The sequence below is a fragment of the Rattus norvegicus genome, chromosome 17 (genome assembly GCF_021556685.1).
Source record: "Rattus norvegicus strain SHRSP/BbbUtx chromosome 17, alternate assembly SHRSP_T2T, whole genome shotgun sequence".
NCBI lineage: Eukaryota > Metazoa > Chordata > Mammalia > Rodentia > Muridae > Rattus > Rattus norvegicus.
Genome location: NC_141550.1, coordinates 16653419 through 16725507, shown reverse-complemented (window position 1 = coordinate 16725507; position 72089 = coordinate 16653419). Strand labels below are relative to the sequence as shown.

At 42.2% G+C, this 72089-nt stretch overlaps 1 long non-coding RNA gene and 1 pseudogene across 3 annotated transcripts; both read left to right on the top strand.

Annotated features, from left to right (window-relative positions):
• Positions 1–44067: 44067 nt before the first annotated feature.
• On the top strand, positions 44068–44245 carry LOC148000041 (U2 spliceosomal RNA; annotated as a pseudogene).
• A 357-nt stretch (positions 44246–44602) lies between these two features.
• LOC108348529 (uncharacterized) lies at positions 44603–67698 on the top strand. Of its 3 annotated transcripts, XR_015641173.1 has the most exons (5): positions 44603–44689; positions 47228–47296; positions 64179–64288; positions 65736–67212; positions 67319–67698. It is a non-coding gene; the product is annotated as an uncharacterized LOC108348529 (long non-coding RNA). The 3 variants fall into 3 exon arrangements; XR_015641174.1 differs by lacking the exons at positions 64179–64288; positions 65736–67212; positions 67319–67698 and adding an exon at positions 49629–51740; XR_015641172.1 differs by lacking the exons at positions 64179–64288; positions 65736–67212; positions 67319–67698 and adding an exon at positions 49626–51738.
• The last annotated feature ends 4391 nt before the right edge of the window (positions 67699–72089 follow it).

Sequence of the window (72089 nt, the reverse complement as noted above, 5' to 3'; positions counted from 1 at the left end):
ACCCCACTACACAGGGATTAATTACTATGTCACAATTTGGCCTAAATATGTGCATTTTCCAAATCATCACATAACAGGCTAACATATGTGTCTGTGTCTGTGTGTGTGTGTGTGTGTGTGTGTGTGTGTGTGTGTGTGTGTGTGTGGTGTGTGTAGTCCTTTAATGTGATAGTTCGAATGCAAAGGCAATTCATTCTTCTGATTCATGTGTTTGTTTATTAGGTGTTAAACATCTTTGGAGTTCCGGCTTTGGGTTGAAAATATAAGCCAGGCATGGTGCATATATTTGTAATCTGGGCTCCAGGAGGCCTGAAGCAGAAGGGCTGAGGTAAACTTGGGACCAGCCTGGTCTAGGTAGCAAGTTTCATGGCAGCAGGGTTACACAGGGAGATCCTGTCTCAGACAAAGAGATGAATGAAAGCCCTTGGGGCTCCTATGAGAAATAATTCATCATTAATATGAAGGAGATATCATGCCAGAGAAATTGTATGTAAAAGCTATTTTAGGTCCCAACCCATTCAATTTCAAGCAGATCCTATTTTGCTTATGTGTATAACTCTTGACACTTTGAATGGCTTCGTTTTAAGCTGTCATATCTCAGCCAGCATCCAGGAAGTGGCCTTGCTTTTAGGGATGATGTTTGATCTATTATGACATCGGGGGGTACCTGTTGCAAGAACTTGTTTTAAGTGCAAGAATGGGAGCCTTTGTCTCCATTATCTCTGCCACACCTACAGAGGAACTGGGTGTCACTTCATAGCAAGGGACAAGTTCACAGCCTAGGGCTTCAGTTCTTAGTGATGGGTCTAGACAGTTGCCAAAAATGAAATGATAGCCAGCCCCTAAATAACTCTCCGGGAACTACAGACCTTTTTGTGCAACCAACAGGAATCGAGGCCCACCAGCTTGTTAGGATGTGCAGTCCATGATTTCAAGGAGAAAGAAGGCAGAGAGAAGGCAATGACAGACCTCAGTGGGGGAGGACCACAGGGAGGAGAGAAATGGCCACGGATGCTGCCTGCTGATGTGTCAGCAAAAGGAGGGTGAAGCTTCTGCCGAGCTGGAAGAGGTCAATAAATCACCACTCTTATCTTGCAAACAGAGCCCGTGACTTCAAAAATTAGCTCATTTATTCTGCACAATTAAATTTATTGAAGTGTGACAGGAAAAGTTTAGTAGGCAGTGGAGCAGAAAGCCAGCAACAGCCGAGCCCGGCATCTGAGTGAATGACACAATTAGTTGATTTTCATTTTATTTATCAATATAATTATTGAATTGTATTTATCCCCTTTTCACAGATTTCTACAACTATTATTCCAGGGGCCTCTAGGGAAAGAATTAGTTTGAATTTTCCATCCAAGTTAATGTGATTATGGAGGGGCTAATAAAAGGAAAGTTCTTTAAAGTGCCACACAATCTTGTGTTCGATGTCACTCTCATCCTGGGGCTTAGAAAGCCAGTCTCCCTTCATACCAAGGTGGCAAATTGAATTTACATTCGAGAAGGTCTCAGATTCTGTAGGTAGGGACTAAACTGGGGATGGACAGTGGCCGGAGACCCCTGTGTGGACATTTGGAGAAACTTTTTCATGTATTTAAAACTAGAGATTTTAAATTGTTGTTGTTGTTGTTTGTTTGTTTGTTTGTTTGTTTGTTTTGTTTTGATGCTAATGAAAATGATCCCTCCAATCCCTGCTGGTCTTGATGAAGTTTGAAAAACAAAGTCGAGTTATGCTGAGGAGGCCCCTTGATTTTCTGTGAGATCGGACTTTGTTCGGTGCCTAGAGCTTCACCATGTGTCTGTAAAAGTACATCCAAAAGAGAACGTAGGAGGAGGCTGGTTAGCTGTGACAGTGTCAGAGAGGACGCGGAGAACGGGCTGCCATATGCTTGCTTCATTTTTCTAGCCATGTGTGCCCACACCAGCCCTCTGGGTCTGCAACACCCTCTTCCCTTCACTCCCACAAGGGATTTCGAGCTCCTCCTTGCCCTTGTTCAGGACTTGAAGTTAAATCTTCGATTCCTTGGGCATCTGAGAAATATTCAATGTGTCAGTTATGATGAAGTGAAGGCAACTCAAATTCACCTTTAAAAACTTTTACTGTAACATATTTTGACCAGTTTCTTTCCTCAGGCAATGAATACCACCCCCAGATATAACATATTCTCAGATCTCAGCCTCCTAAACATGCCTCTTCATGTTCTTCACATTCAACTTTTAATATGTTTGACAAAGTATGTCAGTTCCAAAGTAGGGGTTTTTTTCCTCCCTCTTTCCCTCCTTCCCTCCCTTCTTCCTTCTACCCCCCTCTCTAGTGTCTCTGTGTGTGTGTCTCTGTGAGTATCTGTGTCTGTGTGTGTCTGTGAGTGTGTCTATGTATGTGTCTGTGTGTGTGTGTCTGTGAGTGTGTCTATGTATGTGTCTGTGTGAGTGTCTGTGAGTGTGTCTGTGTGTGTGTCTGTGTGTGTGTCTGTGTGTGTGTTTGTGAGTGTGTCTGGTGTGTGTCTGTGAGTGTGTCTGTGTATGTGTCTATGTGTGTGTGTCTGTGAGTGTGTTTGGTGTGTGTCTGTGAGTGTGTCTGTGTGAGTGTCTGTGTGTGTGTCTGTGTATATGTCTGTGTGTGTGTGTCTGTGTATGTGTTTATGTATGTGTCTGTGTATGTGTTTATGTATGTGTCTGTGTCTGTGTGGGTATCTGTGTGTGTGTGTGTGTCTGTGAGTGTGTCTGTGTGTGTATCTGTGAGCGTGTCTGTGTGTGGTGTGTGTCTGTGTGTGCCTGTGTGTGTGTCTGTGTGTGTGTGTCTATGTGTGTGTCTGTGTGTGTTTGCAGGTTGAAGTGCAGAATAGTTGTGCACATCTATGCGTATACAAAAGTCAGAAGTCTTCATTGAGTGCCTTTCTCAATTGGTGTCTACATTTTCATTTGAGGAAGAGCCTTTCACTGAACCTGAGGAGTCCTTCCACCTCTCTCTCTCAGTACTGGGTTTCCAGACACGTGCCGCTGGGATTGGCTTTTTTTCTAATGTAGGTTTTAAGGTCTCTAACTCAGGTCTCCATGCTGGTACACAAACATTTTATGGATTTAGCCATCCTCACATCCATTTCTCAAGGTGAGAATCTCTAGAGCATGAGGTCATGTTTAAATGAAGCTCTTCAGATTCTATCCCCAGGCTAGACACTGGCTTGCATTTTCAAAACGAACTCCTAACTGCTCATGGCCTTGAAACTGAGTTGAAGAATTACTGGAAGTGCTAGAGTAACTGTGACTTTCCACAATGGCCTCTCTTCCGATTTTAAGTTGTATGCTGTCCACAAAACTTGGAGAGCTGTACTCAGAGGCAAAGATGTTCCTATAGCACTAAGTTCTGACCCCAGTAGGGGTATCCAACATGCACAGTAAAGCAGGGCTTATCCCTCCATGTGTTCCTGTGTGATACTTTACCCAGTCATCTGTTTCATTGTACTGAGACTAGCTCTCCATCACGATCTAAAACAAATCCTTATCTCCCTGCTCTGCCCTTTCAACTCTTCTGTTTACCACCAAGGCCTGTTGTTTCTTCAACTAACTTGTATCTCAAATCCACTTAATTTTTTTTATAATCATATAATCATTATTTTCCACCTCAGAGGCTGTGAAGAAGAATAGTGCACTCATACCCACATAGAGTCTTGTTGGCCTTGGACTTTGGATTCTATCCCAGGGTATCCATCACAACAGGTTCTGATTCATCTTTCTAGAAAGTTCTTGTGGACACCAAAACAGGTTGCATACTGCAAAAAGTACAGATGGTCCTCAGTCTGTGAAGGAATAACATGCTAGCCCATCCAAAGTGGAGCTACGAAGTCAGACATGCATTCCATATGCCTAACCTACTGTACATTGTAGTCCAGCCACACAGCTGCCCCTTCATAACTGAGTGGTACAGCAGGGCCTGCAGCTCACTGCAGCTCCCCAGCACCATCACCAGTATGGAATCCCAGGAAAAGTTAAAATTCCAAAGTCAATGTATGATTTCTACTGAATGCATATCACTCTTTGCCATTAGAAGATGGCAAGATTCTAGGTTGGACATTACAAATTGTGAGTCCTGTGTGCATGGAGAAGTCCAAAGGAGATCAAATCCTAAAGCCATGGGGCCAGATTGCAAAAAAAAAAAAAAAGTTCTCACTCATTAAATGCCAACTAAACAGATCACCAATGGGTCAGGGAAGGTCTGTTCTTTTGAGCCTTCCTTTTTGTTACCTTGGGCAAAATTGTACCTAATCTTCATGCCACTATAACAAGATTGTTCAGTTACATGCTCTTACTCACATTTCAAACAGTCATGGTGATTTCCTGATTCTTCCCCTTGTACTTCAGACAATCTAGACATGAATTGCATAGTTAGATAAGACCCAGAAAACATGACCCAAGAAAGGACATTGAGTCCTCTCCAACAAGCATGCAAAAATCCTCCATACAATACTTCCCCCCTTCCCGGACTACCATGGGAGAATTTCTTGTTAGTGGGAGACTGTATGTTTTCCAAGCTCCCCACCAAGATAGGGAGAAGTTTAGAATGTCTGAGAGTCCTTGGAGAACGTCCTGACTGGTCTTTGAGATTATTGGCTGAATCTCATCATAAAAACACAGGGGTTGGGGGTTGGAGGGATGGCTCAGTGGTTAAGAGCACTGACTGCTCTTCCCGAGGTCCTGAGTTCAAATCCCAGCAACCACATGGTGGCTCACAACCATCTGTAATTGGAGCTGATTCTCTCTTCTGGTGTGTCTGAAGACAGCCACAGTGTACTCATATACATAAAATAAATAAATCTAAAAAAAAAAAAAACACGGGGGTTAGAAAAAATAGAGTTTCACTCAGCATACCTCACCTAAACTGAAACGAAGAAGGCCAAATATTGTATGTTGAGTTAGTTAAAGGGGTGAGTTTATGGATAAGATGTGGAGTTTATGACTCATTCTCTAGCATTCCAGTTGCTAACATGGCTACCTATCGGTCTATCTGTGAGCACAAATTTCAAATGTAGCTTCCAGCTGTACAGAACAAGCTAAATGAATCTATAGAGCTTCATCTGAATGGAACATTTCTCTGACATCTTTGTTTCTATACCTGACACTGAGTCTCATAATCGTGGGTGGTTTTGTCAGTTCAACCCTCACACCCCATATGTTAACCGCCCCATACACTCCATCCCAATCTCCCCCCAACCTTAGGTCACAATGCTAACCTGGTCTATCATTCTCTAAAAGCCTTTCTCCAGCTATACTAAAAATTGTGCTCTAGACTTTCCAGGTACTTGTCCTTCAGTCCAAATCACAGGTGCATGTCTTTTGACCTAATTTGGTAATGTAAAGTGACCTGCTTCCTCATGGGGTCATGCCTCCCTGCTCCCTCCCTCCTATCTAAGGGTATTAAAAAGAAGCTATAGGGCTGGTGTCGCTCATCAGTAGAGCACTTGCCTACCATGCACAGGATCTCGGGTTCAACCTCTAGTGCTGCCCCTCAAAACTGAGAAGTAGTGAGACCCTAAGAAGCGGCGTGACTGAACACGGTGAACAGAAAGGATATCATACTTACGGCTGTGTATGTTTGATCTATTATGACATCGGGGGGTACCTGTTGCAAGAACTTGTTTTAAGTGCAAGAATGGGAGCCTTTGTCTCCATTATCTCTGCCACACCTACAGAGGACCCAAGTTTGGTCCAGACCAATGTCAGGCAGCTCAGAATCCTTGTAACTCTTGCTTTCAAAGATTAGGCTTCTTCTCCCATTGGACATCTGCACACACAGTGGGATATACACAGAGAGCAATGCAAGTAAACTTTTAAAATGTCTTCCTGATAGTATATAAGGTAATGTAAAGTTAACGTGTTTAGTAAACACAAAGTCAAACACGGTAACTCTAATTCAACTGGTACATCCCTTAGAAAAAGTAAAGTGCATCCTTACTCAAAGATCAGAATGTTAATACATGGAGTTAGCACTATTCACAACAGAAAAAATGCACAAACAATAGATATGTGACAAATCTTGAACGCACGAGCCACATGTTATTCTGCCTTACATTTTCCTGAAAAGTAGACATGAATAGTATTCAGTAGTCAAAAAGAATGGAGCTCTCTGACATTTAACAGAATTCAACAATCTCCAGAACACTACAGTAAGCAAAAGCAGGTAAGTACGAAAGACTGTATTTGTAGCCATTCATTCGTACGGAGCTTTCCAGAAAAAGCACCACTCAAAATGGGGTTTAGATGTTGAAGCTCATGGTGCTGCACACATACCCAGAGAGTATGAAAAGATATGCTGCATAATAAGGTAAAGCTTCTGTCCTGTACTCAAAAGAGCTCTCATGGGAAGAGAGGACATGGGCTTGGGCTTCTTTTTCACAATCATGGTTAGGTAGAGGGATGGTCTGAGTGAGAATTACCATTTATGGAAATGGTTTGAAATGTTGGTGGTAACCAAGAAGCTACTGAGTGGTGCCTGTAAGAAACCTTGGTATGTGGCGACATTCAAGTGTAAGAAATGGGCCAGTGAAATGGAAAGTACTTCTATCAAAATAGAACAGGTTGGACAGACAGAGAAGATATTCACATGACAAGGTTTGGAAGTCATCCCTCAGAAACATCACCTCTTTTGGGTCCTTGATAAAAATAGCAAGGCTTAGTAGGTAACAAGGAGTATTTTTATTAGAAGACTCAAATGGAGACCTACACCCCTCTGTCCTCCACACCCTTGGTACCACACCTTAACAAGCACCACCCAATCTATAGCCGCTGCCTTAATTATTTAATTCTAAAAGAGCAGTGACCCATTCAGACATTTCAGACCTCAAAATGTAGACACCATATCTATTGCATAAAATAAAAATCGAGAGTCCTGGGTCAGTTTGAAATCATTCATTCTTGATGAGGATTACATGTGTGTATAGACTTATTTCTGGACATAGACTTAGTTAGAATGCAAAAGGATCCTGTGGGGGTAAGCTTTACCTGAAGCAGAGTTACCTAGATTAGCATACTAAGGTAGGCACACAGAACTTACCCTTTATAAACCTTTCCAAGTAGATGACCTTTTGTGAGCTAGGAAATTCTTCTTAGGATTAAATTGTTTCTTGCAGGAATCAAATCTAATGTTTCTACTCTGTATTCTACGATGATGGATGGTGTGTAGGAATTACAGGAAGGAAGGTTATGGGAGGAACCATTTGTATATACGTGTGTGTGCCTGCATAGATGTGTGTGTGTGTGTGTGTGTGTGTGTGTGTGTGTGTGTGTGTGCGTGTGTGTGAAGAGAAAAACCAAGTCTGTTGATCAGAAAAGGACTCTTTCCTGAACTTTGAGTCACCTCTCAGAGTGTCTGTTTCCTTTCACGAGAAATGACTAAGTTGGATTTGATCTCCATTTGTTCCTGGCTCTAAAACCAATAATGCTATAAATATAGGTACAATTTGTACTGTGGCCAGTTGTCTGTGCTCATTTTACTCCCTTCTACAAAAGAATCTCAAGATATAGTATCTTCCAGATCTGATGATTCCATTAGAGACCCATTCATCTTGGTGAAGACATATCACCAGCATGATTTATACACACCCAGGAATTGTGTGTCAATAAAATGCAATCAAAGGCTAAAGGAGGGTTTCCAACATTTTGGCAGCATGTTAAGATATTAACCTATCCATATCCTGACTCTCTCCCAGTGGTTAGCTTCACAGATAAACTATTCCGAGGACCACTGACAGCTCAGGTGTGGTACCATAGTAGCTTGACATCATCGGAAAGAACAGCAAACCTCTTTGGCCCTCGACTCTGTGATCTCTCTTTTGGAATCCATGTGATCTTTATGTGTGTCTTACATCTTAATCATCTATGTTGTTATTTCCCTATTTTAAAGACCCTTCAAAATCTATATCCATTCCTTTGTATACCTGACTTTCAGTATTCAGAATTAGTGACAGGAACAAGCTTGGGAATTAGGAGCACCAAAGGGGCTTTGGGAAGTCACCAAGGCTGACAGTAATACAAGATGGGAATGCGTGTTAGTAATTTACATGTACATAATCATATTTATATACATGAGTATCATTCAAGCGAAGACTACTTTGTTATTTTAGTAACAACATAACATAACAGCAGTAAAAACCTAAAGACACAGTATTTCAAGCACTCTCCTGCTGGGCTGGTGACTTAATTTATTTCTTTAATTTGTTCTAATACAACAAAAGAAATCGCATTCATTGGAGAGACCTCCGTAGCTTGAGTTCTCCATGTATTATTTTCTGTAAGATATTAACGAAGGAGCCAAAGCGATTTCTAATGGAATCCCTTGGCTCCCTCACCCTCACCCAACTGCGAGGTTGGACGGCAGCTCGGCATCATGAATCTACTAAGTGTTCCTGGCATACTTCATGGGGAGACAGCGAGACGTCTAAACTGCAGCCTAAAAGCATGCAGGCTCCTTCTTTCCATACCCAGCATTGTTTCCACTTGAAGACAATGATTGACTCTTGTCTTCTATATAACATATGCATCCCCATTTGGTGTGAAACCCTCCATGTTCCCAGAGTGTTTTCAAGTATGATATGTGTCCAGTGCTCTAATACACAATCTTGAATATTTCTAGTGTCTAATCTGTGTCCCATTTAGCTACAGAATTTACAAAGCTCAGTGTATAAGAAGGTGTCACTGTTTGATCTTTGTGACACTACGTTTAGTTTACCCCAGCACTGGGTGTGTGAGGACACACTTTTGAACTGACGCCTGAAAGGAAAGGTAGAGATATTTACAAGCACAGATAAACAGGGATAGAAGTTTTATGGGTTAAATTTAAAGGGAGTCTAACCACTCATGACAATAATCTCTAGCAGTCTAGAGGTGCTCCAGGGGGCCCCTGAGTTGTAATGAGCAATGAGCGGCTGGATTCCCTTCTCTCTGATGGTGTTGCTGTAGAGTAAGAGAGGGTCAGGTGACAGTAGCCAATGGTGCTTTGATGAAAGTGGTGCTTTGCAAAACATCAGCCACAGCAGGTGAAGGGGACTCTACAAGCTGTCTATGCCTCTCCTTTACTTCCAAAGGACTCCAGTGGCATAGTGCTCACAATGTAAATTGGCCCTAAAAATACTCTTGGAGGGAAAATGTTTGGTGCATGATTATCTGGTGGGAAAAGTTGCAAGAATGCTGGGAACTCCAACCTGAGTGAAAGCAGAGAGGAGAGCTTGAAATGAGAAGGGAAGTAATAGGCCACTGCACTAACAACTCATGATAAGATTGATGCCCTATTGTTATTGTCCATATTCCTAAAAGACAAAGTAGATATTTAAACATGTTTTAAAGATACACAAGCCTTTAAGGGACTGAATTGGGTTTGTTCCTAAGCAGTGACTCAATGCCCATATTTGTACCAACCTGCCACAAATTATTCCCATACCCCTACCCCAACGTTTCCACATTGGCTCTGAGAGGCTGGAAAATGGGAGCACCAGGGATTCACTTGGTCTTTTAATTACCATCTCAGGCTAACAGAGTCATGCCAGATGAAATAGCATGGACATTCTTTATGGGCAAGGTATCGAGCCTGGAAATTGTTTTTCGGAAGAACTGGGACTGGATAGGATACTAGGCAGACTCAAGTTGAATAAGGGTATGGGGTGGTAAAAATGTCTGACAGAAGCGAATGTTGCAGAAAGGTACAGTGGTGCATATCTGTAATCTCAGCATGTGGGAGACAGAAACAGGAGGATTCTGGGTTCAAGGCTAGCCAGAGACACACAGTAATATCCCACTCCAAAGCTGAGATGTTTGAACAATATCTTTCTGTTACTCTGGTGTGTGTGTATGTGTGTGTGTGTGTATCTGTTTGTGTGTCTGTGTGTTTGTGTGTGTGTGTTTGTGTTTGTGTGTGTCTGTGTGTCTGTGTGAGTGTGCTGTGTGTGTGTGTGTGTGTGTGTACTCATCAGGAGCAAGTATTAACTTGTTTATTTATTTGCTGGTTAACATGATCCATACACATCCAGGAGACCTGTAGGTTATACATGTATTTCTTTTTCTCTAATCATTTTATTCGTTTACATTTCAAATGATATCCTCCTTCCTGGTTACCCCTCCACAAACCCCCCATCCCTTCCCTTTCTCCCCCTTCTTCCCCTAAAAACAATGACTTCATGAAACTCCCAGGCAAATAAATGGAACTAGAAAATACCATCCTGAGTGAGGTAGCCCAGACACAAAAGAATGTTAGTACTTCTAATACTCAGAAAATACCCTGTTTTATGATAATCAAATTATGAATGAGAAGTCCAGCCACTCTTCCAGGGATGCACACCTAAAAAATGAGTAATATAGGCCTAACACACAGGCCAACCACACATCTAGGCTTTTTCCTAATATTCTCTATTACAATACAAAGTAACAAGGAAAATAAAATGTTTTGTTTTGTCTTTAAATCTGGCTGAGCTAATGTAAAACTAGTATTCGTTTGAAGGATAAAACTGTATTTTGGTTGGAAAACCACTTCAGTTTGTATGTTTTCTTAGGACGTTTGAATTGTGATAAAATTATTGTAAACTAATATTTTTTTTTTTTACTTTCATGATAAGCTACTGGCGGGCATTGATATGGTGACTTGACATTGTCATCTACAAAATTCAGACTTGAGAACTATATGATAGTTACCACAAAAACACCATACATGTGTGCACACATGTGAACACACATACACACACACACACACACACACACACACACACACACACACATCCCTCATAATGTTTTTGTGTTAGGTTTGTTCATATCGGCATGGTGGCTGCAGATTGGAAATGGCCTAGTCCAGGGCACGGCTATTCACTAAGTCAGAGGACATCTGCCATCTTTAGGACATGGCTTCCAAAACCATGCAGTCATCCTATCCCTGGAGTAGGAGGATGGGGCTCACTAAACACTTCAGCTTCTATGGGCCAACCATGAAAGAAGCAGCTGTCAGTCACACTCATATTCTACAGTTTGGAGCTCACTGACCGTCACCAGAAGGTAGACTTGAGTCGGACACGCATCATGCAAGCAGAGATTCAGAAGGCAGTAACAATGGGAACTGCAGCTACAGCCTTAAGACAGAGCCTGCGTCCATTTGGGAGATGGATAATTGGGCAGTTTGCATTTACCTGGAAATGGGGTATCTGCTGTGTTATTAAAATAGTCATTCAAGTGACCCTGAAAAGCTGGTGCCTTTCAAGTGACAGCTGATAGAAATAACCTGCTAGATAGAAGACAGAACGTAGGACGAAACCCAAGGGTTGTAATCCAGACCTTGCTACCTGTTAATTATTTTATTTATAACTAGTCTTTCCATTACATTAACTTCATCTTGCTATGAAATTAAATAAAGACAATACGCAGGGATGTTCCCTAGCAAAACAGTATAAGGTTGTTGAAGTGTGTAGACAGAAGGAGAGTCTGTTCTTCAGACCTGGAAGGGGTATTGGATGCCATTGTTCCACTCTTGTTTAGAAGACATTAAATGTGGGTGCAGAGAAGGGGGCCCAGAAAGGTCTAAAAAATACCAGGAGCTATGAATGGGATGTTTTGATTAAAAACTTAGCAGTCACATATTTTCCCTGAGATTCAAAAGAATTTTCCCAAAACTTTGGTAGTTGATCAATTTCCTCTATAGTGTTTTGAGTTTTTTGGTTTTGGTTTTGTTTTGTTTGTTTCTCAATAAAAAGGCAGAGATATTTAGAGCTCAGTACACAAGAGGGAATCTGAGCTCCTTTTAGATTTAAAATCAAATCAGCTACTAGTTTTGCTTCTGTGTGGCGAACACGTGAACATACACGCACACATACACACACACATACACATACATGCACACACACATACACACACATACACACATACACACACATACACACATACACACACACATACACACACATACACACATACCCACATACACCCACATACACACACACGTATACACACATACACACACATACACACACATACACACACATACACACACATACACATACATACACACACACATACACCCACACACACACACACAGAGGAAGCAAGAAAGAGAGAAACACATGCATTTAAACAAAGCTTTTTAATAGCTACCGTAACTGTTTTTTCCTTCAGACACGATTGTGATTAGTCTCGTGTTCCGTGGAGTTAATTACGTACCAGAGAAATACATTTACTGCCTCAAGTCCTGCATATTTTTGAGGATTTTGTCATTGACTTTGGTCCAAACAGGTCACCTTCAGAACCCTGGCAACACTTAGCTGCTCTTGGGAAAAGCAAATGAACCATTACAGCGTTGATATTGTTATTTTCTGCCTTAATGTCCCTCCCTTGCCCGATCATCATGTGTATCCCCGAAATCCCCAGTGGCAGGAAATTAATTTGTAGGAATTTTTTAAATCGGAATTTCTAGCAAAGGGTATGAAGAATGTCCTTGCACATTTCTTTGCAACTTCCTGTGAATGGGTAATTACTTTAAAAAACAGATACCTTTCCGTAAATATAAATACACAGAGAAGCACGAGCAATTCCATTAAGACATCTGGTCTAATCATCTCCACCACCTTCCAAATACAGTGGTAGACAGTCCCTGCTAAACTTAAGGTAAGAGATAACCTTGCGTCAGATGCTGTTCAGGTTACAGGGCAAACGGATTTCTGAAAATGGAGGTTCCTTCACAGAATACATCCTTTGGTTTAGAAGCCACCAGGAGGGAGAAAAAAATCCTGCAGGCATCAGAGCATGGCTTTTATTGGGAATAGAACCCTTTTGAGAAAGGATAGTCTGTGTGCTCATTGCCAGCTATTGGAAGGGACACCCCAAAATACTACTAGCCAACCACGCGACCTTAGCTGGCATGTGTTCTAACACTTCTAGAAATGTTTCCTGATATATTTGTTTAATATAAGTCACTTTATCAGCCCTTATAGAAAGGCAACTATTAAGATGGCATCCTTCGTACCAAACTCCTTCCCTCAAAGTTTGGGGTAGAAAGACTGTAAGAGCCAAAGGGGGCAGAGGGAAACAGCATCTTCCGGTCTCAACAGGGCTCTTACACAGGTGAACTCACAGAGACTGTGACAGCCACACACACGACTTTCATGGGTTCGAACTAGATGAAATCGTAGCACGGAGGAGAGGAAGTACACATGAAATCCTGTCCCTAACCAAGAAGCTATTTGCAACTGATTCCGGCTAAGAAAGGAAAAAATCAATGTTCTCTTATGAGGTGTCACTGGACATATCAACCACACTCAGGGCAAGCCTTATGATCAGGAGCAGTTAGTCAACGTAAAGTGGACTCCATGAGTTTTTGTGGGGGCTTTTTGTTTCATTTTCATTTTAGTATGTTTTGTCTTATTGGGTTTTTGTTTGTTTTTTGTTCTTTTGGGGTGTGTGTGTGTGTGTGTGTGTGTGTGTGAGAGAGAGAGAGAGAGAGAGAGAGAGAGAGAGAGAGAGAGAGAGAGAGAGAATGTAAAGTTGGAAGTTGTGTTGACAGAGAGGCAGAAAGGATCTGGAAGGAACAGGGGAAGAAGAAAGAAAATTATCAAAATTTATCATATGAAAAAATTAAATACAAATAAAAATTAATGAAGGAGTCCCTCACAGACATCTTCTGAAGTCACCATTCCCAGTCTCTTCTTCGTTCTGCGGGTCCAAACAACTCTCAGATGACGTGGATTCTCCTCCTCAACACTTTCTGTTCTTTGCAACCTGTTCCCATGATTAGGGTCTAAAGTCATAAAAGCCAATCTTCCCCAAGTATGGTTTATCTTAGGTTTGTCCAGCCATGCTTCTTTTCAATATCACCACCTGCATATTTTGCTGTGCATATTTAGTTGTATAGCTGAGGATGGCTTTGAACCTCTGATCCCCCTGTTTCCACCTCTGCAGTGCTGAGATTACAGGTTAATTACAACATGAGCAGTTTATTCTGGGCTCAGAATCAAATCCGGGACCTCCTGCATTCTGAGCAAACACTCTCTCAACAGACTTAAATCCCTTAAATTAAAATACCTTTGCCCTCCATACCAGTTACTGACTCACTATTATCAATACTAACCATTTTCAAGTCCTATGGGAAGTGGGATTAGTTTTTTAAGCAAGGGAATCTCAATATGATAAGCAGTAGAAACAAAACATTGTAATTTCATGAACACTGGCTTTAAGAAATCTCAAACCAGTTTGAGAACAGTCTATGAGAACAATGAGATATTAAGACTGTTGCCACAATTTAAAATCAAATTTGAGTTTGAAATTTTAACGTCAAACTAACCTCAACACTCACCTCTATTTGAATTCAGTTCAGGATTAAGAGTACCTATTAAATATGAAACAAATCTCAGAGTTGTTTTGATTCTTATTTCCCTGATAGCAAAGGATGCGGAACACTTCTTTAAGTGTTTCTTGGCCATTTGGGATTCCTCTATTGAGAATTCTCTGTTTAGCTCTGTACCCCATTTTTTAAATTGGGTTATTTGGTTTGTTGATGTTTAATTCTTGAGTTCTTTAAACATTTTGTATATTAGCCATCCGTCAGATGTAGGTCTGATGAAGATCTTTTCCCAATCTTAGGCTGCTGTTTTGTCCTATTGATGGTGTACTTAGCCTAGCAAAAGCTTTTCAGTTTCATGAGGTCCCATTGATTAATTGTTGATCTTGGTACCTGAGGTATTGGTAGTCTGTTCAGGAAGTTTTCTTCTGTATCAATGAATTCAAGGCTATTCCCCACTTTCTCTTCTTTTATGTTCAATGTATTCAGTTTTATGTTGAGGTCTTTGATCTACTTTGGACTTAAGTTTCGTGCAGGGTGACAGATATGGATCTATTTTCATTCTTCTACATGGAGACATCCAGTTAAACCAGCACCATTCACTGAAGATGCTTTCTCCTTTCTGTTGTATGGTTTTGGCTTCTCTGTTAAAAATCAAGTGTCAAAAACCCTATAGGTACGTGGGTTTATATCCGAGTCTTCAATTCTATTCCATTGATCAACCTGTCCATTTTTATGCCAATAGGTGCAGGTTTTATTATTATTGATTTGTAGTATATCTTGAAATCAGGGACGGTGATACCTCCAAAAGTTCTTTTATTGTACAGGATTATTTTAACTATCCTGGGTTTTTGTTTTTTTCATATGAAGTTGAGAATTGCTCTTTCAAGGTCTGTAGAGAATTATGTTGGAATTTTGATGAGGATTGCATTGATTCTGTAGATTGCCTTTTGTAAGATGGCCATTTTTATTATGATAGTCCTACTGATCCATGAGCAGGCAAGATCCTTGAGGAGTCTTCTGGAAGAGTGAGGGATAGAATTGATTGAGCCACAGCAGTCAAGGACACCACAGGAAGAGCTACAGTGTCAACTGACCTAGGTCCATGGGGTCTCACAGAAAATGAGCCACCAACCAAAGAACTTGCAGGGGCTGGACCTAGGCCTCACACACATTTGTAGCGGAGTTGCAGCTTGTCCTTTATGTAGGTTCTCTATCAATTGAAGGAGGAGCTGACTTTGACTCTGTTGCCTGCCAATGGTTCCCCTTCCCCTGCCTGGACTGCCTAGTTGGGCTTTAGAAGAAGCATTTAGTCTTGCTGGAACAAGATGTCCCAGGGTGAGGTGGTACCCAAGTGGGTCTTTCTCTTCTCTTCAGAGAAGGGGCAGGGTTAATGGGGAAGGGATTTGCAAGGGCAAGACTGGGAGGCGAGGAGGGAGGGACTTTGATTGAAACGTAATATGAATAAAAAATAAATTATGAGGAAAAAATGAAACAAATCTGATTTACATTGATAAATACTTAAAATTTGAAAACAGGGTTTTAGTAGATATTTTTGCAAACTCATGACTTTTTTTTTTCCATTAAATCGAAATGGCAGGAGCTTTCCTCCGAGAGCCCTATAAAATGATGTGAACTCAGCAACACAAGTCAATCGTGCTGGTCATTTCTCGTTCATTTGCATAAGATTTTCTTCTGTATTTGAAAGAGGACCTTCGTCAACTACAATTGTTAAAATAGGTTAAAGTTTAGCTTAATATAAACTTAAATTTTAAAATATCCTAAATCTGTACTAAGATGAAGATTTTGAGCATATGGGTGTGGACTAAAATAACCCTTTCCACGGGCGTCTTCTCCAGCTTTGCCTTCGCATCTTTCTCTCCCAGTCTAGCCCCAAATAGCATTCTTGACTCTTAGAAAATACTATAATAGGGGTTGGGTATGGAGTTCAGTTGGTAACTTGTTCGCTTGGTATGCAGGGAGCACTTCATCGTGAAGCCTGGTGGCTCAGGGCGCGAATGCCCACACTCAGAAGATTGAGACAGGAGGACCAAAAGTTCAAGGTTATGCTCAACTCTATGATAAGTTCAAGACCAGCCTGGGCTATTTGAAACCCTGTCTCAAAAATCAAGCCCTCAATGTGGAGTCCTTGTTTTCCTGCTTCTCAGCGTCCCTCTATTACAGTATTCTTGGTGTTTTCTCCTTTAGGAAATCCCCAGTTCTTCCCAGAGCTTCATCTATTCGAATGAAGGCATCTAGGACAACAAAAATTAACATTTTTCATTCTCTTTTCTCATAAAAAGGAAGTGAAAGGAACTCAAGGAGGTAGAGCTGAGAAGAAACTGAGGGAGGGGAATGGAGAGAAGCTCTTGATAGATTGTTTAGAAGCTGGTATGTCTCTTCAGCACCCTCCTGCACAGAGGTAAAACAAGTTAGACCTTTGTCCTCTGAGGTGGAAGGGATCCAGAATCAACTGACGTGACGCTAAACTGACTGGTCCCAGGGTGTGGTGCAGAGCACTGGTGGTCTAGTGCTGGTGGTTGACTATCTAGTCGCACAGATAGTGAAGTCTGTCTTGTTGAAAATGTGTGTTGCATTCAGTCAATCAGAGGCAATTTATATGGCTCCTTGGTACCCACTACAAGTAAACAGATGGAGATGGTAACATAGGTGATGTCAAGTCAATAGTTTTAGGTCTGAAAGGTGGTCCTTTTCTCCACCATTTGACTTGGAGGAGGATCATTCGCAAAATATTCCACTTGGCCATCTTTAGAATAGCTTCGACTTGCAGCTCAGAGAGCCAGAGTGCAGATCTCCAAACTATATCTCTTGTGCAGTCCAGTCACATACACAAGGACTGGAAAAATGATTGATAGCTGGGTCCATGAACGGCATAGAGCCTAGGGATAAAGTTGATGCCCAGCCCACATATATAGCTCTAAAGATAGCCTAGGACAGCCACATCCCAGAGAATCAGCAAGAACTTGGTTCTGAATGTGTGTATTTTCATCTTTTGTCAGTGTACTCTTAGCCCTGTGACTGTGTGTCCCGTCAGAGGGATCCTATTGTGATCGTTCTGCACATAGATGTTGCAGAGTTACAATATTCTTCTTCCTAGGAACCTAGACTTGGTTTGTCAATGGCTTCAACATCTAAAACCTAACTAGATTCTGGAAAGCCATCAAGTGATTCCTTAAGGATCCCCAAGCTCCCGATAACCTGCCAATTATTTCTTTCCACAGACTAAACAGGACACTTGTTGAATGTCACTTACCTTGTCTGAAGGATGCTGTGTTATGTTACTAATACCCACAGCATTCTGTGGTTTAGGCTTCTGCATACCCAAACTTGAAGTCCCCTAAGATGACTAAAGCCACATTTTCTGGAGATGGCTAATCGCCAATCTGGCTTTATTATTTTGGTATTGCCTCTGCCCCATTCTTCCCAGGGAGTCCTGCTCTGGAGCAATGTCCCTTCTCATCCACCCTGATCTGCAGACACCACTTAAGGATTCAGTAGTGCCCCTTTCTCAAACACAGTCCCCATCACGTTGGCGAACCGTGTCCCCAACGAGCCCTTCTGCAGAGCACAGTTGGCTAATGGATTTGCTGGCCGTGTGTAACCATTCGCTTTCGCATGCCTGCTGTTTTGAATCTTTGAATTTCTTATTTTGCCATCTGCCACTGTATCTCTGGAATTTCACTTCATTAAATGTGAGGGCATTGCCATTTCTAAGTTCAACCAACCATCCCAGTGACAAGTTAGCACCATTTATTGCAAGTGTCCCACAGTGTTAAGGCCTGTATCACAGTAGAGTGTTTCCATGTTAATGACCTCTCCTTCTTTAATGTTGTGTTCCAGCCCTGTGATCTAGCACCCATGGGTTACAGTTCCATTAGACTCAGAGAGTGGCATATTACCAAGAGCTATGTTTCATGCACATCTTCTTGGGCAATAGTTCTTTCCTTCCTTACCAGGTACAGAACTCGCCAGCATATTATTGAATAAACCAGTCCTAATCTCTTGACTGACAACCAGGAGACGATTAGATTACACATCACAACATGGCCGGCATTAGTCTGAATGGAATAGATATCTTCATTGGCTGCAAAAAAGATGGAGGCACTTGTCTTTGATGGGAAAAAATGGCCACTCCACCTGGCAACAAGGGTTCCATGGGTATTTGAAATATTTAATATTATTGAATGGTGTGGTGTAAATATATCAGAATCTACTTTCCCAATAAAGGTTGTGTTAGAAGCACCCAGGTCAAAAGTTTAACCCCAGAGATTTGTGACCCTTCTAATGAAGTCTCCAGGCCTTTGACTTGCTTTTCCCTCTGACTCTAGGAGATAAGAGTTGCTGTGATGGAGAGATGTGCTAATTTTCACTCTTCACCTGTAACGTGCAATTAATCACTTGTAAAAATCCCCCATTGTGTTTCTTCAACGCAAACCTTGTGCCCCTACAGAGCCATTTGATTCCATGGTTCTCAGAGCACCATCGGTTTATCTTTAAAGGCCTGAGATAGTGTACCTGACAGCGTGTTCCTTCCTATTGTTGCTCTGTCTTGTCATACTGATGCTCTGACAGGACCTGTGATCACCTATGATGCCATCATAGCTACTGGTTGGCCAATAGATGACCCAGTTTCAGAGTCCCATTTTAGAACGTTGCTTCTTGAGAACACATTACCTGGCTTGGGTCAAATTTATTGGAAGGGGGACTCTAAGATGGAGATCTCTATTGCAGAATGATATCAAGGAACACACAAACGTACCACTAGGTAACCTCACACATCAATCATGTGAGAGCATTCAGCTACCATAACTTTAGGCTTTTCACAGCTTTCACAGTGTCTTGAGTCCTCCTGGCATTCCCTGGGATTCTCTGGGTCAGTAACTAACCAGAGCAAGGCTGCTAAAGCTGGAATACTTCTGCCTGGCTGAGGACTCCTCTCATTGCAAGCCTTTGTCCTGGGTCCACCTATCATTCTGGCCAAGACTTTCTCAAAGGAACATTCAAGTGAGACATTTACTTATCAAACCATCTGTCTCCTTCCCCTTCTTTCACAGAAGTCAGACCACAGTTCAGTTTGAAGGAGGTCTTGCTTCCTCCTCTTTTATCAGAAATTCACTTCTCAGCTATCCCAGTGTCTCTTCAGGCCACTGTGAGGGACACAAGAGATAACTAGGATCGTGTGAGAAGGGCACAGGTGTTCAATGCAGGGGTGGCAGATTTCATCTGAAGTCCAGGAAGCTATTCTGTAAACGTGTGCTCTCTGCCAGTGTGCATTCACTGAGCTGTTTTGTCCCCATTAGAGGTTAATGAGTGACCATTCCAGGGGAGAAGGAAAGCTGTAGCACTAGCAATGAAGGGAGTATCTGGTCTCATGAGAAGCTCTGGGCCTGAGACGGTCCTTAAGAATGACAGCCAATGGAAGCAAGAAGGACAATCCTTTTTACTCTGCATCTATGACTCACTGACTCAATACTGCCACCAGGAAAGGATACAGCATTGGGTGGGTGAGTCAGCTCCTGTTAGCTCAGGTAATACCCAGAGAAAGACCCAGCTGTGAGCAGTTAGCAGCAAACATTCCCAGCAGCAGAGGGAATAAATGCCCAGGTTCCCACTGGGGACTTCAGCAACCTACAGTTTCTACTTCAAGAGAAAACTGAAAACTATTGTTCTGATTAAAGAAATACAGCTGGAAATTCCTGGCCCCTTCATAGGCCGAAGATGTCACCTTTAACAAAGCCATGTGGGTTCTTAGAGCACATTTCCTTGGGTTAGGAAAGATCTTATCAATTGCTCAGCTATAAGAAAGTCGGGAGCAATGTCAAATGAAAGGAATCCTCTATTTTCAGGGCACACGGTGTGCTCTCTCCACAAGCACAAACAATAGCAATTCCAGCCACAGCTTGTTGACTACCAACAGATATGTTCCTTGCAACATGCATGATGCTTCTACATCCAGTTCCCAGGGAACCTGGACACTGGGTATCTTTTCTACTGAATGGCAAGACCAACCGCTAGCTGGAAGGGGAAGGTGGATAGTTTTTCTGACAGTACCCGGCCAAGAAACAACGGTACCTGGAATGAACCCCAGCTCTTCTTGGCTGCAAGAGCAGTTTGTCTTTACCATATCCCCTGCTTCCAAACCCACACAGAAACCGGGATCCTCATTACAAATGCTTTCAGGAGCCATCGCGTTTTTCGTTCTAAAGGAGAGGCGAAAGTGGAAGCCTCAGAGAGCCCTTCCTTGTAATGATCAAACACATTGATAACTAGGATCGTGTGATAATGGCACAGGTGCTCAGTGCAGGGAGATTTCATCTGAAGCCTGGGAAGATATTCTGTAAAATGTGTGCTCTCTGCCAGCGTGCATTCACTGGGCTGTTTTGTCCCCACAGTATCTAGTCTCCCAGCTGATTATATTCTCCTCGCTTGGCAGTCAGCATATGAACTGCTGTGGAAACACACACACACACACACACACACACACACACACACACACACACAACTTTGTCCCAGCCTTCAATGATCAGAATACAGCAGCCTATTGATGTCTTTCATTCTTTTTCCATCCTGGACCTTTTGATGGCTTACTTACACATTCTTTACCCTGTGAGCTAACAAGGCTGGCTATGAGGAGAGGTTCTTGGGCAGCCAATTAGAGGCTGTGAGAGTACTCAGAACAGAGCAGCCTGCTGGGAGGGCTTCCTTTACAGAATGAAATGCAATGCACCCATTGCTAAGAGTTGTTTACACAGGACTTGGGACCTCACATCTACATCGTTGGTCAGCTAAACCTGGTCAGCTAAACCTGGCGAGCTATTTTTGAGTTCTGTAGCTTCTCTGTCACTATCTCCTTCTCCCTCTCCCTCTCCCTCTCCCTCCCCCTCTCCCTCTCCCTCTCCCTCTCCTTCTCCCTCTCCCTCTCCTTCTCCCTGTCTTTTTCCCCTCTCTGTCTCTCTGTCTCTGTCTGTGTCTCTCTCTTTGGTTTATAAGTAAACATTGCTCACATTTTAAAATAAATAACGATAAGGGTTAGCTTTTTGAAACAAAAGATGGACGGAGGTAGCTGCTTGTAAAATTCAATGCTCTGAATAGAATCTATGGCTGCAAATAACTGATAACTGCAGCTAGAACTGCAACGTGCAACTGGAGAAGACAGAAGGAAACCGTTACACCGTCTGAGTGTGAAAGCCAGAGGGGATCTTACCTGACACTTTGACGCTTGCAAATGCGGGTCCCTCCCAACCAGAATGTGGAAAATTCACCCACTGGAGTCTCTACCAAGCACACTGTGTCCGACCCTCAATCTAGCCTAATCTCGCTGATCCTCCTCTTCCAACCAACTGGTTCTTTGTTTCAATGGCCGGGAGAGTTTAACTAGGGATGCCTTTAAGAGCACGGGTAGGGGTTATTTACCAGGTCATGGAAAACCAAGCAGTGGCTGCATCCATGATGAAAACACTTCTTTTTCCCCAGACACCATTGACTGTCTATAGGTCCCCAGGGAAGAGCAGGGCCCCATGAGTCTCTCCTCTCCTTGCATGCTCCAAAACTGACCTAATTCTTCAATAGAACAAAAAGGGGATGGGGCTTAAAGAAGCAGAGGAGGGACATGAGAAGGAACGACTCTGTCAGTGTACCTCTCAATGTCCCAAGAAACAGTTGCTCCATGCAGCACATCCAGCAGGTCACTCCCCAGTCACTCCCAGCTGAGTCCTGTATGACCTGGCTAACTGATTCCATAATGTGTCTCTCCATTATTAAGGAACATACAGACAGGCTTTGACACATTCGAGTGTGTGTGTGGGTTTTTTTTTTTTTGACCATGTTGAGGCATAAACAGAAGAGTTATGTGTTTAATCAACACAAGCAGATGTCAAGGAGTGCAAAAATATGCCTCTTTTAAAGTCAGTATGTCTGCGTGTCTGCTCCGGCATATGCCCGGAACATGTGTATTTTGAGTGGTAAGCAAGGAAGGATGACTAAAGGAGCAAAAAGCTCATCCCTAAAAATATTCTCTTTTTTTAAATGTCTGTTGTATTGTAACGTGTCGCATCCATTCAGCGGGGCTGGTGAGCAGGCTGCTGTGATCTGAGACAGCATGTGATGTGGGCTGAGCTGGGGACCCTGACACCCGCAGTTGCTTTTTCATGGAAATACATTGCAAGCTCTCCCTCACATCAAAATGAGTTGCTATCTAGAGATACACCCCAGGGAAGAGCATACACGTAGAACTGGGTTAAAGTAAGAAAATGACCTTTTGGGTTTTGTTTTTATTTTTTTTAAACTGGGTCACACTGTTTTAGCCTCGGCTGTCCCCGAACATGCTCGTAGATGAGCAAAGTCTGATGCCTCTGTCTCCCGAGTGCTGAGAATAAAAGCACGCCTGGATAAACTGGTAAAATAATGTTTGAATAGGGATAGAATTGAGCTGGGATCTCCTGAGGGAAGCAGAAGTGAGACAATCACTTTGATAAGAGATAAGGACGCTGAACTTGCCCACAGGACAAAAAGGGGGTGGGGTGGGATGCAGATTTAATGGTAGTTTCAGGGAAATGTCCTTCTGTCAGTCTGAAGCAAAGAGAACTAACACTTGAATGAGTAAGTGACCCATGTCAGGCACTGCACTCGGGTCTCCATAAACGCTGACACTGACATTGTTCTATCCTTATAGCAACTGCATGAGGTGATGTCATTGCTTCATATTTACCAAGGGGGAAAGTCTCAGGTGACAGGTTAAGTGTTCTTCCGAGAGTCATATCACACAACTGGTATCAAGCCACGCTATCTGATTTCTGGCAAGTGGGACCCATGAGAACATCGGAAGCAGAAAACACACCTGAGCTAAGTTAGCGGCAGGCGACCTGCAGGGGTCTTCAGGGGGTTGGTGATAAAATGTCTTAATCATTACAAGAGGAGAGGAAACAAGCTCTTAAAAACAAATAGGAATTCTCTAGGACATTCAGTGGTGCCAGATTGAACGTGACCTGATCCGAGGAGTTATGGCTTCATCCAGTGGGGACAGGATAGGGAGATGGGAGAAGCTTCTAGAATTCCATACGTTTTAAACCATTATGGTGGTCTTCAGTTCAGAGTTCCCTTCTGGGAGGCAAAAAGTTGGCTGATGACCTCTAGGGTCACACTCTCAAGTCCAGCATACATGAAGGCCACCATCGAGAGCCGGGTTCTTCTGCCAGCACAGAGCATCTCTGATGATCACTGTGAAGGGATTCCCTAGCAGCAGAGCCAGAACCTTCTCAGAGATGCACTGAATCCTTCTTCTTTGCTCATTTCCCATTCTCCTGCACCTGTAAAAGGTGTCTGCCAACATTCCACATCATAGTTTAAGGCTCTTTCAATCCAATCAGGTAGAAATTGAAGATGCCATCTTTTCAATACCCCGAAAATCCCTAGTATAACCTAACAGGACTGTTTCACAGAGGGTCTAAAATGATACATTGTCATTATGAATGTTTCAGAAAAGCAATAATAAAATCAGGATAACATATGTCTGTGGGTCAGGACAGTGGTTCAAGTGGTCACAGATCCTGTCTCAGTAATGTCTAGATCATAGATCCTAGCTCAATAACAAGATCACAGATTCTGGTTCAGTAATAGCAAAAAGAAAAACAAGAGTCATCCCCTCCCTCAAAAAGCAGCCAGGGACAGTCCCTCATTACAGGATCCAGAGGCTGTAATTACCATAATAATCAACCAGATCAGAAGAACAGCACATTTAAATGATAGAAATGGTTAATAGAACAAAGTACCACTGAGAGGGAAATAGACAAGAAATCAAAGGTACTCTTGTTTGTGATCTGTAATCAGAAGTACCAAAGGACCAGGAGGCAGGGATCTCAGGGAAACATCATGAGCCCTTAACATTGATTTAGCAAATGCATTGTTTTCAGGAAAGAAGAAATGTCTTGCATCTTTGCAAAACCAACAATGAGTTTCTTGTACAGTTTTATACCCAACCCTATGTTCACTTTCCTACATACTATTAGAATACAGTCTGAAGACATCTAGGCTATCAGGATATCTATCAGACTATCACACGGATCCAGTGCATCAACCAAGTCAAGCTTATAGGGCAGCCTCAGCCACTGTTGGCTAGTACACCAGCTGTACTGGGAAAATTCATACACTTCACTATCTGATATAAGCCCTACAAAGATGAAAGGATTCGTCTCAACAAAGTAGTTAGGGATCCACTAGTCAGGGTATGTTGGGATACACATCAGAGCATTTGAGCAGAAATCCCATTAGGATCAGGAGGATTAGGAGGACACCTTCCTCCTTTAAGATGGATGAACAGCAGCTAAGACCTCTTACTGCTCTTGCACAGATACCAAGTTTGTTTCCCGTCATCCATGTCAACTAGCTTAAAGTAGCTGATAATTCTAGCTCCAGATGTGTCATTCACCTGCAAAGAGTCCTACAGAGCATACGTGAGGTTCTGTATCTCTGTGAAAAAGCCTTGGCAGGGGCCTAGAATCATGAGTTTCTCATGGCCATCTTACATACCTCAAAGTGTACACGCACCAACTTGACAGGTCGCTGGAATTGCTCCTTTAAGGTCTAGTTGACATGACAGCCCACAGCCAATACCCTATAGTGACAAAGTGCTCATTTCCAGACTAACCACGCACACTGAGTCAAATGTCTCAGAAAAGTACTGTTGCTATAACAAAAAGAATCCATGGGCTTGTTCTCCAGCGCGGATGCTCCTCAATTCTCCATGAATCTCAGAGGCATTTTGTGCTACACATCCCTGCTATCCCTCCAAGTGTTAAATGTCCTCACACAGACCCTACCAAGGAGCAGGCATTCGTACCAGGAGACACAGTAAGTTTCTTTTTTCTTATTTTTTTCCTAAAATTTTTGAATCTCCTTTTTTAGACTTTCGTATGTAAGTACTGTATTTACATCATTTCCAGACCTCCCTCCTCCTTCTCCAGCTTTTCCCATGGACCCTACACCCTTTTGAGTTCATGGCCTATTTTTCTTTTATTAAAATCTTTCTACATGGCATATGCGTATGTATATGTGTATATAGACATACATATGTGTGTTTATATATGTATTTATGTATGTTTTTGTTCCAGTCCCATGCTGTTTTTATTACTATTGATCTGTAATACATCCATATATATACATACATATATACATATGTATGTTTATATGTGCATATGTGTGTGCATAGCCATATATATATAAGTATGTAAGTATATATCCTAATAAGATCTTTTCATGTTGTTCAGGGATATGTGTGTGTGTGTGTGTGTGTGTGTGTGTGTGTGTGTGTGTTCTTGAGGATAACCACTTGAGATTAGATAACTGATCAAAAGCTTTGGAATCCCTGAATTCCAATAAATCCCTGGAAAAGATTGATTCTCTCTCTCTCAGCAGCCATGAATTACCTGTAGCTCTTCATCTAGGGATGTAGTCCTATGGTATTTGCCCTGTCCACACTGGCACATCCACTGGTATGCAGGTCAAATTGTTGAGAATGCAATGGCGCTGGATCCCTGCTGTTTCTAGAAGACACTATGTAGCCTCTAGCTGCCTTCTCTGTCTTACAGTCTTTTCTTCCCCTCTTCTGTTATGTTCCAGAATCTTGGGTATTGAGGTGCTGTGAGGATGTATAACTTAAGTAAGTAAGCTTATAAAATAATGTTTACCTATAGCTTTTCCAAGATTGGTTTTACTCATCTCTCCTTCTTTCTTCTCCCTCTGTATTGCCCTCCCCTCCTCTCCCCAGGTTGAGTCCTTATCCCCCCCACACCCCTTCATTCCCACTTCATAGCACCTACTCTCCTCTCTAGAGCTCCTCCTCCCAATCTTCCCTACAGACCTTTCTACTGTTCGGGCCTTTGCAGCTACTTCAGGCTGGGAATTCAAATTTGGATTCACCAATAAGACAGAATGTGCAATGTTTGTCTTTCTGGGTTTGGGTTGACTCAATACTACATTTTCTAATTCCATCCATAAACTGGTGTATTACCTGGTTCCATTTTTCTTTACAGCTGAATAGAATTTCATCATGTTCGGGTGCCATGGTTTCACTGTAGGTTTATCAGTCGAAGGACATCTAGGTTGTTGACAATTTCTGGCTAGTGCGAAGAGTGGCCATGAACGTGTCTGAATTCGAAGTAGGATATCAAGTCCTCTGTTCGTATGCCCAAGGGTGGTCGAGCTGGGTCAAAAAGTCAGTGAGATTTCCCCCTTCCCAGCATCGTTGCCAGCAGTTGTCTATTGGATTAAAGGGGGTCTAACTTTCCTGCTGTACATGTGAGCACCATGTTGTCTCATCACTGTTTACTGGAGAGGCCATGTTGCCTCCACTGTTTGGTTTTGGTATCTTTGTCAAGTATCAGATGACTGTAATCATATGCACTCATGCTTGGATATTTTTCGTTCCATGTTCCATGTCTGTTTTGCGTGCCAGGTCCATGCTGTGTTGATTACTACTGCTCTGTAATATAGCTTGGAGCCCGTTCATCTCGTCCCCATTGTTCCTCCTCAGAATGGATTCTTTGGGGGTCTTTTGTGCTTCCATACGAATATTTTGTAATGTGTTTTTTAATTTCTGTGAAGAATATCACGGGAATTTTTGTAGGGGTTGCAGCGGATCTGCACGCTGCTTTTGGTGGGATGGTCATTTTCATAACAGTAATTCTACTAATCCGCGAACATGAGAGGTCTGTCTTCTGCTGGGTTTCTCGGTTTCTTTCCTCACGCATCTATGGTTTTTACTGTAGAGTTCGTTCACCTCCTTGGCAAGACTTATTCCTAATATTCTCTGGGTTATTCTGAATAGCAATGTTTCCAGGGTCTGTTTCTGAGGATGCTTGCATGTGATATGTAGAAAAAGTGTTGAATGTTTCCGAGTTGATTCTGTATCCTACTACCACTTTGCTGAAAGTGTCGATCGCTTCTAAAAGCTTTTTAAATGGAATTTTGGAATCTCTTCTGTATTATATTATGCACATTATATTGTGTATAATATCTACAAATAGGGACCACTAGACTTGCTGATTTCTCCCTTTTTCCCCTGTATTTTCCTTCTCTTGTCGTTGCTCCAGCCAGTACTATAAGCACTATATTGAAAAGAAGTGGGGATAGTGGGTAACCCTGTCTTAGCTCCCATTTTAGTGGGATCGCTTCAAACTTTCTCCATTTAGGATGATATTGGAGGTGCATTAGTCACACATAGCCTTTATTGTATTAAAGGATAGTCCCTTTATTCTCGGTCTCTTTAAGACTTTCGTCGTGAAGGCATGCCACATTTTGTCAAAGGTCTTGTCTGCATTTTTTGAAACGACCATGTGATTTGTTTTTTTTTCACCAGGGACATGGCTGTACAGCTCTCTTTTCCTGTTGTTCCCTTATATGGTCTTGGTAACACGACACTGAACTAATAGAGACAGTTTGGACGTGTGCCTTCTTTTTCTTAAAAGACAATAATTTAAGAATTATTGGTTGTAGTTCTTGGAATGTCTGGTAGAATTCTGCTGTGAATCCATTTAGACTTATTGTTAGAAGTCACTGGATCATTCGTTCAATCCCCGAATTTGGTGAGCATTGGCTGAAAGCATTGGTTTGGTGACTTGTTACTGGCTTCTTCACTTTAGTCTGGTAGTTTGGGTAAATGTAGAGATTCATCCATTTCTCCCAGCTTGCTTTAACTTAATGGAGTATAGTCTTTTTAAGTATTCCCTTATACTGTTCTGAATTTCTAGATGTCTGTGTCAGGGAACTTTATTCATGTGAGTCTTATCTAGGTCTCCTCTTTTCTTTTGGTTAATTGTTTTCAGTTTTCAATGACCAGCTCTTACACTTATTGATCCTGTACTGTTTTCTTCATTTCCACTTGGTCAAGTGAAATTTCTATTTCACCTCCTGCCAGGTGTGCCCAGCAGCTTCCGACCAATGGTTACGCATGGTGGAAGGAATGGGTGGGACCAGGGCAGAGCACTTTCAGCTCAGAGGCCTGTGTGTTTTGCTTCAGGGAATCTCATCAGCCTGCTCGAGGCTTTTTGTTAGTTTGTTTTATTGTCATTGTTGTTTTGTTTGTTTTTTTAATCAAATCTTTGATCAAGAATTTCATACATGCATACAATATGGCTTGATCCAATTCACCTCCACTCTCTCCCCTCAACTCCTCCTCATCCCCCATCACCACTTTTCCTTCCCAACTTCACGTGCTCTTAAATCCACTGAGTTTATTCAGTGCTGCCTGTGTGTGCATGGCATGGGGTCACCTGAATTGTGGTAGCTTCCCTGCAACTGTTTGGGCATTTCTATGTCTGCCATGGCTCCCAAACAATGACACAGAGCCTTTTGGGTTATTTATAATGCTATGGCCTTAAGCTAGGCTTGCTCCCCAATAGCTCTTCACTTATGTTAACCAGTTTATGCTGTTCTCTGTCTGCCACATGGTTAGGATTCTCTCCTCAGTTTCATTCCTCCAACTTCCTCTGAGTCAGGGTGGCGATTCAACCTGCACCTGACTCTTTCCTAGAGAGCGCTCCCCCCCCCTCTTTCTCTCTCTCTCTCTCTCCCTCTCTCTCTCTCTCTCTCTCTCTCTCTCTCTCTCTCTCTGTCTCTCTCTCTCTTCTCTCCCCTCTCTCCGTCTCTCTGTCTTTCCCTCTCCCTGTCCCCCTTCTCTTCCCTTCTCCCCTCCTCCTCCCCTTTCCCTTCTCCTTCCCCCTCCTCTTTCCCTTCCCCTCCCCCCTCTCTTTCCCTCTCTCTGGAACTGCCACCTTCAACTTCCTTCCTTCGCTATTGGCCATTCAGCTCTTTATTAACAGATGATGCTTTTATACAGTGCACAAGAGATTACCCTTACATTTCTCAGTGAGCACACCCCTTAGACTACGACCAGCAGCCACCAATTGGCAGTAGCTCTTTAAATCTAAATGTTTACGTTTTTTGTTTGTTTCGTTTTTTTAATCAACAGCCTGAACCTTTCTACCCAAACCCCCTTAAAACTTTCTCCTTTACAGAGAGGACAAACCTCCAACACAGTCCCAACCCCACTGTCACACTCACAGCTATTTTCATGGATGTATCTTTAACGTTTTTTATTTGTTTTCATTTATGTATGCACAGCACATGTGTGCAGTGAACTCAGAAACCAGAAGGCACCATCAGATCCTCCTAAAATTGACATTAGAGACAGCAGTCATCCAGTGTGGGTGCTGGAAACCAAACTTGGGTTCTCTTTAAGAGCAGGAAATGCTCCCAACCACTGAGCCATCTCTCTAGCTTTCGACAATACATCTTTTAAACGTCTAATTCTGTCTTCATGTTCTTTTCCCGAAGACCATGAAAACCATGAAAGGGAAATCAGAAAGCGGTCTTGAAAAGGGCGCTGTGGCTCGCTTACTGAAGAGGCCCTGCTTCACCGTCTCGGTTCTGAGAGTTCTGAGACCTTTGCAAAAAGCCTCTGGGCTTTGTCGGTTTGTTTTAGTGCTGTTTGATTTTGTGGTGTTTATGATAGAAAACAGAAAGTCCTAAAAATAGAAAGGAGTTGCTGGTTTCAAAGAGAACAGGGAAGTCAGAAACTGTCCTGCTGACTCCACCCCCTCCGTGCCTCACCCCTCCCCACCCCTCTTACTCTGGGCAGAGAAGAACCCAGCTGGGAAAAGCTGCTGGTGACAGAAAAACACTGAAGTTTCTACACTACAGGTAACAAGGAAAGACATTCAGTCCCCTAACAAGAAGTGTGGTCCAGGCTGCACACTTTCCCACAGAGACATATTTAAAACATCTGTGTCCAAAATGGTCTAGTCCCTAGGAAAGCGGGGTCTTGTTACAAACTCTTGGTTTGGTTGTTTGTGATGTTCATGAGCACAGCCTGAGCTGCTTTAGTAGCGCTCCTAAGGAAGGCAATTCCTATCCACAGGGAAGGCATGCCAACAACATCGTTGTTTATAATTGTCCGAGCAAAGGATAAAGGCGCGAGATTTGTTCCCGAGGGGCAATTCTACTCCAGAAGAATGCTTCGCTACAGCGGAAGAAACTGTTTGTCTCTAAGATTGTTTGCAGGAGGTAGAGGAGAAAATACTGGCGACTAAGCCAACAGTGGGAAGAAGAGAGGAGAGAGCCTATTGACAAAACTCAGGACAGGAGATGAAAATATGTCTACTCACTCCAAGATGTATGGCGCTCTCCATCAGGTTGGGAGCTTGCAAACAATTCCTGTGGGCCAGATAGCATCAGTATTAAAGCTGTTTTCCAACAGGAAAGTATACATGAACAAAATATAGTAGTACATACATGATACGAGAATAGAAAAATCTAACTGTTGCTCTTGCTACATTGGTAGTTGACATTACTATTAGGGTTTTCAGAATTTAAATGTTTCTATTAGGGTTTTTATAAATCGGATAGTCTACTGAGACTCACTGTATCTTACTATTATCCTTGTGATTAGTACCCTCCTACTCTGTTGTTCTTGTGATAAAATTTCCAGATTAAAACCAATGTAAGAAAGGAGGGGTTTCACAGGTAGCTCACAGGCCCAGGTTACAAGTTCACCGTGACAGTGAGGTCATAGTGACAGGAGCTGGAGAGAGCTGGCCCCATTGTCAGGAAACAAAAATTGAGGATTGCTAATGCTCTGGGTGCTTGGTCCCTTTCTCCACATATATCACCCCCCCCACGGGATCACAGTGTTGGATGAAATGACACCACCTACAGCAGGTGACTTCCTACTTCAGTTTATACATTCAAGATACCCCCCTCCCCCCCATATCCCGAGACGTATAGGTTCTTCTAAGTTGACAGGCAGCATTAGCCCTCATAGCCCAGCAGTTGGATATCTAGAATCTAGAACACCAAGAGTGGGAGGCTTCTCTTTGTGATCTGACCCTGTTAAGTCCCTTAAGGCGCCACATCTCGATTTGATCATCTGTGCATACTTCTTGGAATGTGTGCCTTGCTGATTATGAGGACCGTGGAAAGCGTTGTATTCAGAGTTACTGTCAGGATCCTTGCACACAGTAGGCGCTCAATAGATGCACACAGTAGGTGCTCAAAAGATAACTAGTAGTAGTTCTTGAAGTGAAGCGCTGCAGCCGTCATGGTTACTGCAGTAGTAAACGCTCCAGAAACAGGAATGGAAATACAGTGTATTCAGGAATTCTTAGATGAAACTTGGGAAATACATAAAAGTAATTCATGTGTCACTCAAATGATTTTATAGGTTGTTTTTTAAAAAACAAAAAAACAAAATTGATCCTACTTAAAACCAAGAATCAGGATCAAGTCCCTTCCAGTCTTGTGAGAAACATTCAATAGTTTTCAGCCTTTTGGTTGCGATGTGTATTACTGCTGACATATTCAACAAGAACACAATGTTTCCTGTAGATTGTATTTTTATTTAACATTGTGTCATCTAACATATTTTATCTCTATCTTTTATTATGTTTCAATCAAAGGCAACTAAAATCCCCAGCATTCAGAGGCAAAGGTCCAAAGGTTGTGAGATCAAGACCAACCAAAGCTACATACACAGTCTCTTCTTCAAACAAAACAAAACCAAGCAAAACACACATCCTTCCCAGCATCTCTTTCCTTTTCTTATCTCTGTTCTTAGAATCACGTATATTCTGTTGTGCATTTGTGTGCTGGTATACACTTATTTATATACTGGTGTAAATTCGTTGGGCTCATACTGTATCTATTTTCCTCTGTCTTGTCTTAATCATTTTATGGTATATTGTAGCAATACTTGTAAGTAAATAAATATAGACATAGCTCATACTTTGTTGTAGCTATAGTATGTTTCATGAGAATGGTTTACTTCTGTTGATTTAACCTTTCCCTTGATGACAAGAATTGAGATGTTTAGCAGTATTTTCTCACTTTAAACAATTAAATAATACTATAAGAAACATTGTTTCCCCATTACTCTAATCCAAGTTCTAACTTCCAATAATCTTATATAGAGACTTCTATTTCTATAAAGTGACAAGGACTATGAAGAAATAGCTAGGATAATAAGCATGTGTTCTTTTAAAGCTGAGATTTCTAGAATAGTCTCCCTGGTAGCTTGAGAGATTACACCCTTCCCCCCATAACGCAGCCAGCCACCATCCCAGGCATCCTTCCCTCTACAACTCAGCCAGCCACCATGCCCTCCATCCCGATGTCTATCATCAAGTTCTCTTTAATTTACCATTAACATCTGTGGCCTTGAGCCTGGTTCCCACGAGCCTGCTTCTGTCTTGCTCCTGGCACCTGGGGGTCTTTTCTGGCTCCAGCAACTGCTGAAACGCAGCCCATCCTGTGTGTTTCTCTCTGGCTGCGGCCTCCCCATGTGATGATACCCACTGTTCCAATTCATTGTTCCAAGCTCAGCCATCCTTTCCCTGGAGAGAGATGTCCTTTCAGTTCATTTTTCTGTGCGCAGCTTGAGCTCCCAATATCAAAGAGACGTAAGAGAATCTTTCTTCTTCTCCTTCTTCCTCCTCCTCTTCCTTTCCCTCCTTCTCCTCCTTCTCCTCCTCCTTCTCTTCCTCTTCCTCCTCCACCTTTTCTCTCTTCTTTCATTGCTCCGTTCTTCCTTCCCTCCTTCCTTTCTCTTTGGGCATTCGTGTGTGCGTGTGTGTGTGTGTGTGTGTGTGTGCGTGTGTGTGTGTGTGTGTGTGTGTGTGTGTATGCATGTGTGTGTGTGTTGGGAACTGAACTCAGAACGTCATGCATGCTAGGAAGCTAGGCCAGTGCTCTGCCACCGTGTTGTAGATCTAGCCTTAAAAAACAAACAGACAGGGCTGGAGAGATGGCTCAGTGGTTAAGAGCACCGACTGCTCTTCCAGAGGTCCTGAGTTCAAATCCCAGCAACCACATGGTGGCTCACAACCATCTGTAATGGGATCCGATGCCCTCTTCTGGTGTGTCTGAAGACAGCGACAGTGTACTCATATACTAAATAAATAAATAAATCTTTAAAAACAAACAAACAAACAAACTCCCCCCCCAAAAAACCAAACCTCTCCTTCCTAATTTTTTTTCTGCCTTCTTTTTTATTTTCCAGAAGGCTCTCTCCTCAAAAGGCTGTACTAAACCATCAGCCAAAGCAAGATCTAAGAACAATCTAGACTTAGCATATGGAGTGTGTCCTTGGAGAATTCCCCCGGGTCATTTCTTTCCTTGAGGCTCCATGATCTCAGTCCATGGATGTCTGGGAGAGTCTGGATTAGCATTGCACACTTGTGACTGCCAAGGGTCATTTGCATACATTTATGCTCAAGGGTATTGGCTTTTATTCATTGTTTTTAGCGGGGATTTTCCAACATTGATTATTAATGATCTTGTTACCATTATAATCTTTATTAGTAGAACAAAGAATCACTGTGTAGTGTAAGGGTGCCCCCCAAACTTGCAATTCTCCTGCCTCAGTCCCTCCAGAGCTGGCATCAGAGGAATGTGTCATTGTTGTCAATTATACTTGCATCATTTGACCATGTCAGTCCAGTCTGTACTTGGTCAGCACTACAGAAGATAGAGGAATCCAGAGACAGCTAAAAGGGGTGGAGAGGGAAGCCAGGAGTCAGTGATCGGCTCCCATTTCTCCTTGAAACTGCTCTGTCTCTGATTTACTTTTCCAGAAAAGGAGGGGGAAAGAATTAAAATGTAGCACTTCAGAACGGGGTTCCAGCACTTCCTGTTTCCTAGCCTCTCTGACGTCGGGAGCAAAGAGTAAAAAATGTGAAGCCAAAAATAGGCCTTCTTGCTTGGCAGTCTGTCTTTGACCTTGAATTATTTATGATTCTTAGAACAAGAGGGATCAAAATGATTGACATGATAAGAACCAAAAGGTTTTACTTTCACAGAAAGGTTTTTGTTTGTTTGTTTTTAGTTGCCGTGGGTGAGCTGACCCAGCTGGAACCTGGGACACGAATATGGTTTTCCTTCTCCCCACATGGCGTTTTTTGACCAGGCAGACAGTGAATGGCTTTGCATGGCTCAGACCCCTGGCACAGCACACAAGGCAGTGATCTGCCTCAGACAGAGTGGGATTGACACACTCTATCACCTTGCAGAGATGTAAGCCCCAGAGACACAGTTGGAATTCTGATGGGTAACAATTATTAAATCTGAATAATTAAGCTTATCTATTCTTAGAGATTATCTGACCCAATAATTATTACCCAGAAAAGTTAAGTATGTGTTTGAGATCCACATTCTCACCAATGATGAGCCTGTCAATTTCCTTCCACTAGCTAGTTTCTGTTCCTGTCTAATGTTAATATGGATGGAATCAGCGTGAATCCTAGACGGCCACCAAGTGCACTTAGAGGTCCTGTGGATTACAGAGGACCAAGGTAACTCACTACTTGTGTGCAGAACATCTAACAAGCTGGTTTTCCAACCAAAATAACCAACGAAGTAGTACTCGCTAAAGCTCACGATAGCAACTTCTCTAAGGGAAAGCAGAATGACAGAAGCAGCGATACACACCGATTGTACACAGACAAGCTGAGTGATTCACCTTCCTAATTCTGCTTAATCCATTATTCATCACGGCTATGAGGGGATGCAGGTGGAAGAGGCAAGTCCCCTGCCTGGCTCCCGGAGCTGTTAAGGATAGACGTTGGATTTAAACCCAGATTTGCTAGAATCTTCTCTTCTTTATGCTCTGAACATGAGATGCATATTCCAGCAAGAGAGCTCGCCGAAGTTCCAGGGACTCTGACACTGATATCCACAGTGATATTGATAAAGCAGCTGACTGACAATCTCAAGCCATGTGTACAGTAGAAGTCTAAATTCCCGTGGGCTTTTAAAATAAATCGGTATTTTAATGGTATTTCTTGCAGGATGCATAATTAAAAATGGTGTTTCTTTAATTCCCTGGGAACGGTCTGTTTTTGTTTTGTTTATTGATTTTCTTACTGCCCCAGGGCGACTTTCAAAGAAGGTTCAGAAGAACTCCAAGTTGAGGTGGAGACAGAGAGGTTGTTGAAGAGAGGCAGATGCCCTGGAATAACCTGAAGGGAGAGAGGTGATGTCATATACAGCTGTGGCAGCATCTGCCTTACTGAATTCATCCTCTCCAGCCATCTAACCAGGTGTCCTGGAGAACAATGAGAACATGGAGATATTTTTAGGACATTGCTAAATGCATCCCTTGAGAAAACATGATTCAGGCCTGTGATATTACCAGGCTATACACTAGTCTAGGGAACACCCAGGGCTTTTGGTGACATTTTAGACAGAAATTGCTAAGCCTAAACTTGAGAACTGGCCTGGCTGTGTGCGAAAACATTCCCATAAGCCTATTCAAGTGTGTTCTGTGCTGTCTGACACTGCGTTCTTCATTAGGAATCAACTGGTGGGGAAGAACTTGTTGACTTAGCCACAAAAATCCTTCACAGATTGCACTGAAATATAAGCAGAACAAATCAACCGCGAAACTTGAATTCAGGATGAGCAGGTAGAAATATTATGAGAAAGTGGAGGATAGAGATCTTGACACCATCTTCAATATGGGCCTACGGGTGGCAGTCACTGTTCTTCCAAACACCAGCCAATCTAGTGACACTAATAAATATCATTTTTAAACGAAGTAGAGGGCCTAGAGAGATGGCTCAGGTGTTAAGAGCATGTATTGTTGTAGAAGACTTGAGTTCTATTCTCGTTACCTGTATCAGTGGCTTAGAACTGTATATTACTCCGGCTTCAGGGAAATCTGCCTCTTGCTTCTAAGGACACCCGAAACCATATGTGTACACACACACACACACACACACACACACACACACACACACACACACCCCTGAATCCTTGAGAATATAGTATCCAGAGTTAAGGCTATTCCTTCTGTTAGCTCTTTGCACTGAGAGTCTGTGGGTGCTGGATCACAGCGTGTCATATCTCTTATGTGTGTCACTAACAAGTGTAAATGCTATTTATTGCTTAGATCAAGGAATCTCAAGCGTCCCACTCAAACCCCCTTTCTGCCCATCACATTCTTTCTGGGATACTGGGCATCCTGGCATATAAAATAAGCAAACAAATCAAACATTTGCTGATAATGAATCACAATATAATTTATTTTAAAACAATTCTTTACTGTACATAAAATTTTACCATCTATTAAAGATCAAAGCAAATTTGCATACTAATGAGAACCATGTGCTTGTTTGCTTAATATAATCCAATCCAAAGATATACTAATTTGATACTTACATGCTGAAGGATGATGGTAGGAAAATATTAGAAGTATTTGTTTTCTCTGTAATGAGACGATTATGTTTCTAGAACAGCAGAACATTTGCATGCATAGTGGAAACACTCCAGTTTTTTACATACCGATGATCTCGAGTCTTAGTCAAAGTGTATCAAGTAGAACCCGTTGGCATGTATACTGCAAAGGCATGCTGAGTGCAAAGTACACATGTGTGCTCGGAACCAAGGTTGCAGTAAACAGTTCTTGGTCCTTTCGCATTCAGAAACCATGTACTATCGATGAACAATACAAAATCAGTAATTTTCAAGACCCACCCCCCACATTCACTTACCTGAACCCACACAGGGCTGCAACCCTTAGTTTAAGATGCTTTGATGGATACTTTGTATAGGCTTCCATTTCTAAACCACTGTGACTCTATGGTTGTTTAAATCACTCTGTGCCTTAGTGGCATCCGTAGTAACTTTTGGCAATGCCCAAGTTTCCTATGAGTTGCCTAGAGGTGGCTGTAAGTGGCCTCTCGGTGGCTAATGTATCAGAGTAGGGATACACCGAACCCGGAGAAGCCATGCTTTACTTCCCTTCTGTACACAGGTGCCCGAAGCAGAATGTAATACAAAACCTGTCCTTAGGAGTTGTGCCCGATGGCAGAATCTGATCTCCCACGCAGGATGAAAAGGGTGGTGGTCAACCTATGGCCAGAATGGCAGGACCGTGAGTTCCAAGGCAGACACTTCAGTTACTTCACTTTCACAGTCTCTCGGTTAAATTTCTCTCCTTCCTTCCCTGGATATAGCCAGACACAGCCAAATAAATACAAGGGCTCACACTCGAACAGGGCCAGCCTGATTTGAAAGTGCCTCCTAATGTGGTGTGATGGATTCCAGCCATACATGATCCTCTTCCACACATGAGGGGCACAAATATTGCCACATGCTTTTGGGAAAAGCCAGTTGACACTTCTCTGAGATTACTGGAGGTTTTGGAAAGTTGAGTGCGCGCGCTATCTCTCTCTCTCTCTGTGAGGAAGGACAGAGAGGCTGGCAGCACTCACAGACTCTCACAGACAGCTGGAGCGTTTCTGCATGATTTAGTCTCATGTAACGAGTCTGGCATTTCTAAGTTTGGGGAGGAGAGATGAGAGGAAGTTCACGTTCGCTTGGGGTTATCTCTGTAATCATTACCCTTTGATGCCAGTAATATTCAACTCAAAAACCTAGATAATCTGCTCATTATACAGAGTGTAGAATCATCCCAGGATTCTGAACGGTAACATTTCCACACAGGGAGCGCTTCTCTGTGCAGCGTGTCCTTTTCCTATGAAGTCACTTCTTGGCTGGCTCTCTCTCTCTGTTGCCCTTGACTCTCCACCAGCCCCTGATGGCATGTCAATGAGGGCAACTGTGCATAGAGACTGTTCTCAGACACTGAGTTTCTGGTTCACTCGAATTTCTGTTTGGGGCGCTCTGCAAACACAGGAGGACACAGGACAGATGTGCCATCCAACCGGGAACATCTGGAGAGTTTCACGGAGTGGGTAAAATGACCTCTCCTCATTTGTGGAGACAGAAAGTCTATTTCAGGATGGGTGGGGGCTTCAGCAAGCCGATAGTGAGGTCACATTTCTAGGCATAGCATGAATGGTCGGGGTAGCACTGGCACCATGTTTTAGAGACCTGGTTTGGACAGTAAATTGGCTTGAAATAAAATAAGTGAAATCTGGCTGTGATTCCACTGCCCTGGTGAGATGGTTACAGAGCCCAGGGGAAAAGGACAAAAGGGGTCTGATTCTCTCCAATCAAGTAACGAAATAGCAGCTGTTCCCATGGGCAAGAAGTACAAATGGCTTTGCTGCTGAAATAGGCTTACAACAAATCCAGACTAATCTTTGTGAAACTGTGTCCTAACTGCTAACAAGCATTTGCTAAGACAGTTGCTGGTGTTTTTGTTTGTTTGGTTTTTTTTTTTTTTGGTTTGGTTTTGTTTTCTTGTTAGGATTTCAGAGTGCAGCAAACCTCTCCTGCCTTCTCCTGTCTTTTCACTTCATTAAGGAAGAAGAGCTACGCCAAAACTCTGCAAAGAAAAGCAACTCTTCAGTCTTGTCTGTGGTACTGGCTGTAGATTCTGCCCAGGAACTTAGTCTGACTGAGGGGATAGCACTGATACAAAGGAATTATAAAGAACACATATGCTTAGACCTTAGTATACTTTGGATACTAAATAACATTTTCATATGATCGACATGCTTTAAATCACTTCTAAATTACAATACTGAGGAACATTTGAATATCATTTAAGAAAGTATCATACTGCATTCTACAAGAAAAAAGTTTACACAGATTCAGTACAGATAGAAGTATTTGAATACTTCCAATCCACATTGGTTGGGACCATTGGTACAGAAATCATGACAAGCAAGGGTCAACTGTACTTAAATCTACTCTCTCTTAATATTCAGACAATGAGAAAGAACTTCAGGAAGCACTTCTCCACACAAGCCCTCAACTCTCTATTTTATTTGGGGTTTCTGTTTTCTTGAGACAGTGTCTTGATGATATGTACCCCTCATTGACCTTGAACTTGTCATATGTACCCCTCATTGACCTTGACCTTGTCATACAGTCCACGTTAATATGGAACTTGATGCAGTTCTCTTCCCTCAGCTTCCTGAGTGTTGGGATGGTGGTTTTGTACCACTATGCCTGAATTTTTAAAATAAATATTTTTATTGACTACTTGAGAATTTTGTACAATGTATTTTTTTATCATATTCATCCCCAACTCTTCCCTTAACTCCTTCCAAACCACCCCTACATTCCCTGTCAAATTTCATTTCTTTAAAAAAAATAATAATCTATTGGCTAACATTTGTGCTTTCCATGCACTCCTTGGTGTGGGTTCATGCAATGGCTCAAGAGATACACCATTAAAGAAGATGGACTCTCTCTCCTCTCTCCTCCCCAGGAGCCACCATTTGTCTGTATATTCTCAGTTGAGTGCTAGGGCTCACGAATCCTTTCCCACCCTATAATGCTGACTACCTTGAGCTTATGCAGACAACTACAGCTGATATGAATTCGTGAGACCAGTGGCCCTGTTATTTGCAGAAGAGGCTGTTTCACTCTGGTCCTCCCTGACCTCTGCTTCCTATCATCTTTCTTCCATGATGGTCCTTGGGCCTCTGGGAGAGTGTGATGGAGATACTCTATCTGTGACTGAGATCTCGTGTATTCTCTGCACTCTGACCAGTTGGGAATGTGTTGTCAACCAGCACCTACCCTACTGCCTAAAGAAGCTTCTCTTCCGGGCCTGAGGACTGCACTAATCTGAAAGCAGAGACATATGAACTTAGGGGACAGTTTGATGCTAGATCCATTTAATAAACTAATAATAATAGGTTCACCTCTAGGGCCTAGGAACTCACCAACTAGTGTTTCTGACCAGATTTTCAATATCAGGCGTGTGTTTCCTCTGGCAGAAGAAGACTTAAACTCAGTGAGAAAGGAATTGGTTACCTCTATAATTTATGCCACTAATGCACCCAACGGTGTATCCTGCCACGTTGGTCATTATTGCTCATCTCAGGATCCACAGTTGGGTAAGAGTGTTGATGACTTTGCCCCAAATTCCCGGCAGGTGACATAGAACTTTCCAGTAATATTAGAGCTAGCCAGCAGGGAGGAAACATCCTAGCCAGCACTGACTTGATTTCTCCATGTCCAACATGTATGGTGTCTTCAGAAATAGAGTGTTACCACGAAGTTCTGTGCTCAACCAAGAATAATGGCAACAGCTATATTATTTGGGGACACCCCTGACCAATTATGTGAGGACAGGTGTAAGTTGATATCATTATGCAGGTGAAGGCAAGTACAGGATAGAACAAGGCCTGTCATTGGATGAGAAGGAATGATGGGCGGGAGAAAAGTTTTAGAGAGGCAGAAGAGGCCAAAGGGATGGCGAGGGGAGCAGCTGTGAGAACATGGCAGCAGATGTTAAGATTCTTCTCTGTCCATAGTTACAGGTTGTTATGACTATTCTTAAGGGATGGATGTGTACAGGATTTTGGGCTGTCTAGATGGGCAAATTACATCTTATCAATTGGATCAGAGGATATGGTGTGATGTGTTTTTTCATGTGGCGACTTAATTGAGTTCAAGAGAGTGTATGGTGGCAGGATGCACTGGGCCCACCACGGAATTGGGATGTGTATGCCTGGCGTGGTGGAAACCAGCCAAGAGAGCTGTGAGTAAGGGTGGAGCATCCTGACAGGGTGCCATGTCAGAATGACTCTTGGACAGTGGGTCAGAAAGTACTTGGGGGGAGTGTGAAACAGCTGAGATAAATTTGCACTAGTTCCAGTGGGCCATTGGAACTAGCGTGAGCATGACTACAGGGTACATGAGGAACTGGTCATGTCATTTTTTTTTTTATTTTTTTACCAAAACAAAGAGGTATCTCCCAGTTGGCAACGGGCTCTGTTTTGGCTTTTATATTGTTTATGTGATAAGCATAATCCCCTGTAATTCTTTTATGGGAATATACATACATACAAATATATTGTTTTTTAAATATTAATAACCTATTAGTTCCAATTTGTGCTTTCCATATATTTCTGCATGTGAGGTCACCCAGTGACTCATGATTGACCTACCAAGAGTTACCCCGTTAAACACAACCAACCCTCCCTCCCCCAGAAGCTATCACCAGCCCACAGGTCCTCAGTTAGTCAGAGCTCAAGAATCCTTTTCTACCTCATACTAGAACGGAGACTATGCATGTATATTCATGAGACCTTCTTCCTTCTTTTACCCTGTAAGTCATCCCTGTCTAAAGATCCTTTCCCTTCCATCCCGATTTCCCCTCTCTGGTTTCACGGTACTCCAAATTAATCAAGCAAATTTAAAGATGCAGTGCTAAGATCCACATCTGAGTAAGAATGTGTGACATTTGTCTCTCTGAAAATGAGATAGTCCACTTAGTACAGTATTTTCCAGATCTGTCCATTTACTTTAAAAATTATATAATTTCATTTTTCTTATACCTAAGTAAAATTCCATTGTATGTAGGCATCGTGTTTTCATTATCTATTCATTAGTTGATGGACGTTTAGACTGTCTTCATGTCTTAGTTTTGAGAATGGAACAGCTATGCTCAAGGATGAACTTGTGTCTCTGTAGTAAGAAACAATCCTTTGAGTAGATGCCCAGGGGGGCTTGGTAGAGTCAGGCCACATGGTGGATCTATTTCTGGTTCTCGAAGGAACCACTACACTGATTTCCACAGTAGCTACACCAGTCCACACTCCTACCAACAGCCACGAAGGTTCCCCATTTCCCATATACTGACCAGCAATGGTTGCCTTTTGGTTTTGGAATTGTAACCATTCTGACTGGGGCAAGATGTAAGGAGTTTTAATTTTCATTTCCCTAATTGCTAAGTTTAGTAAGCACATTATAAGAAGATATTTCTACCCATTTGTGTTTCCTCTGCTGTGAGCTGGGTTTTTGTTCTTGTCTGTTGGTATTTACTGAAGCACAGCTGTTAATGCAAGGGCTTGTATGTTTCTCTCAATTCAATAACTTAGAACAAGGCCCCCACCATACTCTTCTTACTACTGTGGCTTTGGAGTAGTGCTTGAAGACAGGAATAATGGCAGCCCCAACCATGTTTTTATTGTTTAGGATTATTTTGGCTATCTGGGATTTTGTTTGCTTCTCCACAAGTTTTAAGATTGTCTTATCAATTTCTGTGAAGAATTACATTGGCATTTTGGTGGGGACTGCATTGAATCTGTACCTTGCTTTAGGTAGGATGGCCATTTTCACATTATTAATCGTATCCATCAAGGAGCATGGGATGCCCTTCTGTCTTCTGATAACTTCTTCAGCATCTTCGGGTTTTTGCTGTAGAAATCTTTCACTTCTTTGCTTAGTTTGACTCCAACACATCCCTCTAAGGCTACTGTGACTGGGCTTGTTCTGCTGGTTTCTTTCTCGGTATGTGTGCTGTTTGTATTTGGAAGGCTAGTGATTTCTAGTGTTTAATCATGTGTCCTTTAGGAGATGTCTGGTAGAGTCTTTGGCAACACTTAAGTGCAGAATCAAATAAGGATGCATCCCTTCCTATTCGTATCCCCTCATCTGCTCTCGTGTTACTGCCCTCCTCTGGCCTCCACGGGCTCATGCACACATGTAGTGCACAAATACTCAGGATGGCCTCAAGCAAAGCAAATAAATAAATCCTTAAAAAATATTTTCCTACAGTAAACAAGCAGAAACACACACACACACACACACACACACACACACACACACACACACACACCAGAAAACAACTTGTCTGTGAAGTTATAATCAAAATGTTTCTTGTTCAGCCTGGATCCTCTAGGGAAGCCCTTCATTGCCTTCTAATTAATATTATAATGAATGTTTTAAAGAAGTATCAAAACTCAGCTACATTTTAATTACTCCAACTCCCAACTACTACTTCGCCTTTAAAATTTTATTTTATTTCCTTTTATTGAAACTAGATCCTTTCTCATACAATATACATTGTGGTTTCCCCTCACTCTACTCCTCCCAATTATTCCCTAGCTTCCCTCCCACTTGGATTCACTTCCTTTCTGCCTCTCGTTAGAAAAGAAAAGGCTTCCAAGTGAAAACAAGCAAACATGACAAAATAAAACATTATGAAAACAGAACCCATTACAGACATCAAGGTTGGACAAGGGAACCCAACAGACAGAGAAAAGCTCCAAGAGCAGGGACAAGAATCAGAGACCTACTCGTTCACACACCAGGGAGATCCATACGTCCCCACCTAGTTCCTTCTTCTCTAGCTACCATCTCTGGATCTATAAATTGTAGGCTACTTATTGTTTATTTAATGATTCTTATCCACATATAAGTGAATGCATACCCTATTTATTTTTCTGGGTCTAGGATACCTCACTTAGGTTGATTTTTTTTCTATTTCCACCCATTTGCCTGCCAATTTCATAGTGCCATTTGTTTTAAATAGCTGAGTAGTACTCCATTGTGTTTATGTACTATGTTTTGTGTATCCATTCTTCTGTTGAAGAACACCTAGTTTGTTTCCAGTTTCTGGCTATTCTGAATAGAGCAGCCATGAACATGGTTGAGCAAATGTCATTGTGGTATGATGAAGTGTCCTTTCAGTGTACAACCAAGAGTCCAAGTCTAATGTTCTAAAGAACAACAATATTGATTTCCATAGTGGCTGTACAAGTTTGCAATCCTACCAGCAATGGATGAGTGGTACCGTTATTCCACATCCTCGCCAGCATGACCTATCACTTGTGTCATTGACCTTGGCCATTCTCACAGGTATAAAATGGAGTCTCTAAGTAGTTTTGATTCGCATTTTTCCCCAATGGCTAAGGATGTTAAACATTTGAGTTTCCTCTGTTGGAAATTTTTAATTGAATTATCTTGGGGATTTTTGGTACCTAGTTTCCTGAGTTCTTTATAGATTTTAGACAGTAGTCCTCTATCAGATGCAGAGTTGATAAAAATCTTCTCCCATCGCTTCTCGGCCTTTTGGCTAAGATCAAGTGTAAAAATCTTCTCCCATTCTGTAGGCTGCCACTTTGTCTGAATAATCTGAATAATCGTGTTTTTGCCTTGCAGAGTCGTCTCAATTCTCTGAGGTTTCATTTATTAATTTTTTATTTTAGTGCCTGCCAATTTAGTTTTCTAACATAATATGTGGGTGTTTTTATTCCTGATTTTCCTGCTTCGGAGTTATTCCAGAACAGGTTTTAGTTGGACTATTTGCCCTTCTGATCATTGTACATTTCTGGTTACCACCTTCTTGCCTTGATTTTTTTTTTTTTTGGAACTAATGCTATGATGTACTAATTCATGGATCCTGTGCCTTTCCCAGTGGTTCACATTCATTTAATGTTCTGCTGGCCTCAACCTGTAATTCTTAGTAATCTCATCTCTGCTCTTGTGTTTGGAGAATAAAGTCCTTTGAAACACTAGAACATGTGCTTTGTTTTAGTCAGTAGGGGACATGATGATGTCACAATAGACTAGGGAGCTTGAACAGTTATTTCCTGTGTTCCAAAAGCTGAAGTTCAAGATCATGATGGTGGGGTGGTTGCATTTGCAGTGAGGACTCTCTTCCAGGAGCATAGAATGGTAGAGCGAGCTAACCTTCTGCCTTGTTCCCCTGTGCTCATCCCATGTCTATTAGTTACTCTTCTTGTTGTTGGAACAAAATATCCAAGGAATGAATCATAAGAAAGGAAGGATTCATTTTACCTCTTGACGTTGAGGAGGTGCAGTCCATTATGGAGGAGGGGTGTAGCTGCTGGAGTGTAAGACAGCTGGTCACATTGCGTCCACAGTTGGGAAGCAAAGAGATGTGGATACCGCTGCTCCACAATCTCTCTCCTTTTCATTCATTTCATTTATTCATTCATTCACTCATTCATTCATTCTAGACCACTGAGTCTTTACACCCAGAATGTGTCTTCCCTTTTCACTTGATCACTATGGAAAGACCCTCTCAGAGATGCCCAGACAAGAGTTTCCTAGGTTAGTCCACCCAAGCTGACACAAGATTAACCATCATACCATTTGCAGTTTCTACTCTTATGACTTAATTACCTCCCAAATGCCCTGGATCCAGAAGGAAGTACACCAGATCCACATTCTAATATATAAATGGGGAAGGGGGAATTCAGTCCAAGTTGTTCTGAAATGAGAAGCTATGCGAAAGATGCACAATATACCTGTCCACCACCTCTGCTTTCCAGTTCACAGACAGCACCCAGGACACTGCCAAACAAAAAAGTCAGGCAGAGACTGAGGAGAAGGGGAATAAGGACTTGGCAAGGAGTGGTTTCTGTTCCAACTAGAGTTTGTCCAACACACAAAGAAGGTGTTGCCAACTTGAGAAACATGGATGAATAAGAAATACTTTCCATCATTTCTTATATGTCCCTTCTTATATGTCCCCTCTTGTGCCTATCAATCATTTATGATGAAAAACGGTAGCACAGAAGGAAATGGCAAGATGGGAAATAGAAAGATACCCCTCTTTTTTCTTTCTTTCTCCCTTCCTTCCTTCCTTTCTTTCTTTCCTTCTTAAAATCTTTTTATTGTTTCTTTGGGGTGTCTGGAACCCACTGTGGATCTCAACTTGTCAAAATGCCCCTGCCTCTGCCCCCTCTCAAAGTAAATACAGAAGCAAACAAGCAAAAAAGGAGAGTAAAAGAAGGGAGGTAGGAAGGAAAGAAGCCAGAAAGAATCATTACCAAAATCCCTCATTCTATTTTTTAATAATAATTTAAAAAAAATAGACACTTAGTTCCATTGTCTCCTTTGCTGGCTTTTCTTTCTTTTGAAAAGGCATTCTGTTGTTACTATGCTGAAGAGCTACATGAGACAGAAAGCTTGGCAGCCTTCCCACAATCCTCAGCATGTGGGAATAGCAAGCAATAAAGTGTTAGCCCCTGCCAACTGGTGGCTCCGTGTAAATGTCTCTGTTAACAACGAACACTGCTGCTAGCAGGCATCGGAGCAAAGCGGCAAATCTGTTCCTCTCTCCGGTGTGGAAAACACCACTGAAAAAGTCACCTAATTACTTGATTAAGATGTATCAATCCTGAAAACTGTTGATCTAGAACACTGAGTCTCTGACATTGACTTTATTCTTGATTAAACAGAATAGTTCCAAGCTGGTTCTCCTCTATTGTCTCCAAGTGCTGTCTCCCAGGTATTGGGAAAAGTTTTATGTATGGGACAATGAAAACCAGTGTGGGGCTGAGTCCTGAGAAGATGGACTGAAAAGGCCTTTTAAAATTCTAAGATAATAACTAGGGGAAAAATCCCTCATTCTTTTACTTTTATAAGTATCTTGATTATTTTGAAAAACACTGAGGGTTTTTCTGTCTCATCTTCACTCTGTTGAAATAAGTTCTTAAGGAAGATTTCTACCTGGGCAGCCTCTCAGTCAGGCCTGCCTCCATTTCTCCCTGCCTACAAGATACAGTTGATTTAACTTGGTCATTACTCATGTGAGGCGGGAGTAGATGTGACTTAGTGTCAAGCATAGCCATGATGTTAGCAACATTGCTCTTGTGAGGTCAGATGGAACCTTTCAGGGATCACAATACTAAGATATCAGCCAAGGAGAGAAAGTTCATCCAAGGTCTGCTATGGAAGCTAAACTGAGAGGGGGAAAGAACATGAAGTTTGTACCCCAGAAGAGGTGTCAGTTTTTGTTGAGAAGCATTTTCTGGGACTGGAGATGTCTCTGCAGAAGTGTTTGCTGCTATTCCAGAGTACCTGAGTTTGGAACCCAGCACTCACATCACTAGGCTCTTGATGCCCTCTACTGGACTTCATAAGCACCTGCACACACATGGTGCACAACCTTACACACATATACACATAATGACAAATAGATGATGGTGCTGTTTTGCAAGGTTGTGGAATCTTTTTTTTTGTTTGTTTGTTTGTTTTTTGGTTCTTTTTTTCAGAGCTGGGGACCAAACCCAGGGCCTTGCGCTTCCTAGGTAAGCGCTCTACCACTGAGCTAAATCCCCAGCCCCAGGTTGTGGAATCTTTAAGATATAGAGCCTTGCTAGAAGAAATAGGTGAATGGGGGTATGACCTACTGAGATTGTAACCTAGCCCTATTTCCTGTCTGCTTTCTGTTTCCTGAATTAGATGTCATGCAAGCGATCTTCTCTAGCCCTACTTCCTATGGGCTTTCTGCTTCCTGGCTGAGGATGCCATGTGAGTAGACTCCTCACCACCAATACTTCACCCTCCTTGGCATGGAGGACAGTATCCCATCTTAAACCATTAACCAAAAACCCCTTCCTCTTTGAAGTAGCTTCGTTTTGTCATCGTAATGAAAAGTCATTAATACATGCTGGTATTTTAATTTAGGGTCTAGAACCCAAGAAGCATATGGCTCACTGTCAAACACAGTTGGAAAGGAAAGAAAGCTCCCAGTGCCATCAGAGATGGCTTCTCAGAATTCTAGAGTTTTAGCCTCTACCAAAGAAGATAGCATCCCTTGAACTGTTGGCTGGATGACAGTAAACAGACCATATGATTTACTATACAACTCTTGAGTGCATGAGTGTGTGCGTGTGCGTGTGTGTGTGTGTGTGTGTGTGCAATGAGTGCATGAGTGTGTGTGTGTGTGTGTAAGTATCTATGTATGCATGTCTAAGTCAGCAAACCACAGAGATAATCTCAGATGTTTACCAATGCTCTATTTAGACAGCCAAGATATAGAAACAGCCTAGAGCTCCACCAACAGATGAATGGACAAAGAGAATGTAGTACTGTATACATAATGGAATTTTATTCCGCTGTTTTAAAATCAGGAATAAAGCTGTGGCATTTACAGGAAATGATAAAATTGGAGATTATTGTTAAGTGAAGTAAGCCATGTTTTCTTTCATAAAGTGTGTGTGTGCATATGATTGGTGTCTCTTACCCTGATTCCCACATTCCAGTGGAATGGAATGGTAGTTATGGTGAGATTGGACTCAAGACAGAAAATGAATTTGATGTTGCAGATTTAAAAAGATATTTCCTTACCTAAGATGCCTGGAGCACCCTACCAACTGGGGCTGACTGCAGAGGCCCATATTTCAGTTCTCTGCATAGATAATAGGGGATCCTTGGCTTGAAATCTACTGGACTCTGTGGACTACATGACTTCAACAGAGGAAACTGCTAACACTGTTTGTGAACTTGACCTTGAGAGGCCACCCAAAGCTTTTTCCTTCTAGACAAGCTGACTTCCCAGTTAGATCTTACCTTAAGTATTATCAGCTGGATTAGCTTATCACTAATGAAGACCAGGTAGGTATTTATTATGATTGCTATACAGCATTATTTTTAATGAAGACAGAAACGTACTTTTATTTACTCAGGAAGTAGTCACTGGGCTTCTATTTGGCCCCGTTACAGGTGTCAGAAAGTCCACAGTAGTCATAGCAACCATGTCATATCCATGTGGGGATTTTGGTCAAAGAAGGAAAAACATCTGACTATAAATCAAGACAACATTCAGTAACTAAACGGTGTGGTATGGCCATAGATGACTTTGCAATAGAGTGACGTTAGTACAAGTTAAATGATGAGGTTATTAAACATTGGAAATGAATTTTTTAAATCCCAAATGCATTCATGAAAGTTAATTATAACACAGCTTCTTTGTCCTGCCACTAAAATGCTCAATCCAATTTGTCTTTAATAAATATATAACAGGGAGACGGCGACTCCTTGAACTATCCCATGGAATACAGCTGTCTGTCAAAATGATTTAGAAAATCTGAAGTTGTTTTCTTTTGTTCTCCCACGATCACTGGTTATTAATTGTATATTCATGGGGTTTGAAGAAAGCAGTGCTATTAATTGGGCTTTGTGGGGGACTTTATAAGATTGTGCAACAGTCAGAGGGGCTGATGAAAGGAGAGATTAATCCCCATGTAGTGCCAGGAGGGTGACGAATGCGATGACTTCCTGATGAGGCTGGAGCTCACAAAATGTTGATTCTAATTTTAGCAAAACAAAGCAGATCTGGATCTCCTGTACTTTTTACTCAAGAAGGTTTCAAAATTTGTTTTACTGGAATTAGCAACTTTCTTCCAGTGCGGGGACCCTTTCTTATCCAGAATTAGATCACTGCCATCTAAGCATAAACAAATTACCCTCATCATATGTGGACACAGGAGCCAAAATTATTATGAAACAATACTTTTTAGTATAAAAATGAGAACCGACTGAATTATAAAGACATAAGGATTTTATTCAATAGTACCCTTTCCCCATGTTGGTAACATTAGAATCATGAACATTTTAAGTCATATTAATTTGAGTTAAATAGGTCTACAATGTGGGTTTTGTTTCATTATAAACAGAAGTGTCCATCTACACCTCCTTAATGGCAGGAATGCATTCTTCCACATGTTGTAGCAACATAACTCATGTTGCATCTCTTTCTAACATAGCAAGCATCCGAGCGTAGCTCCCCCACTGTAGAAAGTTGAAGACACTCTTTAAGGTCAATATATCTGTCACCTGTCAATATTTTTCTATGCAGCAGGATTCTACAAACAAGATGAAGAAAAACCAAGGCATGGCTTCTCCCTGTAAACATTTCTTCCCCGAGAGAGCAGACAAAAAGACTCTCAAGTTTACCACAATCATAGCCCTGTAGGTTGGCCGAGCACGGCTTCGGATTCTTTCTCCAGAGGAGGGGAACTCTGGGTTCTTGGACAGCAGCAGTCTACACTGGCTGGACCAGATGACCAAAATGGCCTCTGTTGGAATCGGTTGGAAGACCAGATTGGCCGTTGGTCCCAAGCAAGTAGACTGCTACAGCGTCTGTGCTTTTCAAATCATGGCAATTGAACTCCAAATGCAATCTTCCGAGAAATGGAAGCTGAAGTAGATTATTAGTTCTGGCTGGTGTGTGACAAATCACCCCACACAAGAGCCGTGTCATATCCCAGCTTCACATGAACACATCTTTATTAAGATCCGATCCATATATCATATAGTACACTCGTCTAAGGTGTGTGACTTGATGTCGTTGTCTCGGTCACAGACTCGCTTTAAGTCCAGACTGCAGGGGTAGTTGCTTATCTGTCATCCTCCGTAAGAATCTTGTTCCTTTTAGCTGTCACTCACCCTGAGCCCTAAACTCCTATTCTGTTTTCATCTCTAGGTTTTCCTTTTCATACCAAATGACTGGAATCAATCGATAGGTGTTCTTTTGTGACTCAGAATGATATCCTCAAGACCCGTCTCTGCTATGGCATGCCTTGTTTTCGTTATTGAAGAGTGATGCTGCTTTCAGGTTGCATCACGATTTACTATCTATTCATCAACCGATGGTTCTTCCTGTAGCTTCTTACTCGGAGAAATTGTGAATAAGGCAGCTGCGTGTCCCCATGAGAAACAGAAGGTGTGCAATCCACTTAGTTTTTACCTCGGGTTGCAACTGCAGGGTGCAATGGCGGGTCTATGCTAAGTAGTTCAAGGATGTGCTACTCTGCTTTCCACAAGAACCTGTGTCTTTACCACGAGCAACGCAAGGGGAGTCTCACTCCCATTCACGGTTTTCAGCCCACAATATTTTCTGTGGCGTTTCCACTATAGTATATCTTTATGTTTATAAATCATAGTATGCCTTTATGATTCTGGCCATTGTCTTAATAACAACTTAGGCATTTTTGATGCGTTTATTGGTTGTTCATGTGTCTTCTTTAGCAGGGTCCTTTGCTTATTTTCTTCTTCCTTTCAATGAACCATTTATATATTTGCTACTGAAGGCCAGCATTGTCCTACATGATATAAACGCATGCCTTGTTACAATCAATGTAGGTATGATTTGCAGGAGGTCTCATTTTTGTGGCTGACTTTTCACTCTCTCAGTTCTGTCCTTAGAATTAAGAAGTTTCTAGTTTTCATAAATTACACAAATCTCTTTTGATTTTACTAACACTTGAACTTTTGATACTGTAGCCAAATAGATGGGTGCCATGTCAACTTCATAAATATTTACCCTTATGTTTACCAGGCTTTTATATCTTTAGCATATCTTAATTGAAACGTCTGTTGTGAGTTAAATTTCCTGTGTGTGGTATGAGGAAGGGGATCCAACTTCATTCTGTGGCTATCAGTTGTCCCAGCCCCATTTGTTGGAAAGAACTTTTTAAGAGAATCATCTGATTGAGTCTTAGCTAACCAGATCAGTCTCCCTTTGGTTCATGCAAAGACAACTTCCTGAGAACCCTGGAAATCCTTTCGGTATAGGAAGAAACAGGATCACTGCAATTCTGAAAACCCCAAGTCCTTTGTGACAGCAAGAATGAGAGCAGGGCAAGGCACGTTCTGTCAAGCTTCCACTGAGGGGCTCTGTCAGCCAGGTGGAGCTCTCAGCGTCTTAGGCCTGAGCACCAAACCGGCACAGCATCTTCTTTCTTCTTCCTGGCTGAGCATCCACAGAGATAACCTCAGTCCAATGAAAGAGCCAAGGATTCCACCTTTAGTAAAAGGCGTGCCCAGGACTTTATACCAGTCTTTAACCTTCCACAATCTAAGTTGCCAAAAAAGCAGCTTTAGGTAAATTACAGCCTAGTGACCTTAAGAGTCTAAGCTCTCTCTGAAAACCACAAAGATAACTTCTAATAAAGGACAATTGGGAAGAGAACGTGAGAGTTTTGCTAGCTTATAGATTGAGGAGGAACTGAAATATCAATTCCTAGGGTGAATGATTGATGATGTGAGTTGTATGTTCATTGGATGCTCTAGTGAGATGATATATATATATATATATATATAGGTATATATATGTATATATATATACATATTTCTTTGTAGGTAATTGGTAGCCCATGACCATAATTAGACAGATGACACAGAAGTAATTTCCTCAGAATCAGAACATTTCTTGGAATGGCTATTACAACTGAAAAAGGCCTCGCTTTGACTGGTGAGGAAACACTTACAAATCCACCTTTATTCTCATGGATCAAGGACCCAGACTGATGCTACCAACAACTCCACCCCTCACAACATCACTTTTCCTTCCCTCAGTCAACTGGACTCTCACAACATGAACTAAATTGCCAAACGCCTTCATGTGCAGAAGGGGTGAACCAGTTCCCTTGAGCCTCTCCTAGGAGGGTTTGGATCCCAGGCACAAGAGCAAAGCTTCTTAGGGATATTGTCCTCTGTTTCATATCGGGCATGTTGGTGGACTTGGACACCAACACATAAATTTTGTGTAAACATTTGCCCATAATACAGACTCTATCTGATGGAGTCCTTAAGGAAGCCCAAGGGGATTCTAAAACTTGAACACCAGAGAGGGCTAAGGTCTCTATCACCTATAGCCATACATCTATAAAAAAATAAACCACTTTCTGGCCACGTCTCCAAAAATTTCTCTCTAGATTCTAAGTGCTTTAGGTCCTAGTATCCCATAGGCATTGTCCAGTTCTAACAGAAAGTTACAAGGTGCAGCATCTTCTTTCTTCTTCCTGGTTAAGCGTTCACAAAGATAACCTAAGTCCAATGAAAGAGCCAAGGAGAGAAAATAACAGCAGCTGTCTGGAGAGAAAGAGGAAAAGAAGCCTGAAGTAGACTTTAGAATTACCAGGTACAGGATGTTGCCTCACTTCCACACCCCCACTTCCTTTCTCCAGGATTGCTCTGGGAAATAAATGTTTTGAAGTTTCGGGTTTCTTTGGATTTGGGGAAACTTGTATTGTTATAAATAAAATATTTGGGGGATGAAGGCCAAAGTCACAAAATTCGTGTGTGTGCCACGTGTACCTCTGAGATACAGTCCTCAGGGCCTCTCATGCAGTCATTTTCAGACGCTTGAGCTCTGACTGCAGCCCCATGATGAGGATCCCACTTGTCACAGAACTGTGTTAACAGGTAAAAGTGTAAGTGACTTGTGAGTTCTGAATGCGGGCTGTGCAATTCACTAGGTTAAGAGCTTGTGAAAAGCCGGGCGAAGGACAAGGAGATGGAGAATTGTGAACAGAGACGGAAATTCTAGGGGGAAAAGCATTTGAAAGCCACACGAACTTGAGCTTGCTCTTAGACAACAGAAATAAACAGTGCTGTGCCTCAGTTTCTCCATGGTGCAGATCCTACTCTTCTAGAAAACTTCTGCCATACCGCAGACAGAGCTTCTGACATCAGACCTAGTGAACGTACCCGTGTCAATTTGCATATTTAATAATGCACTCCCATGTGGATAGATGTCTTTATGCAGATGAGGGCAGGCCCAAGATAAGGCAAAGCCTGTGATTGGGCAGTGAAAAAGAAAGGCGGGGACAGAGTTTTTGTATGGCTGGAGAGATGGGAAGGTAGGAGAAGAACCAAGATGGGGGTAGAGAAGGACGACCCAGATCTGTGTGGCCTTAAAGGGCCATAGGTAGTTATGAATACTTTGTAAGGGATGGATTTTTATAGGACAATTTGTCTTATCTAGGTGGACAATTTATATCAATATTAATTGGCCCTGAGTTTATTGCATAGACGTCTGTGGAGTGAGAATTTACTGCTATAAATCTGATTGATCAATAACAAACTCATTGAGTTTTGATTTCACTGGGTTGCTGGGAATGTGAGCAGGGACCGCAGCAAGAGAGCGAGATAGGCGGTCTCTGTATGGAACTGGCGTGGCAGCAACCCACCTTGGAAACTAGATGGATGGTCGATCGCTGATGGGGCTAACCATGGTAGCGAGATGGCCACGGGGCCCAGAAAGCCTGCTGTAGTGTGGGATGGAAATTGGGTACTTAGTGAGTTGAGTGGAGACGATTTGCTGATTGAGGTGAAAATACCCCGCAGAAGCCATTGGCCCGCCAGTGCCGGCAATAGTGTGGGTTGGTGTATCTTACTTTAATATTTACTACGACACTGCCATTGTGGAGATGACTGTGATACTGCAGCTGAGCCCCCATCTACACTAGGCAGCTGATCTGTGGATGAAAAGTTAATCCATGTCGCCTTCCCATCGGATAAGATTTCTATGTCCTCCACTAACCAACCCTTTTATATACGGGAATAAGGCTTTCCATTTGACATAAGCCCTGGATCGATATTATCAAAGGTTAATCACGGGAAACTAGTATTTGAAAATAGGCAAACTGGCTCCAACGAAATCAATTTCCCATCCATTTGGCTTGAAAATAGAATTGTTTTACGTTAATATTTATTTATCCCTGGGATAAATGTGGGATTGAGGCAACTGGGCTTTGACTTTCTTTCTCTGTTTGATTATAAGTCAAGGGTAGTGTTTATCCAATATTCATTTACCCTTCATCCCAAGCTCCCTTCGAGTAGGGCAGAGCTGTGTAATGAACACCAGCCAATGGGTGGTGAACACGAATAGCCTAGATACGTTCTCTCTAGAACAGGAGTTATGCAGTCTTCGTGTGTCCTCTCCTCTGAGTGGGAGAGCCACAGCAGCAACAGCCCTAAGCTTCCATGACGAGTTCATCTTGCCTCCTGCCTCCTTACACGCAAACACACTGAGTACATTATGCAAGCAAGTCATAAATTGTTAGGGTTCAATAAACACTGAAGGAAGACCCCAGACTGAAATAGTATGCAAAGGCAATGGGCTTTGACTTTGCAGAAATTACCAATATGCTGGGGTCAACCATTCATCACAATGGTGATGACTCCAGGGGTTCAGGGGCCCTTTTATGTAGGGCTGGGGGAATTAAGTAACCTCTAATGTGATTGGTAGGGGCAGAGCCGTGACGTTAGTACAATTCTGATTGGCTACTATGTTTGTTTTATTATATTTGTTGAGATCTTGAAGAATTTTTGGAACCAGCTTGGTTCTGGCCTTGTTATCTCCTCCAGCGCGGTGTCCCAAGAGCTGGCTCAGCTCCTCACTTAACCTCCCTCAGTCAGGGCTATCACTGACTGAAGGGCCATTGTCAGTGGCTCTGCCCAGTATGCTTCCCAGGGAATTGAAAATTTTTATTTCCAAGGTTTTTAGACCTTTCAAAGGTGGGGTTCATTTGTTACCCTGCCCCAAAGGGTCAGGCACTCCTGAGGCAGCCATGGTGCCAGCTTTTATTACATTTTCTGTAATAGGAAGGAAAGTATATTGTACTCTGTTTCACTTATTTTCACAGACTTGGCCCAAGTTCGTGAGAAGTTAGCTACTTTGTAAGTAAATATCTTTATGTACAGACTGGGCAGTGCACCCTACAGCCATGTATATGAACTTTATGGTTCCTCTAGATAACTGTTTCTGGGAAATTACACCTTTTCAATGGAAGAAAAGAGATAGCCTATAATTGTCTCAATATTGTACAAGCACCCATTAATCAGAATAATAAATTCTGGCTTAAACTAATTTTCCTCAAGGTGCTTTTTGTAGATAAAAGCTTTCTGGTGGGAGTTGCTTTATCTCTCCCCTGCTCCTACTTTCTCTCTCAGTTTTCAGTGCTGGCGATGCAAAGCAGAACCCCGCACATGCTAAGCAAACACTCTGCTACTTAGCTACAGCCCCACTCCTCCCCTCCCTTCCCCAAAGAACTCCCAAACTTACTTGTCTCATGATCCACACACCTACACACGCATTTAACTTAGTCATAAAACGTTAAAGTCATTATAATTATCAAAATACTAGACATGGATATTTCGGAATCTAGATATGACAATTTTATGTTTTTACTTCGACATTGATTAACTAATTAAATGATTGAGCGGATGAACACGCACAAGCCACAGCAACTGTGTGGAAATCAGAGGGTGACTTTCAGGAATTGGTTCTATCCTTCCACCTCATGGGTCTCCAAAACTGAACTCAGTCCCTCTGGCTGGAAGCAGGTACCTTTACGCAATGTGCTGCCTGGTTTTGAGGGTCAACTTGACACAAGCTAGAGCCATCAGAGAGGAAGGAGCCTCAGTTGAAGAAATGCCTCCATGAGATCCAGCCATAAGACACTTTCTCAATTAGTGATCAAAGGGGAAGGGTGGTGATGGTGCTATCCCTGGACTGGTGGTCTTGGGTTCTGTAAGAAGGCAAGCTGAGCAAGCCATGGGGAGCAAGCCAGTAAGCAGCACCCCTCCATGGCCTCTGCATCAGCTCCTGCCTCCAGGTTCTTGCTCCATTGAGTTCTGTCTTGACTCCCTCCAATGATGGACTATGGTCTGGAAGTGTAAGCCAAATAAACCTTTTCCTCCCCAACTTGCTTTTTGGTCATGGTGTTTTGTCCCAGTAGTAAAACCCTAAGTTAACCACTGCCCACCCACACCACATATTACCATTCAACTGTGAATGTGCTGAACTATCAAAGTAGAAGAAAACAGTGGAAACAGAATGTAGAGCAGAAAAAAAACAGACTCACACTTCCTGCCCACAGAGTACTTAAACTCCAAGTCCCTAAAAACCACATAAAACTTTCACAAATAAGAGAAAACTGAAAGCCAAAAGTGTCTTCTGAAGAGCCATTTTAGATGTCCCACAAATCATTTCCCGTCGTCAATTAAACCATTAAAATTTAATACAACAGTAAGCCACGGTTGTGTGACAAAACTTGTCCTGAGAGGATGGAAGACACACCTACTCACCCACGATAGGGAAACCCACAAGTGACCAAAGTGCAGATACCACCAAAGAACAACTTGGTGAACCAAGGAAGCGTAATGGGGTGAGAGGTTACTTACAGGAGCAGAAATAACTCAAAGACAGTTATATCACCAAAGCCCACCCCAGCAGAGCGTGAATGACAGCTTACAAAGCTGGGAGCCTAGAGTGCACTGCACAGCCTAGAGGCAGCTAAGCAGGTTGCAGAGAGCCCTTTTCCTGTGACTCAGCTGGTTTAAACCTTTCCCAGGTAACTGGTCTGGTCTCAATCTTCTTGGCAGTTTCTGTTTCTTGTCTGAGAGGGACTTTGCTTTTATTGTTTACTCTGCCGGGGAGGGGGCCTAGTAAATCTGGTCAGTTGCAGGGACTTCCTGAAACTCTCTTGAGCTGTTTGCCTTCCTGACTAGGAAGTTTCAGGCTGGAATGATTCAGTCTCTGAGGAAACTATTATGAAATACCACCCTTTGAATTGTCACTGCGATTCATTAATTGTAAAAACCAATTGATAGTTAAAGAAGAAAACTAATCTTTAGTTCTTTTTTTTCACCTCCATAGTCTAATTTTTATTAAAAACAAAATAGATATGTAGTCTATCTACTGGACTAGAGATATGGCCAATGTAGTCATTAAGTGGAACATTAATTTAACTCTTGTACTTGAAGTAAGCTTGCTTGCCACAAACTGAACTGGACTTTATATCGTTGGTATTATAAAAGTAACCACTGCACATTTTATACCCAACTAAAATATCAAACATGGAGCGATATTTCCAAAACAAGATTAAGGAGAGTTTTACTTCAAATTAGAATTTTTTTGAGGTATTTAATTCTCAAAGGTTTGATTTTTAAGTTTGATATTAGATTTAAAAGATATATAGTACATAATTACTAAGATCAAGGGATGAAGTAGACACAGAAATCGATATGGGCTAGCAAGGTGCTCATCATTCAAATAATGGGAAAACAGGAAGTAAGTAGTAAGCAATATGAATGAGATGAATGCACATTTAGTTAGAAAATTACTGACCACATAGATCACTGCCTGTGTGTGAGGTGTTATTTTGTTTTCTTTGGTTCTTTTTTGTTTATTTGTTTGTTTGTCTGTGTGTTTGTTTCAGTACAATATTCTGTGGAATGAGGATGAAGTGTTCATGTTTTCCTCTCCAAAGCCACTGCAGAGTTCTGTGTGACTATTTGAAATGGAACAAGTGTGAATGAGAAATAGAGTTTATTATAGTCTAACTTACTTTCTTTAAAATTCCTTTGGATGACTAGGGAGATGGTAAAAGCACTTGCCACCTAAGCATGTAGACTTGTGTTGGGATCCCTAGATCCCATGTCAAGAGCTAGGTGTAATAGCACAACATACCTGTAATCACAGCTCTGGGAAGGCAGAGACAGGAGGATCCCTATGACTGTCTATCCACCTAGTGTAGCCATAGTAACAAGCTCTGCACTCATTAAGAGACCCTGTCTTAGAAAATAAGGAAAGCAATCGGGAACAATACTCAATTCAACGCAGACTTCTGGCCTCTCTGGACATAATCACCTGCATGCACCCACACCTGCACACTGTACACACACATGAGAAATAGCACACAGATGTGTACATATAAAACATGTTTTAGAAAAGAAGTCGCAGTTAGTTAATGGCTATCCTACCAAACAGCACAATTCCAGATGAGCTGGCAAGGCATAGGGCAGAACCACAAGACTCCAAGGAATTTTATGAGCCATGTTAAAGTAATATATCTTAACCTGTAGATAGAGTGGTGCATCTGATGACAGTGACAGTGTAGTCAGATACATAAAAAAAAATAATTTTTTTAAAAAGAGAGATTGATTGCACGAGTTTATCAAGTGAACAGCTGATGTCAGTACATTAAAAAAAAAAAAAGTATGGTGACTCCATGATTGGAAAAGGTCAGAGAATTTAGAGTAAAAGAGAATGTGATTGGATAAGAGACTAAGGAATGGTGTAAGAACTACTCACTCATTGGTGCCTGGACTAGGCTTGTAGGTGGAAGGAGATAGAAGCCACCAACACACATAATCCCAGAAGAATGTAAAGGCTTGCTTTGTTGTAGCCATGCTGAATTTGACTTGACTGTGGGGCAGAGGGACAAACATGTCACAGGGAATTTAATGAACTCGTAGTGAGAATTTTGGTTTTCTTTTTTCTTTTTCTTTTTTATTTTTAAAGTTACATCATATTGTAGAAAATGCTTCGTCTCAATCCTGCACTTCTTATCCCGCCTTGGTCATTCAGTTCCTGGATAAAAGACACACAACTTTTATATTTATGCTAAGTCTTAATCAGCATGAGAGGAAGGCAGCTATCTACCCTCTATGCTATTCCCTGCCAATCGCTGAATCCACGATACAGCTTTACCATGTTCCATCTGGACTGCTCTTAACTTCAGTTGGCTCCCTCTCATGGCCATGATTTCTAGATTCTTACCCTATGGTTCTTCTCTCTCTACCTTCTTCTCTCCTTGTAGTTCTCCTCACAGCCCAAGCCTTGTCTATCTCAATTCTGTCCAGCTATAGGCTATAGGCATCTCTGTTTACCAATCAGGAATAACTTGGGGGTAGAGGGAAGTCACATAGCTCACTTGGGTCTAAGTCCAGGGAGCAATCACACCTCGGGGGCATTGCAATACCTAGGAAAAGGACAAACCTGTATTCCAAAGGAAATTAGGTAAACATGTAGAAAGAATTTTGGTTTCCTTTAAAAATAAAGTGTTTTGTTATGCGAATATGTTTTTGTTTTAATCCCAGGTTAAATGGGATGTGGGGCTGCGTCAGACTGTCCACAGCAGCTGACTATGACTTGCCTCATGCTCTGGCAGGGGTGTGATTCTCCCAGCTGAAGATAGTGAAGTTTGTTATTGTGGTGAGTCTAGAGAGGCCAGAGCCCTGAGAGGCTGCAGTGGCTGATGCTTCCTGAGCTGCTAACCCTGGTTCCTGCTATTACGTTTGTTCTTTTGCTGATTTTACTAAATTGCTGGTTTGCAGTTTGCTGGTTTGCTGGATTGCTGGTTGGAGATATTTTGACAACAAAGACTGGACTTGCCCCAAGGAATTCAACACCGCTGGTCAGCAGGAAGTAGTGTAAATAGATCTACTGGCGCTTTCTCCTCTAACCTTCTTTCTCTCTTACCTAGTGTTGGGTTAGAAGGGATTGGGGTGGAGAAGGGTAGTAGGTATAAGAACCCACTAAAGTAGCCAAAAAGTACATTTACACGAGCACATATCTGATATGGGAAAATGGAACCTAGGCATACTTTGCTCAGCCTTTAATTCATCAGCAGAAATTGTTGTAGCAATTTGGTAACATTTTACAACCTCAAAGCATCCACATTTAGCTAAATTGACTCATTATACTACTAAATGAAATCAGGACTCGAAGTACTTACAAGTTTCTCTTTATTTTCATTTATTTTTTATTTCTTTTTGAGATTGGGGGGGTCTCATCATAAAGCTCTGGCTGGTCTGGAACTTACATAAATCAGACTAAGCTCAAACTTACAGAGATCCACCCACCTCTAATTGGCAGGTGCAGGTGCACCCATGGCTTTTCTCCAAGACTTTTGAGATAGTCATAGTTCAGATCAACCAGAGATTAGTAATTGTCACGTGTTAAATAACGTGCCTTTGCAAGAGCACATTCTAGCGAAGGGTGGAAGTCCTTACTAGACAGGTTCAGCTTGGGATACTATGAATGTCCTTTGACTTGATGATGAAAAAAGTATTCTTAGAACTCCTTCTCCCCCCCTAACAACGGGCTTATCATTTCAAAGAGCATTCTAGAAACTACATTAAAAAACCATTCCAGATTTCTATAGATAGTAATCATAGTTCAGCTCAGTGTTCAAAAGCAATAAAATAGGAAATACAATTTCAGTCGGACACATTAATGTAGCATCCCAAACAGTGACTTGCACATAAAAACCATCATAAGAAAATACAGCGCACTCAATGCATTTCGGTTGCAGTCACACATAATAAAATGATCGCAGGCTCAAAATACCTTTTCTGTGGCAGGGCTAAGGGCACAGCTTTAATCGTAGCAGCAAGGAAACAGAGGCTGGCAGATCTCTATGAGATCTTAGTCTACACAGTGAGGTGCAGGCCGTCTAGGATTACATAGAAAGACCCTGAAAGATGGTAAGATAGAAAGAAAGAAAGAAAGAAAGAAAGAAAGAAAGAAAGAAAGAAAGAAAGAAAGAAAGGAAGGAAGGAAGGAAGGAAGGAACGAAGGAAGGAAGAAAGAAAGAAAGGAAGGAAGAAAGAAAGAAAGAAAGAAAGAAAGGAAGGAAGAAAGGAAGAAAGGAAGGAAGAAAGAAAGAAAGAAAGGAAGGAAGGAAGGAAGAAAGAAAGAAAGAAAGGAAGGAAGGAAGAAAGAAAGAAAGGAAGGAAGGAAGGAAGAAAGAAAGAAAGAAAGGAAGGAAGGAAGAAAGGAAGAAAGGAAGGAAGAAAGAAAGAAAGAAAGAAAGGAAGGAAGGAAGGAAGAAAGAAAGAAAGAAAGAAAGGAAGGAAGAAAGAAAGAAAGAGTTGGGGATTTAGCTCAGTGGTAGAGTGCTTGCCTAGCAAGCACAAGGCCCTGGGTTCAGTCCTCAGCTCCGGAAAAAAAAAAAAAAAAGAAAGAAAGAAAGAAAGGAAGGAAGGAAGAAAGGAAGGAAGGAAGGAAGGAAGAAAGAAAGAAAGAAAGGAAGGAAGGAAGGAAGGAAGAAAGAAAGAAAGAAAGGAAGGAAGGAAGAAAGAAAGAAAGAAAGAAAGGAAGAAAGGAAGAAAGAAAGAAAGAAAGAAAGAAAGAAAGAAAGGAAGGAAGGAAGGAAGAAAGAAAGGAAGGGAGGGAGGGAGGGAGGGAGGAAGAAGCAACTTTTTGAACTCTTGATGTGACTCATATTTGTATATTTGTAATTTTTGTGTACTTGTATATTCACAATGATTATCTAGACATTTTGTGGGGTTTTATTTAAAAATTACGCTGTATGGGCAGCAGAGATGGCTCAGATGTCAGTTACACTTACTGCGCTTAGAGGGAGAGGAAACATGGGGTTGTACCTCTAACTAAGAAGCTATTTACAACTGACGGCCGTGGGCACAGGGAAAATCAGTTTTCTCCGAGGGAGTGTCATTGGCTTATCAGCCTCTGCCCTGAGCAGGCCACATGCCCATGATCAGTTATTCAACACAAAATGAACACAACATTATTTGGTTGTTGTTGTTGTAGACTTTTTGTTTTATTTATACAAAGTTGTGCTTTGGCTCATTTGTTTTGATTTTTGTTTTTGTGAAGTTCTTTTGTTTTTTTGTTGTTTGTTGGGTTTATTTTTTTGTTGGGTGATTTTTGGTTTTTGTTTTGTTTTAGTTTGGGGGGTTATTGTTGTTTGTTCATTATTTTTGTTTTTGTTCGGTTTTGTGCTTTTTTGTTTTTATTTGTTTTTGTTGAGAGAGAGAGAGAGAGAGAGAGAGAGAGAGAGAGAGAGAGAGTGGGTACCACTACTCTGAGTGACTATGTGATGGAGTGATGGAGAGATGGGAAAGGCTTGAGACCATGTTAGTGTTCAGGAGCAGTGCTGACAGCACCAAGGGCCAAACTGATCTGAGTGACCTGTGCTGCCACCTGAGGCCATGGTGACATCCTTGCCCTGGCTGCTACTGGGGGCCAGGAACATTTGCTGTTTGGGCAGAAGGGTGCATTGTGGGACACACAGTGACCTACTGCAGCTTTCATGGCAAGATGTTTTTGTTTTGTTTATTGTATTTTTGTTTGGTTGGTTTTTGAGGGGGCAGGTGGTACCAGGGGTGAAGGGAGGATATGAAGGGATGGGGAGATGAGCGAGATTGGGGTGCATGTTGTGAATTTCACAAAGAATCGATCAAAAGTTAAAAGAGAGAAAGAAAAGGGCATAAAATCAGGTGGGGATGGAGGGAAGGGGGTTTTAGGAGGAATTAGGGAAGGGGTAAAACATAATCAAAATACATCGTATGAAAAAATTTAAACAAAATTAAAAAAAAAGTTTGCTGTTCTTGCAGAGGACCTGAATTCAGTTCCTTGCACCGTGCTGGGTGGCTCATACCCTCCTGGCAGTGTACTTTCAGAAGACTTCTGGAGTCCTATTCAGGCCTCTGTGGACACCTGCACACACACATGACATATAGAGGAGGTGGGTGGGGGAGAAACATATATAAAAGTAAAATAAATCTTCAAAATAATAAATCTATTATACATTCCAAGATGCAGCCTGACTATATGTATGAGTCTGTGTAGGGTCCCTGAGAGCCAAGAATGCATGTTTCCCATTGACCCAGCAACAGTTAGGATTCCAGCCGACACAGGATGCTGGTGGATAACAAGGGTGCAGCAAGGCCACTCGAAAGGTTGGGGACTCATCAGGGACCTGAGGAGCAGGAGGGAGCGATGCTCCCAGAGGACAGCTGTGAAGTGAAGGTGAGGAGAGGTATGGTGATGATGCCCTGGGAAGGAATAGATCTGAGACAGTGAAAGAAAATTTTCCAAAATCTTAAAATATTGAGGGAGGAAGAGGAGGAGGAAGAGATGAACAGCATAAGCCTTACTATATTATTAATATTAATTAATTAATATAATAATAGTAATCTATTATTCCCAGTTCCCATTTCTGTTTATCCTCTAGAGAGGAGTTAAAGATGAAGCAGTTGCCCAGTTCTCTTTCTTTCTTGTCCTTTGTGTTCTGCAATCACACACACACACAGAGAGAGAGAGAGAGAGAGAGAGAGAGAGAGAGAGAGACTCACATACATCACCATTACCATTCCCCAAATCCCAAATCTATCCGGCTACACCATGTTGAGATAAAAAGACTGTACACAAATTTTAAAAACAAAAACTTCAAAAAATCCAAGGGCCACCCACTGGCTTGTTTTGTGCAGATAATTATACCGGCTACTGTCTTCCAGGACAATCGCCTGCTGTGGTCCCACAGCAGTAATGAAGAGATCACACTGAGAAGTGGAAAGTCTCCCTGTCCTCGGGATGGGAGGCAGATTTGCTTTCTTCCAGAAAGCCTTGGAAACAGGGCACAAGAGGAAAGGAGCACAGAGCAGCCACAGCGATGTCTGAACCTGCCGTCAGCAAGTGTGGAGACAAGGCACCCTTGCAGGGAAGTCGGTTTGCAAACAATGAACATCTTTTGTGTTCCTTGTTGGCAAAGCAATTGATTCCAAGTTAGAGATTGGCTGGGTGCCACCTGAGAATGGTTTCTCTTCTGTTCTGAAGAGTACAGAAATAGGAAGAGTTGTGACTGAGGATTTTTTCCTTCTCCTCTTAGCACTGCAGCTATAACTGACTCCCTCTGTTCCTCTCCACTGTAACTCATGGTGTGCTTTTCACAGACCGCATCAAACACCATGAAAATCTTATAAACAGCCAAAGATGTTTTGGGTGCATTTAATAAAATGTAGGACAGTGTCTCGTGTCAATTATCCCTTCCCTCCAGTGATTTACATATGTCTTTCTCTCCTACGAAAGAAGCCTGGCACACCAGGATGGACGCACCTATAACTCACAGAGACATTGGCAGCTCATACGAGACCTGTACAAGTTCAAGCCAGCCCAGGTCCCAGCAGTAAGAGAGGGTGGTAGGTATGAAGCCCCACCCCAACCAAGATACTATTTGCAGTGGTTGTCTGCTGGGAAAATCCATCTTCTCTAATGGGTTATCACTGGGACAATCAAACACACTCCAAGGTTTGCCCCATGCCCAGGAGTAATTGGCCCACACAGAACTGACCCAATGTGTTTTATGTGAGATTTTTGTTTCAACCTGTGTTCTTTTGGAGGACTTATTTTTATGTCTTTTGAGAGAAAGAATGAAGTTGTTGAGGTTGGGGAGGTGGAGAGGTAGGATCTGGTAGGAGTTGGTAGGGGAAAACATGATAAAACTATATTGTATGAGAAAGTTTTTTATATTAAAGTTATTTGTACTAAAAAGCTATATGTATTGCAAAGCAAGAAGCCAAGTTAACACCCTGAGCTCTGAGGGGAGGTTGTTTCAACTTTATAGTGCTAATGGGAGTAGCTAAGGAACACAGAGAAGGCCGTAGCAGCCATTGAAGTATTGTTTTAAGAAGTAATAAAAAATTTCCAATAAGCTTTATTGAAACTTCAGATGATTCAATTAAACAGGTAGAAATCAATACTTTATGGTTTTGCTTCTAGCTGCTCTCTGTTTAAAGAAGTCACTTTTTCCAGAGGAGTGCTGTTTGAATGATTTCATATAAAACACTATCCACTAATTGGCTTTGACATAATTAACATACCGGGAGAAAGAGGAGCCAATAATCTGGCAGATGTACCGCAGAGAGGCTGAAGCTGCAGAAGGACTTTCATCCTCCCACAATGGCACCATCATGGTGCAGACAGGCTCACAGGAAACCTGCTTACAGGAGTCATGGACTTCTCCTCCGTGTGCTATGATCCACACCATCTTGAAAACATTCCTGATTGCTCTAGTCTTAGAAGAAGGCCTGTGAGGTTACATGTTCCCTTAGGACCAGCACCCTTTGCCTGTCCCTCTTCAGGTTTTGTTTGTATGTACACAGCCGAACACACTTGTGATGTGTTCATGGACAGATGCACAAAATGTTGTTTTGCTATATGTTGTCTCATACTGCCTTTCGTTAAACGTCGAGTTGTGTTTAATGAGGCATTTCACTCATAAATGTAACAGATGTCGTTTTATTTATTTACTTATTGCTGTTGTTATTGTTGTTGGTGTAATCAAATTCTTGACATAAAAACTTAAGAAGGAAGGAGTTTGTTGTGGTTTGTAGTTCCAGGGGTTCCTACCTGTTGGCGTAAGTGAAGACAACTGGTCATGTTGTAGCCCAAGTCGGAGAGAGGGAGAGGGAGAGGAAGAGGGAGAAGGAGAGGGGCAGGAAGAGGGAGAGGGAGAGGGAGAGGGAGAGGGAGAGGGAGAGGGAGAGGGAGAGGTAGGTGTGTGTGTGTGTCTGTCTGTCTGTCTGTCTGTGTGCGCACACACACATTCTAGTGTTCAACTGGTTTTCTCCTTTTAATTCATTCCAGGAACCCAGCTCCTAGGGAATGTCTGAAGCCTTTTGAAACCTCAGAGCCCTACCCTAGTAATCCTCCAATAAGGCCAACCTCCAGCCTCTGCTGCTGCCACCATGCCTTCCTTGCTGAAATTGTAAGCCTAGCATTAAACGCCATTCCATATCATCTCAGTTAACCCTATCTAGAAACTCACTAGATAAAAATACCAATAACCCAGGCAACTTACAAACACACAAAAGAAGTTTGAGAAGTTACAGTTTCAGAGGGTCAGAGTCCATGACCTCAGGAAAGCCAAGAGCTCTTACCTTGATCCACAAGCAGCAGAGAGCACACTGGGAATGACAAAGCCTTTTGAAACTTCCAAGCCCACCCCTAGTAACAGATCTCTTGCAAGAAGGCCACACCTCCTAATTGTTCCCAAACAGTTCCACCAGCTGGGGACCCCAAGGGGCCATTGTCATTCAAACCACCACGTGAGGTCCTGAGAATGAAGTTGTTAGATTATGCATTCGGAGGACTGATAATTCTACAATGGCCATTTGTAGGCTGGAGAACTGAGGAAACAGTAGATATTTTCAGTTCAAGAAGCTGAAGGCTCAGGATATGAGGGACCAGTGATGCAGCCTCCATGAGAGTCGCTAGTACAAGTTTGCATCACTCAAAGGCTGATGAAGCAAGAATTTGATGCTCAAATTGCAAACACTGGCAGAAGAAAACATATTTGCCCGGGGGAGCCTGGGAGCTGCTTCTTTCTTTAGTTTTCTGTTTCATCCGAGTGCAATCTGCCACTGCCCTGATTTAAGGATGTGCTTACATGCCTCCATTTACTGACCCACAGCTGTCTCTGGAAACACCCCCACAGTCACAGAGGAGACAGCAATTGATTACACTCGAGGCATCTTTCAATGGTTTGGCGAGCCAAAAACCAAGATTCACCATCACACCATGGTTAGACATTTAAAAACAAGCTCATCGTTTCTCTGGTGGTGATGAAGATGGCTATATACCTATGGTAGGACAGCATCTTCTCACTTGGTTGCCCAAGCTAGCCTTGAATTCGCTATCCTCCCTTCTGAACTGTCAAAGTAACTGGTCTTCCAGTCATGTGACATATGGACACAGAATAACCACATTTACCTATATCCTTTCCTTTTGGAGATTGTGCAGGTCCACCTATCCATCCAGCCTACCAGTTATCCATCCAGCAGGTCATCCTGACCAGTTTTTGTAGGCAATAGATAACAGTGAGTTAAAGTCTTGTGGGACTTCTATGTGGGTGGGAGAAGCAGAAATAGGCAATAAAATAGCGGTCAGGGGTGCTACAGAGGAGAAAAAAGGAACGGAAGACCGTGAGGTGAGCAGAGGAACCTGAAACGGTGGTGAAAGGAGGGCAGTTGAGCCCCGAGAGGAAAGGATGAAGAAGTGTGAGGACTGAGCGTCTGTCTGCCAGAAAAGCAAATGCAACGGACCCGAGGCCAGAGGTTGACCAGTAAGTCTCAGAAATCGTGAGAGGCTGGGCCGGAGACATGAGAGTGAGTGTGCTGTGTGCAATCCAAAGGACAAGGAGAATAAAAATCCCCTTTCTTTTCTCTCAGAGAGACTGAAGCCACTGGAGAATGCTAAAAAGATAGCTATGGATATTCCATTCTGGAATTGTGTGGCGAAAACCGCGCAAGTGTAGAGCAAGCTTTCCAAGGAAAAAAGCCGGCAGGAGGGAACCCAAGGCAACGGATTCATTAAAACTCCACACCAACGTTGGCACCAAGCGTCAAAAGCTACGTCCCAGGTGGACTGCTCCAGCAAGGAGTCTGTTCTCCCGCAACTGCTTTCTACTCATAGACCTTACACAGAGGAGAAGCCTTTTGCATCTTGTAATTTAATGAGCTGCCTGGGAGGGATGGCTCCTCCCCCCAGGCGTGAATGAAAAGGTACAGGAGGCCAGTTAGGATTAAACAGAAAGTTGTTGCAATACAGAATTGTTGTGGTGAGACAGAATCTTGTGGTTCGGTTGAGTGGGGTTGAAGGCGATAAAAAGCTCCAATTGTCTCTAGAAGGCTGAGGGCAAGACCTTCTGATGCAGGATATGGAAGCAGAGAGTTAAAAAGGCAACGTCACTGTAGTACTACGTACTGATATTAGGACAGACCAAAACACAGCAGCGTTTCCATTTCCGCTTCCGTTTCCGTTTCTGCTTCCGTTTCCGTTTCTGCTTCCGCTTCCGCTTCCATCTCTTCCAGTGTGTGAGGAGACATTGTTCTGAGGGAAGGTGCTGTTGTCTCAGGTAAAGCCTGAGTAGTAGTGAGACAGCTATGTCATCTATATCTGAGAGGTAGTCTGAGAGTTATGACATCTCATCTACAGGACACAATGACATTGTGGGAGGGATGAAGGTGGCATCCGCTTGAGGTAGAGCTAAGGGAATTTTGCAGGAGTGTGTAAAATCTGTAGGAGCTTATTCGATCACAGTCCATCCTAAAATCATGAAGACATTTTGAGACTTTTGGTTCTTAAAGTTGAGCCAACATTTTTGAGAAAAAGACTTTTATCCCATACAGCTCACATAGCAGTGATTTTTTTTTTTAAATATAGAAGCAAGACTTCTGGAAGTATCTTTGGATATAATGATAATAAAATATTAATATATACTTGGGGAGATGGGTAGAAGACATTACACACCAATCTTATACAGAGTTATAATTTAAAGCTGGAGACTGGGATCTGACTCTATCAGTGACGTATGTGGACCTAGGTTCAGATGCCCAGAACCCAGATAAAAGCTGGGTTTCACAGCACACCTGTAATGCTAACATGGGGAAAAGGGGATAAAGACAAGTGGGTTCCTACAGCTTGATGGTTAGCCAGATAGACATCAGTGAGCTTGGGATTCAGTGAGAGAACGTGTCTCAGAAAATACAGTGAGAGCTATGGTGGAAACCTTGTCTGATGGTCACGTCTGGCCTCCACCTGCATGGGCAAACACATGAACATGCACCTGTACTTACTTCTTCATACATGTAAAATGTGAGCATTGACCACACTTGAGAAAGAAAAGACTAGAGCTGGGGACATAGCCTAACACACCCCAGGCTGTGGATCAGATACTCAGCACCTCAGATTAGAGCAATAAGAGACGATGAGTTTCACAATTCACCATATTATATCATCCACTTTGTGTGGTTTGACAGCAATATATGCATTTTGTATATGTACAACCGAAACGTTTTTAGAGGGGGAAAGATCTAATTGTATGGGAAACACTTTGGTGACAGAGTCAATGGAGAGCTTCTGGGGGACTCCTTGTTCTGTAATTGTCACATGGATCAATGGGTAACATATGGCCAGCCTCATTTTAAAAAGTCACTAAGCGATCACTTGCTTCCCTGAAGCTAGGGTAGGCTCTGACATGACAGTACCTACATGCTCGTCCCTAGCTTACTCCCCCTGAGGTCCCAAAGCCCCTAGTGCCAAGTTGAATGTCCCCTCTGGGCTCACACCCTCAGTGATAGTATCCTGCAGAGCAGTGCCGGCCTCCACTGCCTCAGCCACAGGAATATCTGTTGCACGGTGAAATGGAAGGAAGAGTTTGAGAAGATTGCCTGGTTCCCTTTGTTCTGTTTTCCTGAGATTATTTCTTCTGAGAGAGATACTCTGGGGTTCCTCTGCTTATCCTAGGAAGCGGGGGGCTGGCCCCGGCAAAGTCTGCAGCCTGCTGAACACCCCTGCTTGTGACACTATGATCATCTCTCGTCATTTATTTTTTGCTGAAGCTATGCACCTTTGATTAAACCTGGCACAGCCCTTTAGGAGCCACAGATACACATCAAAGAAGTTAGCTCTCCTAGATCAAAATAGATGGAGGGTTTGGACATGGCCCAGCGCTGTGTGAGCGCAAAGAACAAACCACAGCGGGAGGCAATTGCTTTTGGACAGGAATCAGAAAATAACCAAATGGATTTCCTCTATTCCCTCCTTCATTAGCAGCATGGCAAATGCCTTCATCCTGTCAGCGGAGAAATCTTTATTGGATTTTTATCCGCGGATGAGTTTGCAGGCTCAGACTTAAGGTGGAATTTTTGAAGAACTCTGCTTCTAAACTATTAAGCATTTAATATATATTTATTATCATATATATAATTTACGTTTGACAAGAATGATAAATAGCCAAATTTTCCCTTTTATTCTGTATGCAAACCTCTTGCAAAAGCCCAACTGGTTTGGAGAATGTACAGTTTACCTTGTCTCCCTCAGCAATCTGTAAATGATTAAAACAAACATGTGGATATATCCAGAATGGGATTGAGGGGGAAACTTTTATAAATATGACTCTAAGATGTTCCTAGGAGACTGAAAGAATAGGGGACTTTCATTTTCACACAGCCTATATTAGGAGATGAAGACCTGACTTATGATAGCCAATTGGATATTTAGAAACAATAAATTCCTTTGGCTGACTATCTTAAAGTCAGACTAGCACAAGGAAATTTATGGCATAGAACATAACTCATCTATTTTCAATTCAGTGAAACTAGTAAGAGGACAAAACAATTCTCAGAGCAGTGTAACCAATAACCAGTCATTCCACCTTTACTTTAACAGTGAGCTTTCTAAGTGTTGGGGGATCGATGACCTCATTTGTTCTTTATAATAGTCCTGTGATTTGCTGTGTGATCAATCCCTTTCTATCGATGAAGTCATTGAGGCTGTAAGAAGAAATTGATGTGCCCATGATCAATCAAATGCTTGAACCAGGCTTTGCAGGTTTTTGTGTATAAGGAGGCAGATAATAATGTTTTAAGCTCTGTGGAGCCCAATGGCATTGGTGTGGTTAGGTTACATTTGTGACTATCTACTCAACCACTGTAGCATAGAAACAACTGTACTTCATACAGACATAATGCGCATAATATATAAACTTCCTTTATGGAAGTCAAAACTAGAATCTCAGATGATTTTCACATCATAACCTGCTACCACTCAATATTTTAAGGGATGTGTGCATGCGTGTGTGGTGTGTGTGTGTGTGTGTGTGTGTATGCGTGTATGTGTGTGTATATGCGTGTATGTGTGTATGTATGTGTGTATATGTGTGTGTATGTGTGTGTATATGTGTGTGTATGTGTGTGTATTGATGCATGCATGCTTGTACATACATGTGTCAGTGAAAGCCAGAAAAGAGCAGTAGATTCCCTAGAGCCTTTTTTTTTTTACACGTTTGTGGGTAGCTCAGCATAAATGCTGGGACCCAGTCATTTGCAAGGTGCTTCTCTCAATAAACAGTGCTACATCCCCTTCTTCTATTTAAAAATATGAAATTATTCAAGCCTGGTAGCACAAGCCTATGACCCTAGCTACTCAGGAGACTGAGGCAGAAGGATCTTATGTTTGAAGCCTGCTGAAGCTTCAGAGCGAAGTAAAGGCCATCATGAGAAAGACTCCATTTTAAAAAACCTAAAAGAAAAGGGGGAGAGGCTGGTAAGAGTGCTGGCCTAACACCTTGTGGTGGTGCTTGGTTAAGTCTCCAGAAATTCTCTCTCTCAAGCACACACACACACACACACACACACACACACACACACACACACACACACGACAATTCTATTTCTAGCTGAAGGTGCTGAGGTAGATTTGACCCACCAGTAGATGACTGTTCAAGTCCTGCTATATGAAGTGAGGTCTGGATTCAAAGGTAGATAGTTTATCACAACCTCAAAGCCATACCGATTTGTTCCAGAACTGAGGAGAAGCCCTACTTAATGACTTGAAAAGTGTCCGCGCTGTTCCTAGTTTTGAAGTTAAGCATAAGACAAAAACATTCAAAGTTTCTAGATTCAAAGAGAAGGACTGAGTAGTCACTAGCAACAGACTAATTACCAAGGAAGAGAAAGCCAGTAGCAAGCCCAAGGAACACTTATTGCCAGCTAGAGGGTTTGCCTAAAAGTAAATTTAATACTCATTAAGAAAGGAACATTGCTTTAATGCCACTTCAGAGGCTGGCAACTGGAAGCTGGCTCTAAGCAATTCAGGAAGCTGCCTCACTGCTGCAAAGCTGACAGGCATTTATACACAATCCCTTCAGAAGGCAGGAAGACTGGGGGGGGGAATGTCTCATTATGGAAATGCTGGGCACCCCCACCCCAGTCCCTGAAAAGGCCCAGGTCTGGAATTTAGCCCCCTGTAGAGCAATGTATATAGTCAAGAGGACAAATGTGTGTGGGGGGGGTGGGGGGTGAGACAGAGAGAGACAGAGAGAGAAGCTTAGATCCCTCAGCAAGAAAGCATTGGAATTTATAAGTGTAGACTCCACTGAAGAAGTTTCTAGAATCTTGCCTGGTTTTGAAGGTGGTGATTAAAAACACACTCCCAGCA